This window comes from Eptesicus fuscus, chromosome 7 (assembly GCF_027574615.1).
Source record: "Eptesicus fuscus isolate TK198812 chromosome 7, DD_ASM_mEF_20220401, whole genome shotgun sequence".
Taxonomy (NCBI): Eukaryota; Metazoa; Chordata; class Mammalia; order Chiroptera; family Vespertilionidae; genus Eptesicus; species Eptesicus fuscus.
This window is the reverse complement of record NC_072479.1, coordinates 96034497-96106585: the sequence shown is the minus strand read 5'-3', so window position 1 is coordinate 96106585 and position 72089 is coordinate 96034497.

Here is a 72089-nt window from a genome sequence, read left to right as displayed (position 1 = left end):
CAAAGGTGAGAAGATAATGAGAACCAAAGATTAAGAGCTCGGAATGGTGTGACAAAACCCAGGGGACTACAGTAGATGGATGATTTGAAAGCTGTACATTAGCAAACATCAGAGGGACTTGTACAACATACAGATTTCTGTGTTCCTCTCCAATCTACTGAATTGGCATCTCTTCTGGGAAGCCCGAAACAAATATTTTGAAAATACTTCCAGGTTCTAAGGCATGGACACGGTTTAGAAGTGCAGACAGGCAAAGCCTATGAGAGAGAGTGGCAGGCCCATGGGTAGTGGCTTCTGAGAAATCTCTAGCTGTCTCCCTCCCCCTGAGGGGAAAGGGCCCAGCAGCCACCTTATAAGATGTGACCCTGTCCATGACTGCAGATGACTGGGCTAGGGTGGGCCTGAATCCTTGGTGCGAAGGTGGAGATGTGGACAACTTCCACCTGCTCTGCGACCTGGAGTAGCCCAGGCCGGGGAAGCAGAGGCAGAAAGAATGAAGCTAATATAAGGAGAAGGGAATGGATGGGAAACTGAGACGGTCCTGTGACCTCCCCGTTCCTGGTTCCAGTACTTTCTGAGCTTCTTCCGGATCTATGGGCTTGACTTTACTGAGACCTCCTTCATCCTTATAATAGAGCCCAGTTTTTAATATGGGCCTGGCTGGAACTGGCCTCAGTTATCTGCAGAGAGAGGCAGGGCAAGCTTTACCTTCAGACACAGCAACGTTGCACATGGCAAAGTCCCAACTGGAGTCTAGGGGCTGCGGCTCGGCTACCACCTAACCGGCTAGGCTTCCAAACTGCTTGTCTCAGCACAACAGGTTTTGTGGAATTAGTGGGTGCTACAGCACCCTAACACACACATAAATGAGCGATCCTTGGCCAAATAAGTTGGGGCATCTCTGGATTAACAGTTACACAGGTTTCTCATGAAACTTACACCATGTTGTATGTCAATTATATCTCAATAAAACTGGGAAAAAGAAACTTCCAGGCTCACTAGTAAATGATAAGTACATCATAGAAAAAACCCTGTTTGTTTTTACTAGGAAAATTCTCAGGACTTTCTATTCTCTTGTGCATTGTGAATCTCCTACAGTGATTATAAGACTCAGTGTTCCCCAAATTTATTTGACTGGGGTACCCTTCTGCTGTTTGTCCCCTCAAAAAAGCATGATTTTGAGTTGGTGGTTGGCCCATGAGAGCTAACTCGCTCATTCATCTGTTTCTTCATTCAGTTAACATGTATGAGAGTAGCGAAAATAAGCACTATTTTTCAAAATGGCATGTTGTTTTATGAAGCGGATACACTAGCCTTCTGGGAATTGTGTATGTGTATTTGTACCCTTGCATGTGTATGCATATGTGCCCATGTACTTGCATATGTGTGCTCATGTGTATACACCTGGGGGGGGGTGATAATAAAGAGAAGGGGATCAAGTCAGAAAGAGAGATGGGTCCTAGGTTTTGATGCTCACGTATATGGCTTCCAGATGCTCATTAGTAAAGATATCTCCACAATCTCCAAACAGAATTACATGATGTCAAGTGGACTCAGACTAGTTGCTCTGATTAATTTTGACTTCAATTAAAAGAAACCTCCAAATCGTTTATCCTCCAGCCCATCAAGTGGGATATCCTGCCACAGCAGCATGTGCTCATGCTCAGACCAATCTTTAATTTGTGAAAATAACTGGCCTTTTCTCTGTAATCGTTTTCAATGCCTTTTTCTTAAAAGGCCTTGATCAAAAGAAGTTTCCCTTATGATAATATGGGAAAGTTTCCCAATGATGATAATGCTTTTGTCAGGGAAAGAGGTTGGAATTAACATTTGTTGAACATTCCTTTTAAGCCACTAGGCTGAGCATTACAAATACTTAATCTTATTTGATTCTTCCAGCAGCCTTGTAAGGCAGGCAATTCATTTTTTCCTTTTTCACAGATAAGAAAGTTCTGTGAAGGTAAGCACTCCGGTCTTCATCATTTGGTGCATGACCTGTACTTGTCCTCTGTAACATATTTATTGAATGAATGAATAACTGAATGAGGAAACTGAGCCTAAGCCATTTGGCTCAGGATCATTCAGCTTGTCAGTGTCTCAAACCACATTTGAACCCAGGCTTGTCTGATTCCAAAGCCCCACCGCTTTCTTCCTCATCATTTTAGAATTGAACAAAATGCTTTTATGTACATCCTTTGGTTTAATTCTACAAGGAGAGGAGGGAAGGCCACATGATAATGTTCTCATTTCTTCTCATTTCACTGGCTCAGAAGAATCAAGAAATGGGTCCAAGGTCACTCAGGTGGTAGGGGAAGATTCAATACCAACCCAGGTCTTCTGACCCCACCCCGGTGCACTTTCAGCTACATCAGAGACATTCCGAAAACAGCTGGAGATTTTTTTTGGCTTGAATGGTGTTCAAACTTATGTTCACATGGCATATGCCTCACCACCCTTTCCCTAGATTCTAGTTGTCAGTCTCCACCATAAACACACATGCACATGTTTTTCCAGAATCTTCTCTCCTCATTGGCACCCCCTGCTGGGTCCTGGGGTCTTCCTTGTCTGGGATGGGGTGGGCTGGGCCCAGACTGGAAGTTCTCAATTCCATTGGCAGCTCTCTGGGGCAGAAATGTGTTATTTTTTTCCTTTTGCCCTTCTCTGTTTTCATTTGTCGCTTTGTTCCAAACTCATAATGTTTCTCTCAGCTTCTGTCTTCATGGAGCCAACACTATGGAGTAAAAAATGAATAATGCCCTCAGAAAACCCCAGGGTCATTCATTTCCAGACACAAGGCCAAGAACAGGTCTGACTCAGCTTTTTCCCCTCTGCCCAGTGGAAGAAGTTGTTGAGGTGCCTTGGGGAGACAGGGACTGGGGGCTTCTAGAAAAAGATAATGCATTTATTTGTAAATCTCTCTTCCCTACTCTCTCATTTCAGTCTCTTGTCATCTCTCTTCTAGACAATTTTGATAGGAGGTTGTTATGAACTAAATTGTGTATCCCCCCCAAATTCATACGTAGAAGTCATGACCTCCAGTACCCTAGAATGTGACCACATTTTAAGATAAGCCTCTATAGAGATGATTAAGGTAAAATGAGGTCATACGGTGGGCCTAGTCCAATATGTCTTATGTGTTGATAAGAAGTAGAAATAGGACACAGACACACACAGAGGAAAGAGCAGGTGAGGCCCAGAAAAAAGGCCTCAGAAGAAACCTACCCTGCTGCCACTTGATCTTGGACTTTCAGCCTTCAGAATTATGAGTAAATGAATTTCTTTTGTTTAAGTCCCCCAGTCTGTGGTGCTTTGTTAGGACAGCCCTAGCAAACAAACACAGATTTGGGTACCAAGAAGTAACAAATACCTAAAAATGTGGAAGTGGATTTGGAACTGGGGAATGGGTAGAAGCTGGAAGAGTTTTGAGGTTCACGTTAGAAAAAGCCTAACTTACCTCGAAGAGATTGGTGGCAATCTGTCAAATAAATACAGAGGTTAATAATAATAATGTAAAAAATATGAGACATGGAGGAGCAACTTCTAAAGTTCCATGGAGAACTTAATTAATATTAATAATTAATATCCCCACTGTATAGCCAACAATAATGACAAGCAATAATAATGGCAAACATGTTAATAAGCTCTCACTATATGCCAGGCACTGTTTTAAGAGCTTTGTATATGTGCCTTGATTTTTTCAGTAACCCTATGAGGTAGGCACCTCGGAATGATAAATGATAAAAATAACATAGTAGTTAAGAGCACAAGCCTTTGAGCCAGATACTGGGGTTCAAATCCCAGTTCTGCCTCTTACTTGCTGTGTGGTTTCAGGTGAATTACTTATGTCCTCTGAACATCAAGTTTATCATCTAGAAAATGAGGAGGAGGAGGATGGAACAGTTTCTATTCTATAAGGTTATTGGGAGGGTTAAAATAGTTAATAATAAAATAAAGTACCGGTACTTAGTCTAGAGCCTGGCCAAATATGTGTCAACTACTATTATCCCTGTTTTAAATATGAGAAATTGAGGCTCAGAGAAATTTGCCCTGTCTGAGCTTGTTCTGTGAAAGCTTTTTTTTATTCTTATTAAAAAAATAATTCTATTTAGTATGCTACTCTCATTACATAAAATCTTTATTTATTTATGATTTTCTGAACATGAACACTATGGTTTTGTGGGGAAGGGAGGCACGTGTCTAATGAGACTGGATCAATCTTGAGCATCACATTTGCCCCACAAGAGAAATACAACCTAACAGGGAAGTTGTAAAGTTGATCAAGTAGAACGGAGGGTGTGGGAGATTGATTGCAAAAATGGCCCTGATTCTCCACTTGTAGCCATAGCCCTTGTTTACAATGTGGCTTTCCAGCTTCTCCCATCCGGCGTTGGAGCCTTGGATGTGGGCTGGCCATAGATCTTGCTTTGGCCAATAGAACGACTGGGAGTGACATGTTCAGTTCCCAGCTCTAAGGAGGCCTTAAACACTATTGCTCACTCTCTTGAAACCATCCCACTGGCACATGAACAAGTTAGCCTAGTGGAGGAAATTGAGAGCTCCACGAAGGAGAGCCCATTCATCCTAGCCAAGGCCATCCTACACCAGCCTACAGCCGTCAACCTCCAAGCATGCGAACCCTGCCAAGATCAGCAGAACTGACCCAGAGCTGACTACAGATGCATGTGGTCCCAGCCAAGACCAGGAGAACCACCCAGCTGATGCACAAACTCCCGAGCAATAATAAAGACACTGAGTTTTGGAGAAAATTGTTACACAGCATTACTATGGTGATAGACAATTGGTGCAGAGGGAAAGGGGGATCAAGTTTTCAGTGGAAACATTCTACAAACTATTAAACTATAATAGAAAAAATATATCTTGTTCATAAATTTAGGGACAGTGTTCTGCCATTATAATTGTCAGACATGTCTTGGGATGAAATTTTATGTTGGATTCTCTAATGATATTCAAAGTCCAAATTTTGAAATACACATGCAGTGAGATTTTCCAATTCCCCCTTACTAATGTAATTTAATGATATACACGATTTGCAATGTACCAATGTCCTCTGCAGCTCCGTCTTCCCAATGTCACAGACCTGGTCACCCATGCATTCCTGGAAGACTGGTTTGCATATTCTAGAACCCTGGTGCAGGTGCCCTCAGCCATGCAGCTATTTTAAGGACCTCTTTCTGGAGTGAGTGCTCTGCAGAGTTGAGCTGGTGAGCATTACCTGTAGGGAGGGGGCCTGGAACCATCTGGCAGCCTGAAGTGACCCGAGGAGAAAGGACATGACTCTGTCAACTCCCACACTAGGTACCTTCGCTCTTCCCAGATTTCTGGGGTGAAATTCAGGCTGCTGGTTTCTCTGTGAGTCAGGAGTGGAAAGAGAGGCAGTGGGACCAACTGGAATAACTGTTCAACATAGACATCTTTGGCTTATCCCCAAACCCTTCTCATACCCCCACTAGATATAGCTCTCGCTGACTCCCAGCTTTGGATCTCTCAGGGGGTTCCCCTGGAAGACAGCTCACACTCCCATTGTGACCTTAGTGGTGGCGTATTCTGGGTGGCAATTACTTCTTCCTTGGCTTCATCTACCAACACATCTCCTTCAAATTGATCGGAAACTTCTGTTCACAGAGAATTTCTCTTTACCAGACGGTTTATTCAGGGAGATCTCTGGAGTTTCAACAAGTGAGCTCCCATATTGAACAAGAGCTTGGCCCTTCGCTATTTTTTTAAATTTATTTTCCTTATCTCCCCATTGTCCCCCCCATTCACTCCACTCATCCCCGCACCTCCCTGTTGTCTGTGTCCATTGGTTAGGCTTATATGCATGCAAACAAGTCCTTTGGTTGATCTCTCCCCCTTACCCCCACCCTCCCCTTTGCTATTGAGAGATGTTTGCCGACATGACTGTCCACACCAGCCCCAACCCGCTGCTCTCACACGTTAAACCCGGACACTGGTTTTCCAGGGACCCGTTGCCAACCCAAATAACAGGTGTTTATTTTTAAGCACTTTCCCCAGTTTACATATCATGGAGTGAATATGTCTTTGGAAAAATGTAAATGAGTAAAATAAAGATGAAATAAATACCATCATCTCAGGTTCTGTGGTGTCTCCAATGTCCCTGGTGCCAAGGTGGGTGCTTTTGCAGCTGCCATCTCTTAATTTTCACACTCTCCGGAGAGAATTCCCCCCCATCGTCTCTAGTTCCTAGGGGAGAAAACGGAGGCTTAGGGAGGTTAAGAATATGCCAGGGTGGCAAGATGGAGACTGGAAACTAGGTTTTCTTACTCCAAATTCGGTGTTCTACCTCCCATCAGATTATTCGGTTACTTCTTTCTTTTCTATTTAACAGTGCACACTCTTCCTGGCCTATGAAATGTGGTCCACTACACAAGTTTATTTACTCAAATTTTATTGTAATACATACATTATCTCATTAAAAATAGCAAACACTACATAATAGTAACAGCTAACATGTATTGAATATTCACTATATAGTGATCACTGCTACTAGTGCCTTGTGTGTGTATTAGCTATACACATAATACAATTTTCACTGTCCTATTATTCCCCATATAACAAATTTTTAAAATGTAAGCACAGAGAGGTTAAGTAACTTTTCCTAGGTAACACAGCCAGTGTAGATCTTAGCTGTGGACCAAGACAGTCTGCCTTCAGAATCTATGCTCTTAACCATTTACACACTGCGTTTTGTTATAGACAAGAGTAAGCAAACCACTTATATTTGATCTACTCCTAAAGACCAGCTAATACATAAACCTTTAATAAATACATCACTTACAATCTCACTATATGAGTCAGAATAATAGGCGAAATCAGACTAATGCCTAGCACTTCTTAGATGTCTGATACACATTAGTTCTCCCTTCCCCATCCTCTAAAGGTGAGGGAGATCATTTTTCCATCTATTTCTTCCAAGAGCATTGAGTGAGCGCAGTTGATGAATTGGGCCCTGTGCTAACAAAGTGCTGGGCCTGTGACTTGATCAAGGCAAAGTCACTGCCCTTCAGAAGCTCCCAGTTAGAGGAAGAGGCAGATGGGTCAACACAGCAGGACTTTCTATGGGCACCATTGGGGGTACAGGAGAAAGAGTAATGTATAGGGCTGGTGAGTGAAGGGGCACTTGGTACAGCAGTCTTCTTTTTAAATATATTTTTTTATTGAGTTCAGAGAAGAAGGGAGAGGGAGAGAGAGAGAGAATCATTGATCGGCTGCCTCCTGCACTCCACACACTGGGGATCAAGCCCACAACCTGGGCATGTGTCCTGGCCCGGAATCAAACCGTGACCTCCTGGTTCATAGGTCGATGCTCAACCACTGAGCCATGCTGGCCAGGCTGTACAGCAGTCTTGAAGGCTGGTCAGAAATTCCAGTGTGAAGAACCTGGATTTCAGCAAGGAGATGCTTGAAATTCAGGCGATAATAGTAATTAATAGCTTGTGGGACACTCTGTACCAGGCACTGCTCTTAAATGATGTCTATCTAGATCTATCTACTAATCCATTAGGCATAGAGAGGTTAAATAACTTACACAAAGTTACAAAGCTAGGAAGTGGCTGGACTGGGATTTGAACCCAGTACAGTCTGGCACTAGAGTCTGGGCTGTGGTGTTACCTCTCAAGAGGTAGAAAAGTTAGGGGACAGGTATCATTTGGGACCAAGCAGATTCAGGCACTTCTAGTGCATATCTGCTATCCATCCAAACAGAGCCCAAGTCTGCAGCTGGAATCCTCACCTCCTTGTGCATGAGCAGAAACAGAGGAGCGGGAGGCAGGAGGCTGCAGCTCAGAGCTCCCTGCAGACAGCAAGGGCTCTCCTTCTGCCGGAGCTCAGGCCTCTTCTAGGAAAATCACTAGAAGAAGAAAACGCGGCGGACACCGTCATTGGGCTGATTAGCCCTCTGCAACCCGGATTCCTTGGACAACTTCCACATGACGTTAGGCCTCGGCAATCTCAGCAGCGCCTGCACTTGAGGTCCTTCAAGTGATCGCAATAAATCACCCATCATTCATGCAGGCAGGGCTGTGCTGAATGGTTCGTATTAAGCTGGACGTCTAAGGCTGGGAGTCTAAAGAGATTTGAGTACATTGGAGATATATCAAAAATGCCGGAGAAAGCACACACATAAACGTTTGGCTCTGTTTTTCCCGTGGACAAGAAGTTTGCTGTTCTTGCCTCTGCAGCTTAAGGCTTTGTTTTCTAAAGAGAAGGATCTGGGAGAGCAGCGTGTCCTCTCCTGCCCACGGGTGCCACCTCTGGGACTCTCCAGTCTCCAGCCCGTCACTCATCTTTCTCTTGAGCACCTAGAGGCCCGAGGAGCAAGGCTTGGGAGCGAGGGCAGTCCCCACTTGCATCTGGGCGCCCAGCTGCCCCACACTCATGTGCTGGGCCACATTGGCCTTTGAGAATGTGTGAACATCTCAGCTGATCTCTTCCTGCCGGCTTGGACAGGGGCCTCCTCTCTCTCCCGTGTTCCACCAAAGGCGAGGTGCGTCCTGCCTCCTTTTGGTGAGGTTTGCTCTCTCTGGAATGTGGTTTACTAAGTAGCAGCTTTGCAACCTCAGCTCTCTGATCGCGTCAAAAAGGTGATGATTTTATAAAGCATCCAGCGTTTTCTTCCTTATTAAAGTGGGATCAGCATCCTCTTGGGATTTTCAACATTCTAAGCAGAAGTGGAATTCCTTAACTAATATCTCTCCTAAATGTAATCGCTGGCGTAAGGTTTTCAGGAGCCCAGCTTTGACGCTTGGCTTGGACACTCACCAGCTCTGAGACCCTCTCTGACACTTGGCTGCCTCAAGTCCAACATGAAAGGTTGACGGGACTATCTCACGGTCTCATTCGGTTCTCATAGCCCATTCATTATTGTTCAAGAAGGTCCTGGAGCATCCCTCCAGACGCAATGTTCTCTGCCTTACCTTAACGTCAAGTTTTCAGGAGACCGTGTCTGGAGTGTATACCAGTAAAACGTACTTGTTTTCTGTGTCTGTCTTTTTCTCCCCCTCCCCCGTCACCCCCAAATGGGGGTGGCAAGGTGGGTAGGTGAGGGGGTTCTCCTCCACAGATTGCAGACTTGGATGTGCTTCTAGTCACAGGTGAGGTGTAGCCTTTGAAGCAGACAGACCACAAATCTTAACTACTTCTAGAGCTTACTGTAGTCATTAAGGGACTTATTTCAAACTTACTTTGATTTTCTTTCTAGCACGTAGGGAAAGCTGTATTGGTGCCAGGTGAGGTGAAATCAGGGAGTTTCCCATCTTCTGTTACTCCTCAGACACTCAGGCACTTAAGTGGGCAAGCAACGCCGGCACCGGGGCCTGAATGTTGGAAACGAGGAGACAGCTTCCCCAAGCAGATGCCACAGCCTCCCTCTCTGGCTCAAATATTCTTTATTTTATTTATTTATTTTCTGAAACACTGATTTAATTTTTTAATTTATTCTTTGTTGTTAATCCTCTCCCCAGGATACAGTTCCTTTGATGTTTACAAAGAGTGGAAGGGACAGGGAGAGACAGCAAGAGCGAAACATAGATGGAGGAGAGACACATCTATTGGTTATCTCCAGCAGTCTCCGTGACCAGGGCAGGGGATTGAGCCTACAACTCAGGTACGTGCCCTGGACTAGAATCGAACTCGGGACTCTTCAGTCTGAGGACCCACACTCTATCCACTGAGCCAAACTGGCTAGGGCTCAAATATTTTTTAAAAGGGTTTCTGTCTTGGGGACATGCCAAACCCTGGCTCCTCCCTAAAATAAGGCAGCTCCTGTGAGCTGGGGCTGTCTGCAGAATGTCTGCAGGCTTTTGGTCTGGCAGGTGTTTCATGGTGGGTGTTAGTTAGGTTGAGAACAGTCCTGCCAATAGTCCTTGAGGGGTTTTATTTGGAACTGCAGGAGGGACCCTCAGAAAGGAGAAAAGTCATGCAAGAGGGTGCAACAGTTCATGCTTCCAAGACTTCTAGTCAATGTTATGGGATCTCATTCTTCAATAAAAACAGACCTTTGAGGAAGCCCTATAACATGAAATTCAGAATCACAAAAGAAAATACAGAGGAACTTGGAAGAACAATCTGATTTGCTGGGAGCAGGAAGACATTTTAAAGTGAAACAACTGTTAAGGTCATCGGAAGCAAGGGAAGTCTGAGAAATTACTACAGCCGAGAGGAACCTAAGGACGCATACATGTAATATGACATTCTGGGTGGGATTCTGGAGCAGAAAAAAATGACATTTGTTAAAAGCTAAAGAAATATGAAAAAAAGTATGGACTTCAGTTAAGAATGTACTAATATTTGTTCACTAGTTGTGAAAAATGTATCATAGTGATGTAAGATATTAATAATAGAGGAAACCGGATGTGAGGTATATTAGCTTTCTGTAATATCTTCACAAAATTTTTGTAAATCTAAAATTTTGTTAAGAAGTCTATTAAAAAAGAATTGATTAGAAAATTAAAAAATATTCTGATTAGAATATTTTGGGATGTACTGCAGCAGTTAGGATAATGATCATTTCACAAAATTTTTGCTTCACTTAACTATAAATACATATGTAGACACATACCAGGTCTTGAGGTAAAATGCATTTCTTTTTTTTAAAATATATTTTATTGATTTTTTACAGAGAGGAAGGGAGAAGGATAGAGAGTTAGAAACATTGATGAGAGGGAAACATCGATCAGCTGCCTCCTGCACACCCCCTACTGGGGATGTGCCTGCAACCAAGGTACATGCCCTTGACCGGAATCGAACCTGGGACCTTTCAGTCCGCAGGCCGGTGCTCTATCCACTGAGCCAAACCAGTTAGGGCTAAAATGCATTTCTTACTGAAATGCATTTTTGTAAACTTTGTTTGCAAAATTTGAAAAACACTGGATTAGAGGATTGCTGTTAACTCTAATATTTTTAAATTATTTATTTTAAGTTGTTTAATGAGAGCCTTCATTCATTCAATCAACAGTTGTTCAGCAATTAATCACCATGTACAAAGTTCTGTGCTTTGTACTGTAGGGCATGGCGCATTTGAACAAGACACAGGTTTTCATCTGTTAGTGACACAAGCAGGAAAACAAATATGACATCATGCAAATCCTGTGAAATAAATGCTACCCGGAGGTTTATAAAATTGCCATGAAAGCACAGTGGATGAAGGAGTCAAGACTTGGCTCAGAGAGTCAGGAAAAGCTTGAATGGGAGCTGGCATAGACTTCAAAATTTTATAAGACTCACTAATGCTTGTTCAGCACTTCTATGTTTTCAGAGTCTCTGCAAAAATATTACAGGGATCATTTTATTTTATCCTCACACCCATCTGGCTAGGTGCTAGTTTTACTTCCACTCTAGAGAAGAGCAAATAGAAGGAAGCTCAGAAAGGTGAGGGAACTGCCCAGGGATGCACAGCTCTGAAGTGAGGTCAGATCTGTGCCATGTCCTGTGCCTTAGAAATGACTACCCCATCGACACCACTTCCCAGCTAGTCCCTCCTGTTTACTCTTCCCTTCTTTATTTTCCTCTAGCTACAGAGTATGAAATAGGAGTTTCACTCTCTGAAAATACTGTGTTTTTTTTGTATGGAGTGGCTACCACAGCACTTCTTTCTTCTCCCTCCTTAAAACACTCCTACACAACCTTCATAGCTTAGCACAGTTGCTAACTCCCTTCTGTATTTTTCACTCCCTCCCTCTTGTAGAAGCCTTGGCTCCCAAATCTTTTGTCGAAAATCTATCTCCCCCACCTCCACCCAAGCCACCCATCAAATAAGGACTAGTCATCTTTCTCTTCGTGTTTCTGCCTCCCAGTAGTGTATCTGGTATGGTATAGTTGCTCTATAAATGAGATGGGAAGGGGGAAAGAACTGTAAGATTTCCACGAGTGAATAAGGAGAATCCCAAGCGGAGGAGAACAACACAAGTATAAGTGGAGAAGTGGAGGGCGGTGGAATAGTCCGGTGGTGATGGGGTGTAAGGTGTTCAGATGCGCTTGACAGGAGAGATGGCAGCCTGGAGCTGGATTCTATAGAGCTGGGGTACCTTGCCAGGAAGCTGGGGCTTTCTTCTGTAAAAAGGAAAAAAAAATGATGCACCATGAAGGGGTTTCACGGTTGAAGGACAAGATTGAATTGAGTGAAACATTTTATCCTCTCACCTTTGAGGAGGCTAGAGACAAGAGGAAGTATGAAAACTAATATTTATTGTATACCTATTAGATTTCAGGCACTGTCCTAAAATCTTCACACAAACCCTCTCATTAACTCTCACCATAACCCAATACCCTGGATAGTTTTCCTTGTTTTACAATTGAGAAGATGAGGCTTAGATAGGTTAAGTAACTGATTCCGGCTCACACTGTTGAGAAATGGCAGGTCTAGGATCGGAACCCAAGTTTGTCTGGTTCCAAAGCTCGGGTTTTTTCACCACGTCACCCTGCCTATTTGAAAAACTCTTTAGAGCCCCTCCTCTTCCTCTTGCCCACTTTCCTTCTTCCCTGGCCCACTTCTCTTTGCCTTTTCATTTCTGTTTTCCTGGACCTACGTGGCAGCTGCCTGGGGAGAGGGTGGCTTGAGCCCCAGCAGTGGAACCAAGGTGATGGTTTTATTTCCCTCCTGCCGTGGAGGACAGGGATACCGAGTCTGGGACACACCAGTGAGAGGCAGTGGCATTGAATGTGGCCGTGGGAATGCTGCCGCTGTCCCTGGCTCCTGGGAAACTCTCAGGAGACCTTCCCTCCAGCTCACCAGTAGCACAAGGTTACCCATTTTAGTGCACTTGAGCATCTCCTGGTTTGAAATCTCCTTTTATTGTTAGGTTATTGCTATTTTCTTTCTAAAACACTTTTCTTCCAAGTCTATAAGGCTAACTGAGGACACCAAAGCAGTTATGAACTTAAAAGAAAAAAAAAAAAAGAAAAGAAAAGAAAAGCCAGTCCTTCCTTTCTTGATCATGGTATTATGATTCTGACATTCCTGTCCAAGCTTTTCCACAGTTTTCAAGCAATATTTGCTTTCTGTGTGCTTCTGATTAAAATAGAATGTCCCTTAAAAGCCATTCCAGCCTCTTGTGATGCGGTCATAAAAATTATTTCAGCATTAAAGACCTCATTCCCATCATGTCAGCTTTGAGACCGCTGCTGGATGAATCACTGGAGAAATGAAACGCTTAGCAAAATGTTTTTCTTTCTGATTGCAGGGCTGAGGTTTATTCGATTAAGGGATAAAGGTAAATTGATCAAGTATGTGGGTGTTTGGAGTTTGTTTTTATCTCTGCTGAGCAAGTTTTGAAAGGCAACTGTCTGATTTAGATTTCCCTCTCTGAGCGAGGAAGAGCTGATGAGAAAGGCTGATGGCCTAGCCACGTGCTTGAGCGATTGGCCAGTCTCCATTCTTAGTTTTCCTGAGGCCGCTATGACCTGGAGAGGTCATACCAGCGTCAAACCAGCATCAGAGAAGCTCCCCTTCTAATGGAGCACCCAGCGATCTCATGACAAGCTGACTTCGAAGTTTCCCGGAGTTACAAAAAACCCAAACATTTAGTTATGCAGACTCAATCGGCAGAGTCCACTCCCACGAACATTTCTCCTTTCAGCTGGGGCTCCCTGGGGCCTGTCACTCTTCCCTACTCTGTCCCCTTCACCATCCCATAACCAGGTAGCGGAGGCTTCAGGAACATGAGAAAAGGCTGAGAAGAAGCGGAAGGATGTGGGGGCAGAAAAGGGACCATTGGTTTTCACTTCAGCTGTGTTCTCGATCCTGCCCCCAGCCAGCCGGCTTCCAGAAGCTTCTGTGTCTGGGGGAGTGGCCAGCTCCCTCTCTGCTCTGAAATCCTTAAGATTCATTACGTTTTGTTGTTTTGAAATATCACCAACCATAACAATAAGAATAAATAGTAAAGTTGGCTAAGTGTATTCTTTGTGCCCAAAGTGTGCTGAAACCTTCCATTCCTTATCTCACTGAATCCTTGCCACACCCATCCGAGGCAGGTGTCATCATCGTGCTTACAGATATGGATGACTAAGGTCCAGCACGTTTACGGACCTGGAACAAGTTGTACAACTCAGATTTGACCTTTGCATTTCGACTCTGGGCCCTGGGTGTCTAATCATTGCATTAAACTGCTTCCCACATATTGCAAATGTAATATTTTGTTGTTAAAATTCAGACACTACAAACACATGTGATGCGGAAAGTTAAATTTTTTTTTAAACCCTCCACGCGCCCCCTCCCCCCCGCCCCATATATATACAACTCCACCAGCACCACCAGCAGTCCCTGCCTTCCAGAACATTCCAGCCTGGATAAAGTTGTCCAGTTCTGTCTCCTCCCAACCTCTACTGAACAAGGATCCTATGAAGGGACTCAGATTCTGTAAGAAGCGAAACTCCTTGGGGTAGGTGGCCTCTGGGAACGGACTCCCCCAGAGGGTGGAGCAGACTCACAGCCAGAGAGATGTATACATGTGTGTGGAGCATCCCTTTCACAAACCAAACCTGGGACTTCGCTGAGCGGCCAGGCCAGGCAGCGCTCCCAGTGGGTGACACCTCCACAAGCTCTTCCCCCTGGCACTCAGCATAGGCTGTCCCAGTGGCCAGCTGCCCTCTGAGGCTGAGTGTAAGTCCCAGAGGTAGGGGGAGCACGGAGAACCTTAGAAAAATAAACTTAATTATAGCTCCTCTAGTAGGCTATCCCAGGTTCCTTGCCACACACACACACACACACACACACACACACACACACACACGGTTCATTCCTCTCCCTGCTCTTTTCTGCACTTTCCTTCTGATAGAGAAGGAAAACAATGTTTTATTCATTTATTCATAAAATAAACATGCTGCAAGTTGTTTGGAATTCAAAAATAAGTGGAAAAAAGCATGGGCCTTGGGGTTAGTTCCCTCGTGTTTGCATCTGGCTCTGCCACTGTTTAATTGTGTCATCTCAGTCATAACTTTTACTCTCTGAGCCCCAGTTTGCTCATCTATAAAATGCGATTGATGATATTTACACCTCAAGGAAGTTGCGGGGCTTGGGATCACTGTGTGTAGAGCCTGCAGTGCCTGCTCATAGCAAATGGTAACCGAGGTACAAGTGTACGAGGGGGATGCTTCAGCCTGGAGGCAGGAGGGGAGGGCTGGGCATGGCCAAGTTTTGAATCCAAAGGATGGGGACTTTCTCCCCCTTCCCCTCACCCAGGTACCTGGCAGAGTGTCCTGGATCATTTGCCGACTGTGCTTGTGAATAAGGGTCTGGGACTAGCCATGTGCTCTGGGAAGTGAAGACCTGGGAGAACTAGGAAAATGCTACTCAGCGTTCTGAAAATACCTATGAATGGAGCTGATAAACACAACCAGAGGGGGATTCCTTGTAGGCATTAACAACAAGATGCATTAACAACGTTCTTTGGCAAATAGTTTACAAACAAAAGAAGGAATGGATGGACCAGCTGGGGCCCTGTGGGGAGGGATACCACTTTGATGACTGCAGAGGCCAAACCATTGATAAAAATAGCAATATTTCTTGCACAGCCAACCTCTGGAAATGCATCTGCAAACATGAGGCTGCTTGCACAGTCACGCCAGAAGCTGCTCATCTCATTAAGTAGCCCAGGCCTACCCAGGCCAACGCGAGCAAAGAAGCTTGTGAGGCTGAGAGGCAGCCCAAAATGAATGAAAACCCATCCAGTCTCCCGCCCCCCGCCCCCCAGCTAAAGGAGGTGGTGGGCCCAGAGCCAGATCATATTATTAGACTGGGATATTTTTCAGGCTCTCAATTTAACCAGCTGGGGTTCTTTTTAAAGTAGTACCATCCTATTCAAACTTTTGAATGAAAGGATTTGCCCTTTGATGGGATTTGAGGAGAGCATAGGCAGAACACAATGTCCTTGGCTTGGCTCTGTCTTTCGAACAGTATGCCGACTTGCCGACACCCCAGCGGGACCAGCTGCAGCAGGCAGACACGTTCACAGAGCAAAGGTCTCCAGAGACTTGACCTTCCTTTGCGGTGACACCGCTAATGTCCTTGTAACTCATAGCAGGCCAGGAGAGAGGAATGTGCCAAGAATGAGGGGGAGAAGTAGGAAAAAAAAAACTTAGAATGAACTAGGATGTGAGAGAAACAGTACTTGCAATGGAGCCGCACCTTCAGGATGGTTTGAAGTATGCACACACCTTCCTCTCTGTGCACGAGGACAGACACTTGCTGACACAAGCTTTAGCCAAGAACTTGAGTCACATAAGCACTGCCATGCTTGACTTCACTTTAATATGAAATTTCTTCTTTTTTGATAAACAAACAGAGATGGCTAGAATCCAAAGTGGAAAACAAAATGATGAAAGACACACTAATATTACACAGCACAATCCTAGTTTAGGCGGGTAACATACCCATAAACACGTTTCCAAAATCTAGATGGATTTATATCAAGGTGTTAGCAGTGAGTGCCTCTACACAGAAGAATTAGAAATGGTTTAAATGAGTCTTCCTTTTCCTTATTTTTATTAAAGCACCTTTTTTTTTTTTTTTTTTTTTGGTAAGTGAACATGAGCTACTCTTGTAATTGGAAAAAATATCTATTTTTAATTTAAAAACTAGACAAGATGATATGTGAAACTGATTGAACTATTTACTCCTCCAAAATGTGTGTAAGGTCCCCAGGGTGGGGTTAAGGCAATGTATTTATTAATGAAGGGAAATTAAAATCTCCTGGGAATGATTCCTTTTAACCAATCATTCAGTGTGCTGGTCCGATGTTTGACAGTGTCACACACTCAGTAGCCTTTCTATGCTACATTTTTTTTGATGAATAAACTGAGTTGTACATAGTTTCACTCTTGGGAAGAATTTTTTTAAAATAACAATCATGTAGTAATCATTATTTTTACCAAGTGATCAAAGCCATAATATCAACTGTGAGGAGACTGTACTTAACATATATAGTACATGTTTAATGAATGAATGAATGAATGAATGAATGAACCAAGACAATAAAAGACACAGTCCTTGCCCTGAAAGAATTCACAACTTCACTGGAGACATGGAATCAAGTGCATGAAACAAGTGACAGAGAATGAAAAAGGGAGTTACAGCAGGACAGCTGGAGAAGGAAGTTAATATTCACTAAATGCCTTCCATGTGCACATTGGACTAAATGCTTCCCATGTGGTACCCCATTTAGTCCTTCAACTATCCTATGGAGTATCATTTTCTCATTGACAACGGAAGAAACCAGGGTTCAGGGAGGTTAAATTAATTCCTAAAGATTCTACAGCTGGTGCAAGACTGAACTAGGAAAGGAATTTAGGGTCTTTGAACCCCAAATCAGTGTTGGATCTGCTCTAACCTGTAGCCCCCTGCATGCATGGTTTCATGTAAGTGAAGAGCCTACAGTGAAGGTGTTATGTGAAACTGATTGAACTATTTACTCCTCCAAAATGTGTGTAAGGTCCCCAGGGTGGGGTTAAGGCAATGTATTTATTAATGAAGGGAAATTAAAATCTCCTGAGAATGATCCCTTTTAACCAATCATTCAGTGTGCTGGTCCGATGTTTGACAGTGTCCGATGTTTGCCACCCAACCAGCCCTAAAAGGAGAGACCAGGCGGGGTGTACCTGTGGGGGATGTTCCTGCAGTGGTGGTACAGCCTGGGCCTTTGGACCTACAGTCTTGCTTCCATATTCACCCAATAACAGGTGAAAGTGTGGGGTTCCAGGCACTCAGTCTCCTCCATCTCCATCCCACACTGTTCACCCAACTTATTTTGTGCCTCACATCCCAGCCTGCTCCAGGCCCTTTCAGCCCCTGACTCTGTGGTCAGATCTTCCTTAGCCAGTCACAGAAGACCCCGGTATCTGACACTCCATTTCTCCTCAGCCCCCTCTGGTTGCTTCCTGCACCACAATTCAGCTACTCCCTCTTACAGAGCTTCCTTGGAGTTTCCAATGATATAACATGTGATACCCACTAAGCATGATGCCCAGGCATTATGAGTTTTCTGTAAATGTGAGTGCTTATGACTGTGGGACATAATATGATGCAAAGGTGGGGATTTGAGCCCTAGAGTCACCCAAACTTGTATTCAAATGTTGGCTCTATCATTCACTTAGCTCCTCTCCCCTTTATCTGATGAGCCTTTTGACCTTGGGCAAGTCACCAGACTTACCAGAGTCTCAATTTCCTTGACTTTGAATAATGATAACACTTTGCTTATAAAGTGGTTGGAATATTAAATGAGAAAATATATTTAGCACAATGCCAGTCATAGAATAAAGGATCAACAAACAGTATCATCATTATTAATGACACTAGAGGCCCAGTGCATGAAATTCGTGCATGGGCGGGGTCCCCTCAGCCCAGCCTGCACCCTCTCAAATCTGGGACCCCTCAGGGGATGTCTGACTGCCAGTTTAGGCCCGATCCTAGGGATCGGGCCTAAACTGGCAGTCGGACATCCCTCTTACAACCCTAGACTGCTGGCTCCTAATTGCTCACTTGCCTGCCTGCCTGGTCACCCCTAACTTCCCCCTCCCCGCTGGCCTGATTGCCCCTCACTGCCCCTGTGTGCCAGCCTAATCGCCCCTAACTGCCCCCTTCCTGCTGGCCTGGTTGCCCCCAACTGCTCCCCACCGGCCTGGTCACCCCACGCAGCCTGCTGTTCAGTCATTTGGCCATCCCTCACTAACCCCCCTTGCCAGCCTGGTCACCCCATGCAGCCTGCTTATTCAGTCGTTTGGTTGTCTCTCACTAACACACCTGCCAGCCTGGTCATAGGCAGCCATCTTGTGAGGGCGTGAGGGTTAATTTGCATATTACCTGTTTATTATATAGGATTAGCCATTGCATAGTTGCCATGATAACAGAAATTCTGTTGGGCAGATGGCCCTATAACTCATCAAAGGCCCTGTGAGTAACACTTGCACTGGCCTCTCCTGGCAGAACAAGCAGAAGCTAGACTTTTAGAATTCAAAACCAAAAACATCAAATGGGGTCAGCATGCTAGAACACAGAGCAGGGAAGATAAAACAGCAGGAGTGGGCATGATGCGTTTGTTGGGCAAAGTATTAAATAGACATAGAAGGACTTTCTGGCATAGGTAGGGATGTTATAGAAGGAAAACATGTTTCATTCATTCATTCACTCATTCATTCAACATATAATGCCAGGTGTTCAGAATGCAAAAATAAACAAGAGAGTTCTTGTAGCTTCCAATCCAACTGGGGATATATTTTCCTAATGAGGTCAACAAATACTGTGTAAAATGATCTACAGTGCTACAGTTGGAGAATAGAGAAATGAGCATCAGATATTAAAAGGGCTAAAGCGTAAGTGTAAAATATTTTGGTAATAAAAACTTTGCTGAAAACATACCCAGGAACAAACCTGTACTGTGGCTTGTAAGGCCTTGTCTCACATGCTCTTGTCCATAGAACCATCACAAGTTCCTAGTTAGTTGCAGGATAAATTTCAAGCACTAATGAGATTCCAAGAACAATATCTCCTACTGACTGAGTCCTCTGCTCCCCCAGGCAGCCCCATCTTTTACTTGTTGTGGAGCACCCTGTGAACGTCCATGAGTTCACCTTCACTCATGACTGATTGACCTAGAAAACTCTCCACTCCCCTATCCCTTTGGTCCTCAGTAAATATTTACAGATCACTAGATGGTGGCTCCTAGAAGAGATAACAAAAGGCTGGAAAACTCACTAGCAGGATTAACAGATCTGAGTCACCAGGTTTTTTTTTTTACTGCTTTTGAAAATATCATTTCCCCATTCTCTCTGGGTCACCAATGTGGTCACCATCACGTTCCCCATGAGATGGCCCCAGGCTTTGGGATGAAAGCCTTCAGAGGACCCATCTCTTGAGCTCAAGTGAAAGTGAGGACACTCTGGCTGGGCTGAGGATCCTGACCCATTCTGCCTCAGCTTTCAGGTCACGGGCTCTCTGTGGTGACTGAGCATGCTGCATTACATAGTTCCAATTTTGTCCATGCCTGGTTTCTTGTAAGATGTCCACACCATCACACCTTGGGCCAGAGAGATGTGGCAGAAGTCAAGAAACAAAGCAAGTCTAGCCTTGAATGTGGTCCAGATCCAATAAGGCCAAGGTCACAAGGAGCAGACAAAAAGAGAGATCAGAGAGAGAATCTGTGGCATTGAGGTTGGTGTCCCTCCCGGACTCCTTCAACTCCACTGTTGAGAGTGAGGCTGATGACACCCCAGAACTGCCTTCTTCTCCAGAGAATGGGCCTTGCCAAACAGAAGACACCCACACTGAAGGGGAGTGGGGAGTGGAGGAACCAGAATCTGATGACTGCTGGGCACAGAGATGAAGAGCTTAAGTCATGCTTCAGAGCTCCCAGGCCCAAGCTGAGGCTCATCTCCAGCTCGGACCAAGTCCTTCCTTAGCTTCCTTCCCCTGTCCTATCCTGCTGCCTCATTCCCTCCTTTCAAGAGCACTCCCACAACAAATAACTTTCACAAGAGTCCTCATGTGAGGCTTTGCTTTGAGAGAACCCACATCACCACAGGCACCAAGCAGCTAAGGACCAAATCCAGGGTCAACATGGAGATACTTTTTTTAGGAAAATAATCTAATTGTAAGGTTCCAAGGGGGTCACGGAGCAGGAGATGTCTAGGGAAGGGTTTGCTAGCATTCGCCCTGACTTTTCCTGGCCTCAGCATCAGGAGCCACACTTCCCAGGCATATGCTCAGAGGGCCAAGGTCAGGTCTGCACTCAGTTGATAACACAAAGATGGAAACAAATGATAAGGCAGTTCATCATTGCATCATCCAAAACAAAGGAAACTACTATGAGCATTTTAGTGTATTTCTTTCATGAATTTTATTGTACAGAATTTTAATTACATTCCACGTTAATTGAGGGGGTGGTTTTTTAAAACTTAATATTAAATGTCAGCATTTTTACTAAGTTATTTAAATGTCTCGTGCTTCCTATTTTGGTAGCTATGTATCATTTGTGCATATCATAATTTACTAAAAGATCACCTCACTGTTGGGCAATTATACAGAGAGTTCGGACTGTATTTTTGGATATGCCTTTAGGATAGATGCCTATAGGTGAAATTACTGGGACATCTTACAAGAAGCCACTAAATGTACTTAGTAAGTACATTTTAAGGCTAAGAAGCCATATTCATTTCCCCAAGGGTTATATATATTTACCATTCCACAAATAATTTATGTGAGTACTTTTTGTACTCTGCTACCTCCCACCTTAAATGTCGTTTAAATTTTGTTTTCTAAGGAGATAAGGAAAGTAATATTTCAGTGTCATTTAAATTTGAATGTTATTGTTTGCTTATAAGACTTGGCATTTTGCCATGTGATGTTTACCAGCTACGAGTCTCTTTTTGTCCATGTTTTATATGTGGCCTTTGACCATTTAGCTTTCAGGACCACACGTTCTTATCAGTGAACTAAACCCTTAACGCTCCAAAGATATGACCATTTTTGTCATATGTGTTACAAATATATTTCCTCTCGTTTTTTTTTTCTTGCTTTGTTTTCTAGTATTCCCTTGAAACATGCAGATATATTGCATTTTCATCTATTTAAATCTTTTGATAATTTTCTTTGTGATTTACTGTTGTTATTTTTAAACTTAGTAACTTAGTAACAAAACGATTTTAAAAGCCTGTAAACACCAAAATGCTAGCAGATGTAGATTTTCTCAGGATTAAAAGGATGGTTGATTTTTCTTATTTTCTTATTTATATTTTCCAGACATTTTGGAATGCATTAATTTTCTGTAATAAGGAAAAATAATGGATTTCTTAAAATGTCTTCTTTTTTTAACATCAAATTTATTTTAGGGAGAGATAGATGAATCTTTTGAATCCTCCAGGGACTTGTCATTGGCATTGTTTAAATGAGCAATTGTTATGTGACAAATCAGCTGAAATCCCAGTGGCTTAAAACAACAGTCACTTCTTATTATAGCTCATGTGTCTGCAGGTCATCTAGGGGCAGTTGACTCTGGCAGGGCTCTCTCCCGTGTCTGCCAGTAGATTGGAGGGCTCAGTGGAGCAGAGCTGGGCTGGGGCTGCCCCTCAGCCCCCTCCTGGGGTCCACCAGCTAGCTCTGGCCCATTCTCCATCTGCCAAAGGTAGAAGCTCAAGAGGAAAAATTTAAACACATAAGGTCCCTTGAGACCTAGGCCCACCCCCACTTCTCCCTCATTCTTTAAACTAAAGCAAGTCGCATGGGATAAGGAAATGTACTGTGCCCATTGGAGGGACTTCAAAGTCCCACGAAGGAAGAATAAAGAATAGGGTCCAATAATGCAATCAGTCTACTACAGGCAAGAAGAGATTTTTCTCTTCTTACCTACATTTACAGAGATGTTTGTTTGTGTCTGGTTTAGCTTATCAATAAAGATTGTCTAGGGCAGGCGTCCTCAAACTACGGCCCGTGGGCCACATGCGGGTGTTTTTGCCATTTTGTTTTTTTTACTTCAAAATAAGATATGTGCAGTGTGCATAGGAATTTGTTCATAGTTTTTTTTAAACTATAGTCCGGCCCTCCAACGGTCTGAGGGACAGTGAACTGGCCCCCTGTTTAAAAAGTTTGAAGACCCCTGGTCTAGGGAATATAGTCAATAGTATCTTAATACCTTATATGGTGACAGATGGTTACTGGATTTATTGTGGTGAGCAAGGCAGAAGGTATATAAATGTTGAACAACTATGTTGTACACCTGAAACCCATATAACATTGTATGTCAACTACACTTTAGTAAAAAAGAAAGGAAATGAAAGCAGTAAAAGATGTAAAGTTGATAGAGAAAAAGGTCTATTGCATGTTCATTTATACATATTCCTATTATTGACAGGTATATTATTTTAGGTGGAGTTGCCTAGAAATTGCACAACTTTATGTAAATAGAGTTATTCCCAACTTTTAAAATGCTTATTAATATAAATACTTTGCAAAAATTTCACTCATAAAAATTGTGTTCTTTTCCAAGTAATTAAAGGTTCTGGTTCAGACATCAGACTCCAGGGAACTTGGAAAAGGCAGAGATGGATGAACAAGCTGGGGGGTCTAAAATGCCCCATTTATGGATAAGAGGCCGCTGGGGCACCTCAACACAGAAACAAATGGCCCCCAGGGAGAGACTTTCTTTAGTGCCTTCAGTGTGTGAACAGCCATCAAGAGCCCTGGGCCCTGACCACAGCAGCGAATTGGAGCAGGCAGGTGCACTGACAAAAGCAATCCCTCGGAGAGGCTTATTTACACTGATGTCAGCCGTCTGAGAGGGCAGGTGTGCCAGAACAAAAGGGAGCTAAGCAGGACGCTGCAGGCTGGGCCCTCAGCCTGCCCATCACCGGGCCCTGGTCTGGGCCAGGTTTAACTGCGACCTGGTCTTTCTGGTCCCACGGGGAACTGCTGGCTAGGAGGTCATCTTAAGAGGCTGAGGTGGCAGTGTTGATCTCCCTGCACCTTCACAAACATGTCACAGTTGACAAAAGCTTTGCACAGACTTCATTTCATGTGTGTCGCACAATAGCCATTCAAATATATAGGAATGTTTCTGTCCGCTTACATGGAAGAACATGAAAGCTCAGAGAGGTAGTTGTTTAACTATCGTAAACCAGATGGAAACTAGTTTGGGTCGCGGTAATCTGAACTCTTTGCAAGCCCCTTTGGAGAAAAAGGAGCATGTTTGTGGTCCAAGGATAATAGTCAAGCAAGTGTAACTTTCTCAAGGTTTCACCAGCAATGGACTTCGAGATGTAAAGAAGAATGAGGCCAGAATGGGATTCCCAAGTCAGCGCTGGGACCCCCAAACCTACTCTTTCTAAGAGAGCAGTTGAGGCTCATGCCCAGGGTTGAAGAGCAAGAGGAACAGGCTGACCTGACTTCTGGGCCTGGCCATTCTCTTCTCTTCAAAGCCCTCACTCAGACCTGAGGTCAAAGGTCTAACCGTATTTCTTGCTGATCCTTTCAGAAAATGAAAGGGCTACTTGAACAGCTCAACTTGCTAAAAGCCCTACTGCCTTTGGAAAGAGGAGCTTTTAAATAAGAGGGGCTTGTTAAGTGGGCACTCTGAAATTCTCCATTTATATGAAAAGGGTGTTTGATACTCAAGCGGGTAGTTGTCATCTGGGGGAAAGATTGTGTCAATTATTTTGTCTCGAGATGGAAAAGATGAAGAGTCAGCTTAATAACAGGCTTCAGGTCTACGAGGGGCTGTTCTGGGGAAGATGGTGAGCACCTGTCCACCCTCTCTAAAGTAGAAGAAATGGGCTTTTGTTGAGGAAAGAAGATCTAAGTGAGGCCGATGGAAAGACGGCTGGACCATAGCACAGCTTGGCTCTGCTCTGGCAGATTATCTTCAATGGGATCTCCCCAACCGGAGATTGTCAGGACAGGAGGTTGAGGTTAATGACCCTTAGAGCTATGCTCTGGCTTTATGACTGTGGGATTAGCTGCTGTGAGATAAAATTGGGTGAGCACAAGACAAAGAGTGCTGAGACCCAGATATAGGTCCTGATTACTGCTTACCTGTTGGGTATGAGAGACAATTTCCCTGCACCTCAGTTTCCCCATCTGTGTAATTGGATTAATGGTTACTCTCCTATCGTAGAGCAATGAACATGGACCAAGGCAATGTATGTGAAAGTGCATTTCAAAGCCCATGGCATTAAGCAAATGAATGACATTATTTTTCCTGGAATAACTGCTGATTATTTTTCAAGTCTGGTGTGCACTAAAAGTTTTCTTCCTGCTTTGGATAAAGTTGCCAGATGCTTTGGACCCAACTTCCTTCTAATTCTCGAGTCTCTTGCTGTATGTCCTCTTTCAACAAGTCCTGCTTGCTCCCCGCTGTTCAAGGACTTGCGCCTTTCAGGGAAGCAGGGGGACCTCAAAGAACATTTTCTAAAACAACTTTCAATCCATGTTGTTTGTCCTTTTATGGGTGGTGGTTCTGCTTCCTCTTGAATGTGTCTGGTGATAGAGAAACTCATTATCTCATTTTTAAAGCTACTCCACTAAAATTTTTTCAAATAGTTAGTAATTCATTTCTTCTTACGGGAAGCCCAAATCTATACCCCCAAAACTGAGACATATCATCCAGAAGCTGGTAAATAAATGAGTGACATGGGCTTGCTAAAAACAGAAGCCATGGAGGACGGCAGTTAACTGGGGAGGAGATGCCCTTCCAAAGCAGATGGCAGCTACTCTACACCAATAGCTTATCACCCTGCAGGAATGTGGGCTCAGACTTACCAGACCCGGAGCTTGGCTTAGGCCTGGGGCAGCTTAACTCATGTAGAGTGCCCAAAGAGTCACACTTGGAAAGAGGCAATACTTTGGGATATTGTTATATATCAAAATTAGAAATTGAATTTGAATCATTTTAATAAATTTTTATTTCTTAAAAAGAAGAGTGAGGTAGGTATATCCTCTTCCCCCAGGGAGTGCTCTCCCCACAGCCGAACTGCAGAACCTAGGGTGGCCTCCCCAGTGACTCTCCCAAAGGATGGCATTTCCAGACCCCCTTAACTTTTAAGAGACAATGGAACTCTTTATTTTTTGTATAAAATTTCAAGATTTTGAAGTTAGCTTCATGTTAAACATTTCATAAAGACTCTATGAGCCAGACAAAATATTCTCTGGGAGGTGAAAAATCACTAGCAAGTTTTTACTTCCCTTTTTTGTCAAAACTTCTAGCCATGTCTCTATCTCCTCCAGCCCATAACTCTTCAAACTAGAAGCAAAGCAGTTAGAGTCAGCTTCAAGTTACAAAACATGTGATGAAGGCATTTAGGGAATTTGCACAAGAGGAACTGAGAAAGGCAACCTCAGAATTGGTTCAGCAGCTCAATGATGGTCATAAGTTGTTCACATCATTTTGTTTTTCTTCTTGCTCAGAATGTAATTGATGTATCTTAAGAAGACAAACTGTCCCTGTTATCCGGGGACTAAGGGGTTTCCCAGAGTATGAGACTTTTAGTCTTAAAATTTGGAAAGTCCTAAGCAAAGTGGGATGAGTTCATTATTTTACTTCTCTCCTTTCAGTCACAAGATGGCTTCCACAGCCCCAAACCGTTTCACACAGAAAACACCATCTTCTCATATACTTCTGTCTCATTGAGAAAAAAAAATGGTCTTTTCCTGAAATCCCAGTAGAATTTCCCTTATATCATTGACCTCAACCCTTAGTCCAAAGAGGAATGTAATCATACTTTAGCCCCTTGCTTTGGGCACATTGGGACCAGAACTTAGATTGAATTCTGCTGGTATGGAAGAGAGGAGGAATGGCTTATGGGTGGGTAACTCATAGTATATGCCACACATACCATGCTGAAGATTTTGGACTTCAGCCTGAAGGCAGTGGGATATCATCAAACAGTTTTAAGCAGAAGGCGATAGGCTATCACTTTTGTTTTAAACTTAGAAGCAATAGTATAACTGGATTAGAAGGGATTTGGGAACAAGATTGAGAGAAGAGAGATTCATTAGCAGACTTCCACAATAATCCAGACATGAGATGATAAGACTTGAACTAGGGCTGTGATTATGCTATCTAATAAAGAGGGAATATTTGACCATCACACCCTCATAAGATGGTGAGGCCACAGCCACAAGATGGCAGCACCCAGTCTCCTCAGCCCCGCCTCATCCAGCCAGACTCTCCTAGTCCCCTCATCCCTGCCTCATCCAGCCTCAGTCCCCCAGTCCCCTCAGCCCCTAAGGGGAAGGCAGGTGGGGGCAATCGGGCCGGCAGGGGAGGGCAATTGGGGGTGATCGGGCTGGCAGGGGAGGGCAGTTGGGGCAGGGGAGCAGTTAGGCATCAATCAGGCTGGCAGGGGAGCAGTTAGGGGGCTACCAGGCTGGCAGGCAGAGTGGTTAGGGGCAATCAGGCAGGCAGGCAGGCTAGTGGTTAGGAGCCAGCAGTCCCAGATTGTGAGAGGGATGTCCAACTGATGGTTTAGGCCTGCAGGATTGGGCCTAAACCAGCAGTCGGACATCCCCCTGAGGGGTCCCAGTTTGGAGCAAGTGCACCAGGCCTCTAGTAGATGTATAAATAAAGTGATGAATTTGAAAGAAGTTATAGGACATCATCTCACTTGTGAATGACAACTCTGCACAACACACAGGTAGGGCTGTAATTATTTCCATTTGTGAATGAGAAAATAGTGGCACACATCTTAGAGGTCACATGTCCAAGTTTCTCTCTGATGCCAAACATTGCCTGCCTAACAAAGCTAAACTCCTATTGCTACCGGAATGGGGTTTCTCCCATTCCTTGGCTCTTGGACAAGTTCAACACCAGCTGGATTGCTCTTTTGGGACCCCCACATCTACCTGGCACCAGGTGGGTGTCAGACGGGGCAGAAAGCCCCCATTCTTTGTAGTTATACAGCTTTGTAGATGATGGCTGGGGCAGGATATGTGGATTAATCAAATCTACCTCAACAGAGATGAGCAGTAATGTAGACATAAGAGAAAGAACATGAAGTTAGCAATGTCAGTTCAAAGGTTTGCCTCCCACTCGCAAGGATAGTCTTGAATTATTTATGCATGTTTTGCAAGTGAAATAAGCTAAACTTCCAAAGACCTCTAATGGTGTATAATTAACCTAGTGGGAAATGTAGCTTAGAGTGATGCATTCTCCCTGGTGAGCCATGAAAAGAGACTATGAGGGAAACATCGGGTGAATGGTAGCTTTGGTGGCATCGTTGAATGAAAAGATGAGTTGGGACAAGGATTAGCATGGATTGTGCTTGTGTCAAAGCACCTTATTCCTTCCCTTTGCAGACCTTGCCTCATGGCAATTATACATTCATAAATGTGATTTCTAAGTTGTTGTCTGCCTACCCCAGGAGGGTAAGGCTAATTCGTAGTTTGCTCATCATTCTATTTTCAGAGGCTAACACAGTACTTGGCACATAGCTTATGTTCAATAAATATTTGTTGAATTAATTTTTTAAAATATATATTTATTGATTTCAGAGAGGAAGAGAGAGAGAGAGAGAGAGAGAGAGAGAGAGAGAGAAAGAGAGAGAGAAGCATCAATGATGAAAGAGAATCATTGATCAGCTGTCTCCTGCACCCCCCCCCACTGGGGATCGAGCCCACAACCCAGGCATGTGCCCTTGACTGGAATTTAATCCAGGACCCTTCAGTCTGCAGGCTTGATGCTCTATCCACTGAGCTAAACCAGCTGGGGCTTGAATTAATTTGTTTATTAAGTGATTACCACATGCCAGTTTCTTTGCCTATATCATCTCTTTGAAGCCTTCCAAAATCCCCATAACATAATGAAACTGAGATTATTTCTGTTATAGATAATAAAGCTGAGATTCAGAGCTGTATAGTGAGTTAACTGGGGTTCTACATGGACCTAGGCTGTCCTCATATCCCATGCTCTTTTTTCTCTAAGTGTGGTTTGGATCTTCATTTCATGTAATGATATTTCTCAATACAGAGGAACTCAATATTGGTTTAGCTTTACCCTTCACTTTACTGTAGGCCCAGGGAGGCCAAGCATCTCAGCCAAGTTACATTAGTTCTCAAGTAAATCTAACCCAGCATTGTTTTCCACTGGACCTTGAAGTTCCCTTAAGATAAGGCAGCCACTGATTCAGAAAGATCCTATGGGTTGGACTTGACCTACCTTTACAGCATTGCTGGATGTCTGCATAGTAGAAAGGCATGAAAAAAAAATCTCATCAGATACAAGTTTTAAAATCTACATGGTTGTTTTCTGGTTCTTAGCTTTAACTGGCACAGTTGTCGTTTTGACTGAGGGGAAGTCAAGCCTGAAGCTTTTGGAAAGCCACTGTAAGTTTGCTGTTGAAAACTTCCAGGTTTGGATGTAATCTAGACTCTGGTAAAGTACTTAAGCTAATAAAGGTCTGACGCTTCTTCCAGACTCCTTCCAAACGCCCCACTGGCTCAGCATGTACAAACCCACAGGAGAACACTGTGTCCATAACTTGGACAGCCTCACACATGTGATTCAGGCTGGGGCACTGCCCCAAAGCCACGACCTTTGCACTTACCCATCCCCATCCTTTCCTGCCACTTCACTTCCCCAACATGCTACCCAAGTTACTTCTTCAAAAATTTGATCTGTATGTCCCTGAATTTCAGCCTAGGAAGTTTTGCCTGCAGGAGGTTAAGCTTGCAATTCAGCTGAAAGCATTGAAAAACCCCAAGTTCTAAATCCATCTATCTGCTCATTCTCTACCTCCTAAGCTGAGCCCCTTCCCTATGCCAGGCACTGTGCCAGGCTCATTGCACAAGCACCTGTTAGTAACACCCAGCTCCTGCCTGTGGGCTTTCATCCTCAAGTAGGGGAGGAGACACATCACAAGACCCAGCATGGTCTTAGGTCATTTCTTTGTGGCTCTGGACTTTGTCTTCTTCTGCGGCCCAGTGTGGTCCTCTGAATAGAATAAAGATGTCTGCCTTAGTCCACAAACAACAACCCCCAGGGCATGAGGGAGCATCTTCAGTAGCAAAAATTTTCTTTGCAGAAACATCAACAAAATATCCCCTCTGGTCTCATTGGCCTGACTTGGGACACATATCCATTTATGAGCCAATCCCAGAGGCTAGAGAAATCATAAGAGGAGTGACTGAGACTCAATTTTCTTATAATTTATGTATATTTTACCTTGCAACAAAATAACCCAGAACTTGCTAATAAAATGCAATATTTATTTTTAGATTTCTGCCAAGGCATTGTTGCTTTATATTAATTGATCCCCCTCCTTCTTCATCCTCCTCCTCCTCCTCTTCTTCTTCTTCCTCCTTCTTCTTTTCATCTGGAAGGTGGATGTTTTAAACAAATCAATCATGAAGGAAAGAATGAATGAATCTATGACAACTGAGTGGTAGATTTCTTGCTGCTGGCACATATAGAAATTTATAATTTTCATCCTGTTTTGACTTCATCCTGAAAACAATGGGATGTCATCAAACATTTCCAAGCAGAAGGTAATAGATAGGCTCTTACTTATATTCCAATGATTCATGTGGGTCAAATCTGACAGGAAGTTGAGGTTATTAAGACACCCTCATGGGACAGCAGTTTCAATGTGTGTGAGGCAGACTTGTCTTGAATAGGCCTGCCTGTTGGACATGTGGGCTGATTCAGACTTGCCAAAAGTGGCCTGAAGGTGCCACCCTTATGGGCAGTATCCCTCTCTCCAGGCCCAGCAGCCACCTCTAATTTCACATCATTGGGAACTCAGATGGAGGAGGTGGCCACAGGTCATGCCTTTGTGCCAAAAGGATGGGGGACACTTCTCTTTCACACTTTCCAGGGTGTTGGGGTTGGGATTTTCATCAGGCATGAAGGGTTTGACGATTCTCGTCTTGGTTAGGGCAGAACAGAGGTTGTGAAGGGAATTCTGATACGTGGGCAAAGCTTCTCCTCTGTGGTCCTACTCCACCTCTCTGCCCCTCCCTGCACACCCCCATCTATCAGAGTGAGCTTCTGAGAGCTGTGCTTATTACAGCAAACATTCCTGATGCAAGGACTTGCCCACTGCATGGCTAGGCCCACTGTGGGATGCATTGAAATTTAACTGAGCAATTGCTTTGAAATGTTCAATTTTTCTAAAGATCAATAAGAGGTCCAGTAAAGCTCTTAGATGGGCTACTTAAGAGAATTCATCTCTGACCCACAGAGGAAGACTGGACATTAGCAGTCTTGCATTTGAGTAGGATCCCCCACTTCCTAACTTGGTGACTTTAGTGAAGTTACTTCTACTTTCTGAGCCTTCTGTGTCCTCAGCTGTGAAACGAGAACAGGACTACTTCCCCCTTTAAGGAATCAATGAGATAAAATGTCTAGAACTCCTCTGGCTCGTGACTTTTATGCATTTGAGAGGCCTGCTTTCCTCCTGGGCAGGTCTCAGCTTTCTCACCTGTGAGATGGAAATCATACAAAATGCCTTGCTTGCTGCAGAGTAAACAAGATAAGGAAGGCGGAAGCATTTGCAAACTGTAAAGCCGGCGAGACAGATCATCTTGAATATGGTACTTGGTCTTCAGGATGATACTCTGAGGGGCCAATGCGACTAATTGGCAGCATGGAGCGGGAGGGGTTAGGAATGTTCCCAAGGATCCGTCTTACCAAAAAGCCAGATGCCCTGTTTCCTCCTAAAGCCAATTTATGCTGCAAAAATTCCCTGTCGAAGCGAAATCTTGGGGACCGCTGTCTTCCAGGCTTATTCAACTGCTGCCCAGGGGACTGGACAAATGGCTCCCCTGTGGCTCCTCTTCTCACTCGGGGACTTCGGTCAGCTGAGGTTTTCTAATAGTGTTTTCTTTTCTGTTAACTTTCTTCTTCTCTAAGGATACGTAAGTAACTAAAAGAACACAACTTTTCAAAATTCAAGTCAAAATTTCCCCTTCCCTGAAGACTTCCTGTCCATAACTGAAGCAATCTTCCTAAAATTAGCAAAGCTTTCTTTTCACCACAAAACAACAGTCCCTTTACCAAAAAAAGAAGGCTATTTCCTTTCTGGATGCGGATTGATGTGAGAGAATTGGAGGGGGAAAATGAGCTTCCATCCAGCTTCCGCAGTAGCTTCCTCATTGGCCCAAAGTCGGCCTGTTATTGGGATTATACTGCACTCATTCGGGCAAGAGCTGCTCAGAGGCAAAAACTGAGATCAGTTGAAACCAGATGCTTTAATTCAGTGGCTCACACTTGCGTGTGCGTCAGAATCTCCTGGAAGGTTTGTTAAAACAGAGAGCTGGGTACCAACCCCGAAGTTGCTGGTTAGTCACTCTGGGGTGGTGACCGAGAATTTGCACTTCTAGCAAGTTACCCAGTGATGCTGATGCTGCTGGTCTGGGACCATATTTTGGGACCACAGCTCTAAGTTCATGGTTTTCAGTCCCCACAAAGATTTGAGAGAAGAAGCCATTTTGGCCAGAACCGTGTGACCAGTGATGACGCTCAGTCTCCTGCTCTTGGAGGGCATGGCCACACAATCTTGGTGTTGGCAATGGATCCCAGGATGCATGTGGCCTATGCAGGGGCGTTCAGGTCCCGTCTCTGGCTGGCCTCCCGGGGCCACTGTTCCTGTTATTCTCTGGAGGATGCTTCGATCACTTCTTTCCTCTTAAGAGGCTGTGTGAGAATTGTCAGGGGAACAACACAGTTTTGGGTATCACTCAGATGAACTTGGGTCTGAAACTGGGTTCCTTTGCTTACTACACCTGTGATCTTGAGCCAGTGAAATAACTTTTCCTGAGTATGTTTACTTGTTAGCCTATATAATAAAAAGGTAATATGCAAATTGCCCATCACTCCAACACACAAGATGGCCGCCCCCATGTGGTCAAAGATGGCCCCCCCCATGTGGACACAAGATGGCCGCCACAAGGTGGCCGGCAGTGGAGGGCAGTTGTGGTTGATCAGGCCAGCAAGGAAGGGCAGTTGGGAGGGACCAGGCCTGTAGGGAAGGGAAGTTGGGGAGGACCAGGACAGCAGGGGAGGGCAGTTGGGGTGACAGGGCCTGCAGGGTAGGGCAGTTGGGGGCGACCAGGTCAGCAGTGGAGAGCAGTTAGGGGCAATCGGGCTGGCAGGGAGGGCAGTTAGGGGCAACCAGGCTGGCAAGGGAGGGAAGTTAGGAGTGACCGGGCCAGAAGGGGAGGGCTGTTTGGGGTGACAGGCCTGCAGGGGAGGACAGTTAGGGGTGACCAGGCTGGCAGGGTAGGGCAGTTAGGGGCAATCGGGCTGGCAGGGGAGCAGTTAGGCATCAATCAGGTTGGCAGGGGAGTGGTTAAGGGGGTGATCAGGCTGGCAGGCAGAAGCAGTAGGGGCAATCAGGCAGGCAGGCAGGTGAGCGGTTGGGAGCCAGCAGTCCCTGGATTGTGAGAGGGATGTCTGATTGCCCTGTGGGATCGGGCCTAAACAGGCAGTTGGACATCCCTTGAGAGGTCCCAGATTGGAGAGGGTGCAGATTGGGCTGAGGGACACACACACACACACACGCACACACACACACACGTGCACCAATTTCGTGCACCAGGCCTCTAGTAAATAATAATAATACTCTACTTTCCTGGTTTATGAACCTAGCTAAGGTCTCTCTTCTCTCTCAAACTTATTTCCTCATGGCAGTCCCCCTTCTTGATAAAGGCCATCTCTACCCAACCAGCTGTCCATAGACCCCTGGGAGCCATTTCTGTCACCTCCCTCTCTCTCACTTTCCACATCTAATCCACCACCATGTCCTGTCCATCCTACTTCCAAAATGTGCCTTGCCTCCCACACTTCTGTTTCCATTGTCCCTCCCACATTCACCTAGCCACCATTCGACTCAACTACAAAAAAATAACTTTTAACATAATCTTACCAGTTCCCATTTCATGTAGAATAAAACATAAAATCCATAGTGTGGACGACACAGGTCCTCAAAGTCTTTGGGTCCTGCCTATTACTACATGAGCTCTGCTGTTCGTTTGATCCTTTGAGCTGTGCTATGGGTGCCGGCCTTGGGATTCCTGAATGTGTCAAGAACCTTCCTGCCTCAGGGCCTTTACACATGCTGTTCTCTCTGCCTTGTATGCTTTCCCTGCTATTGTTTTCCCAGGCCTGCTCCTCCTGCAGAGCATTTATCCCTTCTGTTTCTCTGCCTGCATTCTTCTTGCCTTAGATCTTCCAGTGGACCTCTCTCACTTCAGGTAAGCCTGCTTACTATCTCTCTGTCAGTGAGAGGAAGGGAGAAACGTTGAGGTAAGGAAATGAAAGGGAGCCAGGATCGACATTGAAAAAGTGCATTACAAAAAGACCTTTCCATTGCTGTGACAAACTCAGCTTGGATTTTTTAGGATCCCCAGATGGGTAGCATCTGCTATGGCAATGAGAGTTGAATACCAACTGTTCTCTATTTACTGACAGAGTGTTAGGGGCTGATCTTGCTCAGAACAGTGCTTTTGTGCAGTGTGGATGGTCTATTATCCTGAGGCTTATTTTCAACTCCAGCCTCATCAATCCACTTTGGTGGTTTATATATCAAATGTTGATCTCTTTGGGGATCGAAACCTGGGCATGTTCCCTGACCAGGAATCGAACTGTGACCTCCTGGTTCATGGGTCCATGCTTAACCACTGAGCCACACAGGCTGGGTGAGGGGTGTTTTTGGATGAAGTGATTGAGGCTCGGGGGTGCTACATCATTTGTTCCAGGTCCCATAGCTGGTAAACTGCTGAGAGGAAATTTAGGCAGTCTCACTGGAGGCTAGCTCTTAATTGTTAGGCTTTCAAGTACCTATATATTTATATCTATACTAGAGGCCTGGTGCACGAAATTCGTGCACGGGGGTGGGGTGTCCCTCAGCCCAGGCTCCAATCTGGGACCCCTCGAGGGATGTCTGACTGCCCCTTTAGGCCCGATCCTGGTGGGATCGGGCCTAAACGGGCAGCTGGACATCCCTCTCACAATCCAGGACTGCTGGCTCCCAACTGCTTGCCTGTCTGCCTTCCTGATTGCCCCTAACCGCTTCTGCCTGCCAGCCTGATCACCCCCTAACCACTCCCCTACCAGCCTGATTGATGTCTAACTGCTCCCCTGCCAGCCTGTTTGCCCCCAACTTCCCTCCTCTGCTGGCCTGGTCACCCCTACCTGCCCTCCCCTGCAGTGTTGATCGCCCCCAACTGCCCTCCCTTGCAGGCCTGGTCCCTCTCAACTGCCCTCTCTTGCAGGCCTGGTGCCTCCCAACTGCCCTCCCCTGCTTGCCTGATCACCCACAACTGCCCTCCCTTTCAGGCCTGGTCCCTCCCAACTGCCCTCCACTGCTGGCCATCTTATGGTGGCCATCTTGTGTCCACATGGGGGCAGGATCTTTGACCACATGGGGGAAGCCATCTTGTGTGTTGGAGTGATGCTCAATCTGCATATTACTCTTTTATTAGATAATATAGAGGCCTGGTGCATGGGTGGGGGCCGGCTGGTTTGCCCTGAAGGGTGTCCTGGACCAGGGTTCCCTTGGGGTGTGGGGAGGCCTGGGCGAGGGGCCTGTGGTGGTTTGCAGGCCAGCCACGCCATCGGGTGACCCAAGCAGATGCCCTGGTATCTGGAATTTATTTATCTTCTACAATTGAAACTTTGTAGCCTGGAGCAGAGCCAAGCCTCCTGCTTGCTCCATGGCGGCAGCCATTTCTGTTGGAATTTATGTATCTTCTATAATTGAAACTTTGTAACATGGAGTGAAGGCCTGAGCCGGCCAGGGCTGTAGAAGCTTGGCTTCCTCCATCGCCCGGGGCAACCCTAGCCTCCTGCTCTTCCAGCTCAGTGGCTGCCACCATTTCTGTTGGAATTTATTTACCTTCTATAATTGAAACTTTGTACCCTTGAGTGGAGGCCTGGGCCCGCCAGGGTGTGTGGAAAGCTTAGCTTCCTCTATTGCCAGGGAAACCCAAGCCTCCCTCCTGCTCTCTGTGGCCGTAGCCATCTTGGTTGGGGTTAATTTGCATACTCGCTCTGATGGGCTGGTGGGTGTGGCTGGTGGGCGTGGCTGGTGGGTGTAGCAGAGTGATGGTTAATTTGCATATTACTCTTTTATTAGATAGGACTAGAGGCACGGTGCACGAAATTCGTGCACTGGAGGGGGGTTGTCCCTCAGTCCAACCTGCACCCTCTCCAATCTGGGACCCCTTGGGGGATGTCCAACTGCCTGTTTAGGCCCGATCCATGTGGGATCGGGCCTAAACAGGCAGTCAGACATCCCTTTCACAATCCAGGACTGCTGGCTCCCAAGTGCTCGCCTGCCTGCCTGATTGCCCCTAAACTCTTCTGCCTGCCAGCCTGATCACCTCCTAACCACTCCCCTGCCAGCCTGATCGATGCCTAACTGCTCCACTGCCAGCCCAATCGTCCCCAACTGCCCTCCCCTGACAACCCAGTCACCCCCAAATGCCCTCCCCTGCATATTCCCTCTTTATTAGATAAGGTTTTTTCTTTAACCTATTGGACAGCCCTAACTGGTTTGGCTAGGTGGATGGAGCATCGGCCTGCAGACTCAAGGGTCCCAGGTTTGATTCCGGTCAAGGGCATGTACCTTGGTTGGGGGCACATACACAGTGGGGAGGGTGCAGGAGGCAGCTAGTCGATGTTTCTCTCTCATAGATGTTTCTAGCTCTCTATCCTTTTCCCTTCCTCTCTGTAAAAAATCAATAAAATATATTTTTAAAAAAAGAAACATTTAAGATTCTTCCATATCTGCCTGGCTGGTGTGACTCAGTGGTTGAGACTCCAGGCTGCCGCAGCTGGGAGGGGATCACGCAGTGGGGGTGCACACCCCTGCCAGGCTGAGACCCCAGCCCAGGCTGCTAGCGCTGGCAGGGGATCACGCAGTGGGGGTGCACGCCCCTGCCAGGCTGAGACCCCAGCCCAGGCTGCCGGCATTGGCAGGGGATCGTGCTGTGGGGGTGTGGCGCCCCTGCCAGGCTGAGACCCCAGCCCAGGCTGCCAGCGCTGGGAGGGGATTGTGCTGTGGGGAGTGAATTTGTTTTTGTTTTTTATAAAGGGTCAGGAGGGCCTCTGGGCAGAATTCTGCCAGGCCGCTTACTCTGCAGGCTGTCAGCAGCACCCTCCCTGAGACTGGGGGACTCCGGCGGGGCTGAGAGGACTGGACGCCGCCATCTTGTGGCTATGGGCGCCACCATTTTTGTCACAGAGCAATGGTTAATTTGCATATTACTCTTTTATTAGATAGGATTCATATCTATCGAATTTAAAAAATTGTAAAGTTTGGTAGAGTGCCTGATACATAGAGGGCCTCAATAAATGGTTGCTATTATCAGCAGTACTATACAGAGCTAAGTCTATGACTGTTTATTCCCTAGTTGTAAGCACTATAGCATGGTAGTTAATGGAATGGACTTGGGAGCCAGAATTGCCCGAGTTCAAATCCCAGCTCTGCCATTAATTACATATGTGATCTTGGGTAAATTCACTCAATGCCCTCACCTGAAAACTACTTTAGAGGGGAAAATAATAATACCATTTACCCATGTGGTTGTTGTAATGATTAAACAAGGGCAATGCTCATATTCATCTGAGTGTGTGCCAGATCATAATCAGTATTAATCCCAAGAATGGTAACCAATCTTCTCAATGCAGATCAAACAGATGCTTTTTAGTGACCAATGCAACTTGGGGGTGAACTTGTCAAACTTGGTGAGTCTCACACATGTTCTGGCTCAAATTTGAGAAATGAAGGTGTACAAAGCATGTCAATCCAGCCCCCAGCTCCACCCCCCATGGGAAAAATATGTGTCAGGCCAGTGGTACAGGTCACCGGGTAGAGATGCCCCAGCCTTTGAAGACGTTAGCCTATGAGGATTGAAAGGCCGAGCGCCCCACTGGGCAACGGTTCAGCTCAAAGTTCGCATTGCTGCACATTTGAGAACTTCCTGACCAGCCGCCCTGGTGTCAAAGGGGTCTGAACCCCTCCTTGTCTTGGGCCCTGACATGGAATTGTGGGTGAATGCTCACGTCCACAAGACGGCACAGGGCATCAATGGGCCGATTATGTCAAACATCAGAAGACAAAGCAAAATGGAACTTCAAAAGACTTCGGAAGGGCCTGGAATCCCCTTTCAGAAGTCAGCAAGTCCTGTTGTTGCGAAAGTCCCCATACTGGGCTCCCATTTGGGCTTTGAAATTACTGCTCAGATGGAAAAGAAAATTCTTTAATGTAGTAAAACTTTGATGAAATCGTTTCACCCTCTAACTCTTACCTGAAAAAGATATTTTTGTGTGTGTGAACGTTTTCCTTTTGAATGTCACTTTTACATTTACATTATAGCGTTAACACAGCTTCCATAAATATGTGTGTGTGTGTGTGTGTGTGTGTGTGTGTGTGTGTGTGCATTTTTTTACTCATATATTTTCTCCTCGAAAATGGAAGAAAAGAGTGGGGGGATTGGAAACCTTAATACATTTTTTTATTATGTAGAGGATCGCATGTTCCTTGGACTTTGAAAAGGAAATACTTTCTAGCTATTTAGCTTGGCAAGTCTAGAAAAAAGGTGCACAGACTCTTCTGAAAGGCTTTTTTAAGGAAGGAAAGGATTTTGTGAAATGGGTTTTAATAAAGGCACTTAGGGAAATATAACTCTACCTGAAATATAGTCTTACTTCCTGCCTATTTATTCTTTTTTAAATATTACAGTGTATTTCATTCTCACACATAGACACATGCAATTCACTGTTAAACAGTTTTAAAAAATGTTAACTGTAAAATAAAACACAGATACAGAAAATTATAAAAACCAAACATATAGCTTAGTGAATTACAAGGCTAACACTCAGATCAAGAAACAGAAATTTGCCAGATTTTCCTGAAGCCCTTTACATGTGTCCCCTTGCTCTCTCCAAAAATAATCACTATCTTGACTTTTAGAGTAATGACTTCCCCGCTTTTTGTGTGATTTTGTTACCCAAGTGTACATTCTTAGCACTACAGTTTATTCTCACTCACTCAACATTCTGATGTTTTCAATTTTCTTTTAATCTATTTGTTTTTCCTCCATCCCTTGCTCTGGCTTATAATTTATCTGTTAAAGATCTTTGGAGGTTTGACCTGTGGACTTTCCCACTTGTCTGGACTTTGTTCAATGTGCATTCATGGTGCTTTTGGACATGTCTCTCTGTCCTCTGTATAATCTGCAAATCAGAAGCTGGATCCAGAGACTGATAAAACTTTGACTCAGTCGTTTTGGCAAGACCATAGGAAGTGGCATGTTATTTCATTAGATAGCATGTGTCTGGTCGTCTCTCTTTTTATAATGTCAACAGCCTCTGAGGGTCATTGCCTAGACCCATTAGTTCACTGGAGATTGAAAAATGATGACATTCTAATTCTGTATCTCATTTTACTTTTTAGCTGGAATAATTTATAAAGAGATGCTTCTCTCATCTATTATTTGGCTATCCACTTGCATAGTTTATATATAAAAGGACAAATGCTTGATTCCTTCCCATTTATCTGTTTTCAAAAAAAATGAGTTGGTTCTTTATACCCTACGAAAGTGACTTTTAATTTTTAAAAATATGTATCATTATAAACTCATGAATTTAAATGTATTTAGTGGATTTAAAGACATTGCCTTTCTTATCTTAATTCAAACTCAAGTTGTCCCATTTTTGGCCAATAGAAATTTCTTAAAATTGGCAGCTGAATCCTTCTGACATGACCCTTTTAATCTTTGACAGCATCTTTTCTGTTTGGTAGGACAAGATGTTCTAACCCCATCTTGCATAGTTCCCATCCCAAATTTGGAATCAGCTACATCTCCAAGAAATTCTGGTTTCTTATAATAGGAAGTGATACTTGAAGATCATAATTTTGGCACTACAAATGCTTATTGCAACTACATTAGTCATGTTTCTAGACATTTTTGGTGGATGGAATGAGGAAATGAATATATTTGGAAATATGAAATATCTTGTAAATTTATAATACAATTCAAATTCAGAGTTGTAGGATGTTTACTTAATTCCTTCCATATCATATGTGTATTTCCTTTTTTTTCTTTCATTCCCAAAACACCTGCATTAGTGCATGGTGGGGATCAGCTGCCACTGCGAGACAAGCAGAAAACTCTCCAGTGAGTCACTCTCCCTCCCTTCAAGGCAAAGGTTGGCTGTAACAAGGGAAGGGGTGGGAAATAAGCTTTCATAGATTGCACTGAAATTAGGAAAACCCTTCTGCTCCTGGAAGAGGAGCAAGAAAACTCACTCAGGCTTTGTATCAAGATCCTGCATTGGTACAAAGCAGAGGTCTGCTTCCACTGGTGGATGGACAGGAAGCTCACTGTCATTCAGGACCCTCTGCCATCACAAGACACAGTGTGAATGCAACATGGAGGAAGGAGTGATTTGAAGGAATACTGAGAAAGGCAAACTTAAAAAAAATATCATTTATATTTAATGTTATTGAAAATACAGTTGCATTTAAACTTACCATTTTACATACTGGTATATTATTCTAGCTTATTCTGCTATAAAGTGTGGTCCAAAAGTCTGGAGGTAATCTAATTTTCTTTCCTTCTTAAGTTATAGTTGTTTATGCCTCAATGCCAAGGGAATTTTTCTAAATTTTACATTTAGTAATATTTCTTATTATTGTTCAGTCTATGTTTATATTTTCAGATACACAATATGCTCTTTCAGTTGAAGTTCCAAATATTTAATTTCAGGAAAGTTTCCTTGAGTTACATTTTTTAAGAATTTGTTTTGTTTCTTCATTTTGGTTTTCTTTTTAGGGGACTCTGATTATTCATACATTGGATCTTCTTTACCTATCTTTAATATTTGTCATGTTCTCTTGAATACTTTACCCCTCTTTCCTTATGTGTTTTTTTAATTTAAAAAATGTTGCTCCTTTCATCTTCTAGTTCTCTTAAAGCATCATTTGTTGTGCTTATTTGTTCTGTGTTCCTTATAGTTTAGTCCTTATTTCTAAATTGATTTATTCTTTTATTTTAACTTATTTTTTTCAGTTCTTTCTCTGAGCTTTTTAAAAATTATGATTTATTTTGTTCTTTCATGTCTTTTATCATTTTCTTAATGTCTTTTATTCATTTTGAAGTAAGAGAGTGGAGTTTTGATCTGTTTTATGAAAATGCTATTCTGGCATATTTGCATCTCTCATAGGGATATTACATATATCTTAGTTTCCTTTTTCTTAAAGTAATTTTTTATAGAACTTGACCTCCATAGTTTTCTATTGCTTATTTTTTTAATGTGAAATTGGTTTCTGCTAATTTTTAGAAGGTGGCTTTCATCAGATAAAAAATTTAACTTCAGAGAGCTTATTCTTCTGAGGTTTTCATGTCATGTTAAAAATATAAAAGTTTCTTCCTGAAATTTCCTGTTTGTTTGTTTTTACCCCCTCTATCCTCTACTTTTATCTGAAACTTCTCTTTCCTCATTAGTATTGTCTCTGACCTGCTAAATTTGATTCCACTCCTACCATTTTTATCTCAGCGTTGATCCTTGTCCTGAAAGGGAGAAATGGCTATCCATTTCAAGATTTCTGACTGTCCCAGGATTTTTAGTTCTTAATGTAGACCTCTTATACTAACCCCTATTCTCGTGGGCAAAATCCTACTGAAAAGTCTGTGCCAGCTGCTGTTCTCAAATTACCTCTCTGTGCTTCTCAGTGAATAAACATTGTCTATTTGAGGCCCTTCAGTCATCTTCCTACCTCCTTTGCTCTTCTAGCACAGGTTGAGCAATGCAGATCCTATGATTATTGGCATTTTTTTTCCATTACCCAATATATTTTGGGGTTTGAGGGTATACATTGTCACCCATTTCTTGCAAATGTTGCCCATGAATTTTGGTTCTTATATCTAGCAGCTATGAGGAAATTTGAGAAGATCTGAAAAACTATACTTGTACTTCCACCACCTCCTTCCTGAAATTCCTTGCCTATTTATTCTTAAATAGTTGCTGAATAATTCCCTGAGAAACTGTCTTTATTAAACATGTTTGATTGAATTACAACTTCCTCTTTTTCCAATTTCATGCTTCTGGGGGAATTCATTCATTCATTAAACATTCTCTGAGAACCTTCCATTTTCATTAAGCCCTAGAGATGCAAAATTGAACATGACACAACGAGGTCAGAGTCTAGGGTGTGGGCTGTGAAATAATAACCTGCTTGAAGGAAGGACCACAGAAAGAAAGACCTGGGTTATCATAGACCTAGGAGCCTGGCTTCTCTGTGTAGCCCAGAATATGCTCTTATATTCCTCTTTTACTTATTTGTTTGCCCATCACCATTACCTTCATCAGCATAATATACATGTGCGAAGGAGTGATCAGCATAAGGGCTTTCAGATTCTTTCCTCTGATCTCTCACAATAACCCTAGGACAAAGTATTATTATAAGTAAGGAAATAGAGGTTCAAAGAGAAGAAGTGAAGTATCCAGGGCCATACCCCTCAGGAAATGACAAAGCCAAGACTGAAACTTTGGTGAGTCTGATTCCAAAGTTCTTTGTTCCATAGCCTGATACATCTGTTGTTGTTTTTAGAGTTAGTTTAGGGAGCTTTGCAATAGGAATCAGCTCACAAATGCTTTTTTAAGGCTCATGATGATAAACACTAGGGATTGGCTAATGCAATACCCATTTTCATCTCTTCTGTGTTGTCTGCCTCCACTACAGAGGCTGGAATAGGAGAAACTTCATTTTCTCACTCGCCTTTGCAGGTGAAGATGGCCCTGTGGCACAACTTTGGCCATGAGGTGTAAGTCTATTCAGTACTTCTAGGAAACATCTTGCTTTTCTGATAAAAAAAAAAAAATGTGCCCTAACTGGTTTGGCTCAGTGGATAGAGCGTTGGCCTGCGGACTGAAGGGTCCTGGGTTCGATTCCGGTCAAGGGCATGTACCTTGGTTGCGGGCACATCCCCAGTAGGGGGTGTGCAGGAGGCGGCTGATCGATGTTTCTCTCTCATCAATGTTTCTAACTCTCTATCCATCTCCCTTCCTCTCTGTAAAAAATCAAATATATATACGTATGTGGGAACCCCTTTCATGTGCCGTGTGGTTCAGGTTTCAGGTTCAGGGTTCGGGTTCAGGAGGAGGCCGCACACAAATGAAAGAGACTAGAAAAGTATTAATTTGGGAATATTGGGGGCCAGGCGGGAGTCCACCTCTAGGGGGAGGACTACACTGGCGCTCTGGCCTTGCTATCCCTTTTATTAAGGTTATGGGATACACTCATATCCTTTAGGCAGGAAATTCCAATAATAGCCAATCAGCAAGAATTTACATAAAATTAACAGGTGGAAGCTGCTTTAGCTACCAATGTCTCAACTAAACAATGAGTGATTAGCTCCGACCTTTCAGAGCAATTAAGGTTGACCAGCCTCCCGGATTCCTTGTCTATGTCTTTCTATTAGTGGGACAATGATATATATATATGACTGGTCCTATCTCCTCATTCCTAGGTCTTCAATTGGATGTGGGCTTGATGTCTGATGCCAGGCCAGCCATTTTACAACCATGAGGAAAAGACAAAAGAATCAAAGATATCCTGCCCTGAACCAAGGTATCTGTTGGAGAAAATATGAAAATAATAACAAAATAGCCCTCTATTTTTTAAAATCCACCTTTAGGTAAGTGTACTGAGATTAACAGCCAGAAGTGTTCCTGACACACTTGCCTTTGATATGAATAAGAACATCATAAACTTTTACAATTTTCCTCCTTCTAAGCACTGGGTAAAAGCATTATTGTAACTATGAAAAGTGATTCAGATATACTTTTTTGGGGATGGCTCCAGCAAGTGGACCAATGACATTTGCTAAATGGAAACCACCAAAAAGCAGGTTTTGACTCCATTATCATCACCAAGAAAATCTCTGTTTTCTGCCAGTTGTGTATTGGGCAACATGACAGGTGTTTCTCTAGATGATGTAAATAAAAATAAGATGCTTATCTATCATGGTGGGGGGGGATCTCACAATTTGATGAACCTAATTTTTTTTTTAAATCCTACAATGTTTAACTTTATATTGAGCCTTGCTCAAGGCAGACTAGCGGCTACTGTATTTGAGCAGTCAACATTCATGTGCTTTCTGTTTACTAAAGCATTAGCAGAAACATGCACTGAAAGATATACCACCATATAATAGATACCAGATGTGTTATATTTTCTAAAGAGAGGGAAAAAAGGTAGTTGGAGGAATAAATAACCAAAGAGCATTTTCTGTCAATTTGATCAGGCTTGGTGGCAACTCATCAAAGTGAAAACTAACCGAACTTGGAGTCAAAATGCACTGGATTAAGACCTAGTTCACTCTGTTTCAATTCAACAAATGATCACTGACTCTTCCTCAAGGCCAGATTACCTGTGTCATGATGCCTTTCTGGTTGTCATCCCAGTTTTAAAGACAATTAAAGGAAGGTTAGAGGGCCGTAGGGACTCACTCAGGACACAGCAAAGTGGAACTGGGATTCATTCAGTCCCAGCCTGTCTTACTCTAAAGCCCCCATGATTGTGGTTTTCAAATATTTCAAAAGCAATTCTGATGTCTATAAACAGAAGGAAGGAAAGGCATTATTTTTAAAAAGCAAAGGCTTTTCTGTGGAAGGGAGAACACTTTTTTGGGGATGGCTCCAGCAAGTGGACCAATGACATTTGCTAAGTGGAAACCACCAAAAAGCAGGTTTTGACTCCATTATCATCACCAAGAAAATCTCTATTTTCTGCCAGTTGTGGATTGGGCAACATGACAGGTGTTTCTCTAGATGATGTAAATAAAAATAAGATGCTTGTCTATCATGGGGGGGCGGGATCTCACTGGGGACAAGGAGTACATACACACAAGAAGTGATCACACTTCTGCCTTTGTTCGTAGTCCCTGGTGTGGGTCCCAGGTTTGGGTCCATGTTCTGAAAGATTGAGGTTGCCAGGGAGTCCATCTCTATATCATGGAGTGAGCAGGGAGAAAGGCAAGTCTCCAACTAGAGCTATCTCTCAAACTCTGCCACAGTAGATTGTGTGGATTTATGAGCCGTAAGAACATGCCTACGGGAGTGGCTACGACAGGAAGGGAACCTCAAGGCCTGCTGTGGTCTTCCATAGACCGGACAGAGGCAGATATACGGTATATAGCAGGTCCTTGAATAATGTCATTTTATTCAACGTGGTCATTATAATGTCAATGGGGTTATGTAGGAACTTAACTCTCACATATATTTATTAACCTATGGTTAAATTGGTTTCATTATACTTTGTTTAACTTCAAGTCATAGAACCTATTGGCAGTGTTAAGTGAGGACTTACTATATATGCCTTGGACAATTTTCTCTCTTCAGAGATTCCTGAAGGACACTTTGGATTTGGGCTGTGAGTGTTACCTGAGTTTTATAAAAGGACCTGTCAAATAGGTAGAATAATAGACATTCTATAATTTCTATACATTTTAAGGCAAGGGAGTAGCTGTTGGCAAAATCTCTAAGTGCTAGAATGTGGATAGTGCTTCGAATTTAATCTAGGTTGATACTCCACCTGCACTCCACACCTGAGATAGTGAGATCCCACAGAGACAGAACCCCAGGAGCTAGAACTTTACTCATTTCACGCTCCATGGAATACTTAGAACATCCCATTCCTCTCAGGAGGCCTTGATGAGCCTTAAAGAAGCAGTAGATGAAAGGAGGCTGTAAATTACTTCACCTGGATAGGCCTAGGCCCAAGGCATCCTAAATGTTCAGCCACACAGGGATGGAGGGGAATGGGGGGAAATCCACTCCATAAATCCAATGTGGAGTGGCGATATTAATCCTACCACAAAAAGCCAACCTCTAAGGGACACTCAGAACTTGCAGATTTCTATATAATGATGACCTTATCCAAATTCTGGGGTGTTGCTGTGGATATTGCCCAGCAGAAGGGTGAGGAAGTTAAATCAATATTCTTTGTCAGGATCAGAGAGCTGGGCCCAAGACTATCCACCTGAAATTATACTGAAAGGCACTTATCAGAAGTGGGATCATCAAAACAGAATCCAGCCCTAAGGAAGGGGAAAGAGTTAGGCAGCAGAGCAGGGCCTTATTGAGGTTGACTGGGGTAACGAATTAGCAAGAAGACTCAGAATTAAGGAGGGTCTTTTGATAGAAGACAATCCTATGGCCTTGGCTCACTTGGGGTCTAGGAGAGCTGAGATTTGGACATTAGGACTTCCCCCTAGCGGGGAAACTCCTTGGTCTACTCAGCAACCAGGAGAATTACCAGGTCTCCATGGGAGGTGAATGGTCATGGTCACACCCCCAAAACCTAGGACTGGGAGTCTGACTCAATTCCAAGCCCCACAAGGGGTGAGATGCAGCTATTTCTGTAGACTCTCACAGAAGGAATTGGTTTATGAAGTGCCCACCTCCTCTGGGTTTGTCTCCATCATGTAGAAATGGGCCTCGGACACCGGCACATATTTCATGGCCTCTGATCTGATCAACTTCACTCAAGCTGCTTTGAATTCTGCTCTTGCTTGCCCTGCCCTGCTGATTCATCTCTCTGTTGATGCCTCGCCTCATCCTGTAGACTCAATGTCTAGTGCCAAGCTCTAGTTTTGACTTTTGCTTCCCTGGTCAACACAATTCAGACTTTGCCTGGCTGCACTTCTTTCGTCTGACCCAGGTAAGATCAGTGCTCTTACACTTCAGCACAGAGCCCCGGGCTCAGAATCTCTGCTGGGTATGACCAGGATCACATTCAAGACTCAGACAGGGACTGGGTGGGCTGAAGCCTGCAGGTAGGTGACATCAGAAAGCCAGCAAGCTACTGGAAGAGTGAGAGGACAAGGTGATAAGGAAGAGGTTGGAGCTCTGCTCTTTAGAGACATAACATTTTTCAGCAAATAGCTAATTTTTTTACTTTTTTAAAAAAAATATCCAATGTTAGGTGATGGTGTTGGTAATAGAACTAGGAGGGCTCAAATACAAGGACTTCTAATAAATTAAGGTAAGGGAATTTAACTGACACACCACAAAGGACAAAAATTCCCCTGGGAACTAGCATCAGCGAGGCTCTGGCATCACACCCAGGCAAGGACAGGGTGTGGTTCCTTGAACATAGAAACTGAAAAGATTGGGAGGAGAAGGAAACGGATGTGGACAGCCCAAGGTGCCTTGATGAGGAGGATGTTGGAGTACAAAGCCCTGACCTCATTCCCCTCTCTCCCATCTCCTGCTGGTATCTCCCATTGTCCAACTCAAGAGGAAGCCAGAAGGCAGGAAAGCCCATTGGCCACCCTGAGCAGGGTGGATAAGGGGGAGAATAGGTCTTTTGCAGAAAGGGGGCTGGTGAGCAATGGAGCTAGAAAGGGAATGCTGTCATCTGTCAACCTGTTCCCTAATTGGGGAACTCCTTATTGGGTCAACAAAGAGAGGAATGTGATTTTGGAACTGTCCAATCACAAACGATGGGTCAAAGAAGACATATTGCTGATTTACTAAATGAGCTATCAGCATCAGAAATAATTGAATATACTCCCAGCTGCCTGGGGAATATGCCAAGCACTGGACTAAATTCAGGCGTCCACTTTGAACTTGGCACTGTCCTCTAGTGGATGTTCTTGGAGTTATTGCCCTTTTAAAGAATCAAGAGCCACACACGGTGGAAATAACCAAGGTATCTGAGTAAGGTAAGTGAGTAAGGAAAAAACACTAATAACGTTATAAGCACTGTGAATACATGTCACCAAGCTTTTCTCCCTCTCCCCTAAGCAGGAATGCTGAGCTGCTGTGATTGGTTGGCCAGGCACTGTGTAATTCTCCAGGTGCATGGCGATTGTCTGTCCTCAGTAGAGATCCTGGCAAGTGAGGTAGACACTCCACCATATCCTTTTACACTGTTGGTGTGAAGCTGGGTGTGGCCAGGGCGTGGTGAGATGGGTGGATAAGAATCCTCATGAGGTTTTCTTAAGTTAGCTCTTGATAGAAGCCTTGGATTTCTGTGACAAGATGACAAGAACCTCGGCTCTATCCAGGGCCAGATATTCTGAACCATTTTGCCATATTTCTATGGCTGGACAGGGGAAGAAGCACTAATGACAGGACCTGTGTCCCTATCCAGACTGACTTAGTGGCCTCCGCAATGTCCTCCTCACTGGTATCCACTCTGCAGTCGCTCAATAACAAGCCTTTCTGCTGCATTTCTAGGCCTCAGGGACTAGTCTAGAGGCCTTACGTTCTACTATCTGCTCAGACTTGATTTATTCATTTTCCAACCCATTGCTTCACAACTGTGTCCTCCCTCCCTCCTGGTCCTTTAAGCTTGACCTTTTGCTTGGACCAGGGCCTGGACTTGTTCTTTAGATATCCCTTAGATGTGGCTCCCTGGCCAGTCCCACTCAAGCCCTGTAGCCATCTTGGCTCCTGAACACTAGCCCAGGGCTCAGGTCCTCCTATGATCAGGAGAATCTGTGTAATGAGAGCAAGGCCACTTATGTGACCCAGGGCAGAATGTTACATAACTATTATTTCATGTTATCCCACAGCAACTCTGTGAAGTAAGCAGGAGGGGGGGGGGCGGGGGGGGCGGTGTTCTTATTCTCCTGTTCAAATGGGGCAAAAAGGCTAAAGTAACCTGCCTGAGGCCATGTGGCCATTAAGTGGCAAAGCCAGAATTCAAGCTGTCTGTGTCGGAAGCACAATCCTGCCGGAAACCGAACATTGTCACTTGGTAGTTATGTGAAAAGGGAACCCGGGAAGGCTGGTCAACCTTGAAGCTAAAGGTCAGAGCCAACCACTCCCTATCTAATTGAGACAATGGTAACTGAGGCAACTTCCCCACCAAATAATCATGTAAATCCTTATTGATAAAGATCATCTGTCTGTTACTGGAATTACCTGCCTAAGGGCAATGGGTGTATCTCAGAACTCTAATAAAAGGGATAGAGCAAAGGCCAGAGCTTGGAAGTCCTCCCACTAGAGGTGGGCTCCCGCCTGGCCCCACATTTTCCCAAATTGATTCTTTTCTAGCTTCTCTTCATTTTGATTGCGGCCTTCTCCAGAAACCGGACCCGACCGGGATCTCTGAAACACGCGGGACGTGACAAGGGATCCCACACACAATCCCATTCTGCCTACTAACTTGGGAAACTGGTGGGACCCGCAACTAAGTCTAAACCCGCAACTAGCTGCTCCAAATGAAGACAATTCACTTTCGTCTCCTAAAGACTGGTTTTCTCTTTCTGCTAATTATGGAAGCTGAGAGATAAGGGACAAGGATTGGCTGACCTGCTTCTCCCGGCAGCAGGTTTGTAAGAGATTTGGGGTATTTGTTCTCCATCCTCTGATTCCTAGACCAAAGGAAATGAAGGAATCTCCACCAGCTGGTGGTGTTTTGGGGGCCGGGACAATTCATTTTGGTCGAAGAACAAAGTTAGGCCAAAGTTGGAACAAAATGTCCTCAGACAAAATAAGCCGTCTCTCCCAACACACACACACACACACACACACACACACTTCTTGATGTACTTGTTGATTACAGTTGCATCACCCTGAGGAACATGGACACATCCATTTGACTTCCTTCCTAAGCTGCACGCGTGCGCCACATGCAGAGAGTGGCAGAGAGGGCAGTGGTGTCCCCACTTCGCCTGTCCACTCAGCCAGCCACAGGCTTGTCCGTTCAGAGTGAGCCAAGGGGTATTCTCACATCATATGGCATTGGCTTATGAATTGACTCCTGCTTCCTGGTTCCACTGGCAACCATCCCACAAACCCTATTCATTATCTACCAACATTCCCATATAAGATGCTGCAGGGAGATGAAACAAACAGTTCCTAAGGAATCTGTGATCCCTCTGATCGTCTCAGTCATTTCTGAAACTTCCGTCTGGGGCAGCTCCAAAGTAGAAGCAGTTCTAACTAGGAAGACAGCTTAGACCTGCAGCAAATGCCTTCTAGCCTGGGAGGTGTACCTGTGGGCTCATTTTATAACCTCCAATTTTGCTTTGGGGACCAAGTCTTAAAACCAGCTTAAGGAGTAGGATGAAACACACTTGCAAGTCTCAGCTGAAATCTTGAAGCAGGTGATCTAACATCTGGAGCACCTGACCACTACGACAAACTAAGTGCTTTCTCATCCTTTTTAAACCCATGGTGTCAGTCAGAAAGAGGAAGAGGAAACCAACAGAGTTTTGATGATGCTTACAAGTCTATTTCCTGCCTTCCTTCTCAAATAGTTCTGCTGACCCTTCAGACTGCCAGTTTTAGAAACTACACTATAAATACGAACAGTTATGGTAATACTGCTTGGTGTTTCCATTAGAGCTCTTCCTCAACAGCCATTGCCAGGTGCTTTCCCGATCGTCTGATTTGTCTTCTCCGTACTTGAGTCAGCTCAGAGGTCCACTATATTGCGGGTCTTCTTTTCAGTGGCTCAAATTCACCTCCACCACGCCTAGAAGGGAACAGCTGCTCTGCGAGTGCTCTTTCAGCTTCCCCTTTCCTTGTTCTCTCTTAATCCTCTGCTGCCCCTCACTCCCTCTTGCCTCCACCTACCCAAATCCAAACTCATGGACAGGCAGTGTAATATAGGAGTCCCGGGCACCCGTGTTGGAAAGGGGACAATGTGATCAGGACAGAGAAGAAGAGAAGCTGACTTCTTCTTTCCCCACAGGAAGTCCTGATTTTAAAAAAATGGTCTTTACAGTTCTTTGTCTGTAAAATAAAGGACTTGAACTTGCAGTTCTCTGAGGTTCCTGTCAGCACTGGTGATGATCATTTCATGAACCTTCCATACCCATTTTTGGAAACCTGATGTTTCCTTTTGTCCCAAATACTTCCCCCCACCAAACCTGTTGTAAAATGAATGCTTCCCTCCCCCCTCCCCAACATGTTTTTTTCTATCATGAAAAATTAACAAAAAAGACATTTCTGCCATAAAAATATATCTGTAGAAATATATCTGTGGAGATATTTTTGTTTTCACAATGTTTGGGGGATCCTACTGGTATTTAGAGATTAGAAGGTTAGGATTTCCCCCAAATCCTACAAGATTCAAGATAGAATCTGTGCCTGGCCTGCTTAACAAATATTTGTTTATTGAATGAGCGGAACCATGACCATAGCTTCCCTTTCTAAAGCCTCATTTTATAGCGGAGTAACTTGCTCATCTGAGGATCTTCAAGTAGGCCATGCACACACACAAGTAGGGCAATTTCATCACACAAGAATGACTACATGGACTCAGTTCCTCATCTTGCTGCTCTAAATTGTAACTTTCTTGAGGATAGGGGTGATGGTCCATGTGGTGGTCTTTGGGGTCATTCCCAAATATTTCCAGATCGCCTCCTTCTGGACATAAGATAGGATTACACTTTGCCACCCCTTTGGATGTTAGCCATGATCAATGACTTGCTTTGATTAATGAAATATGATTAGAGGTGATGTGAGTCATTTCTGGAGGGACACTGTGCAATTCAGCAAGTTTGTTTCCTCCCTCTGAGATGACCATGGACTCTCATAATGAGAGAGGGCCTCTGAGTGACTGTGACTAGGATGAATAGTCTCCATGCTGAGCTGTTTGGGCGTGTAGAATCCAAGTTCCATCTAGGAAAGCTGATAACAGGGTGTGAGCCAGAAATAATTGATTGTTTGGTAAAGCCACTGAGATTTGGAGGTTATTGGCTACCACAGTAGAGTTGACTTTTCTTGGCTGCTATGGTCTAACCTGGAGTTTTTGAGGAAAAGCACTGCTTCACCCAACATCTGAACAAAATGAGAAAAAAGACAAAAAGGAAGGCAGATGGAGGCCGAATTCTTAGCTTTGTTAGGAATTTATTCCAGAGAACACTGGGTTGAAGGGTGAGATGACAGTTGGGGTACACCTGCTCGACTAAGTCTCACAGTTTTATTTGGACATGGGTTCTTGCTCAGGTAGAGTATGTCAAGGTTGCCATAACAAATACCACAGACTGCATGACTTCAAAACAAAAATTAATTTTCTTACAATTCTGGAGGCCAGAAGTCCAAGATCAAGGTGTCAGCAGGGTTAGCTTCTCTCCTTGGCTTGTAGATGGCTATCTTCTCCTACCTGCATTTTGACATGGTTTTCTCTCTGTGTGTGTCTGTGTCTTGATCTCTTCTTCTTATAAGGACATCAGTCATACTGGATTTGGGCCCACATCCAAAGACTTTATTTAACCTTAATTACTTTTTTGAAGTTGTTATCTTGAAACACAGTCACATTCTGAGGTACTGGGAGCTAGGACTTCAACACATGCATGAATTTTGGGTGGAGGGTAGATGAAATTCAACTAATAACAGTAGGCTTCTCAGTTGGCAATGCAATTCCAAAGAGCCAAAAAGGTGGACCTGAGATAAGCACGTCCTGTTATAATCTTTGCAAGTGTACTGTTCACATGACACTCTTTTCAAATGGACTGATCGCCTGACCCCCAAATCATCCAAGGGTGACATGGGAGAAGGTGTGCCATTTCACACCAGTTGTAATCCTTTCACATGGAGGAAACATTGGGAGTGGGAGGAAGTATCCCCCTCCAACAGTTCAGATCTGACTCACCCCTATACCCTCAGCCCCCAGTGCAATGGAACTGGGCTTGGTTCTATTGAAGTCGTGGTTCATGGATGATAGTAGGACAAAACAGTCTCTTTTGTGACAGTTCTTACATTGTTTTCTTTTAATTTGGTTCTACCATATTACTCTTTAGTTCATGTGTCTATTTTTTGCCTACTCCACCCCAACCACCAGTTCTGCTAGGAGAAAGGATTCCTTAACTACACCCTGTATTGTGCCAGATTCACAGCAGCTGCCTAATGGGGTGGTGGAAAATTGAGCTCCGGGTTTATTTTTGACTTCTGAGTTTCTCACACAGCAAACAGGCCTGAGAAATAAGAATATGGTATAGCAGAACCTGGCTCGGCACATGGTAGGAGAATCCTTCAGGCACAGGGCTGACAGCTATCTCCCCAGGTAAAGATGAGCCACTGTGGTACCAGCCATTGGTCCCTGTGGTCCTAGTGGGTATTGGGTGGGTATGCCAATTTCCATTGCTGTTGGGAAGAAAAAAACACGAATGTCAGGGAGCCAAGCCAAATGTGCGCAGCTCTGCCATGAGAAGCCAAAGTGGCCTTTTGAAAGATTAATAAGGCATTTGGCTCTCAGCTTCTTACAAGGGAGAAGGTAAAAAGCTTTCTGAAAAATAGCAGTGGTTCCTGGCAGGGATTCCAGAGGAGGGTTTGAAGGCTGCAGGATGCCTCCCCCACCCCATACATTTTCCTCCCAATTCTTGCTTTCTTTCTTTTTTTTTTCATAGTCTCTCACCATCCTACTACTCTTGCTTCCTTTTATCATTTCTTCTTTGGTGTTTTGGCCTCCTCAAATGAGGTCTGCCTTTCCTTTTAGTTGCCCTGTCATCCGATCGTCTTCCTGTTCTCATTCATCAGGATCTCAACACTTTGCTTGGTGGAAAGACACAGACTTTGGAATGCAGCTTGGGCTTTCAGCGCCACGCTGCAACTTTCTGAAATCTGTGCAATGGACACAGATTGTGTTTGCCCCCTTCCTTTGGGGATGGCAACCATGCATTTCATGGTGGAAAGGTCCCTTCCTGCTGCAGGTGATTCTGGTTGAAATGTCAATCAAGCGTCATGTGATCAGAACATGAAATTCCACTTGACTCAGGGATTGGTCTAAGGCAATGAAGCAGGGCCAATCAGAGTGCTTCTGGGGGTCAATACGGGCGGCAAGCTGGAAGAACCATGGGATCCTATGGCTGAGGATGAAGCAACACACAACAAAGGAGCCAAAGTCAGGGCACAGATGGAGCACCTGGATCCAGGAAAGAAGCAGATCACTCCCCCTCCCCCACCCCCTGAACCCTGTACTTTTCCATCACATGAGCCACTGTGGGTTTCCCCGCCCCCCGAACTAGTTTGACTTTAGTTTCTTTCACTTGTAACCAAAGAAGCCCCAATGATTACATGGTATGACTTTAGGAAACTCATTTAACTTCTTGGAATCTCATTTTTCACCTAAAAGTGGACTCCTTGACCCTCATGCCCCCAGTTTAAGTGGAATGCATCCAAAACATGTTCCCCTCTCCTCTAAAACTCAGCAGACCTTTTTGTAACATTTCTATACTAGAATTCCCTCCCACTAGTCTGGGAGCTCAGGGATGTGTCTTATTCATCTTGGTATTTTCAGCACTTACCCTAGGACATAAAAGGAGCTCAAAGATTATTGATTCACTCCCATTTCCCCTCTTCCTTTAGGAATTTAATTATAGCCTTCTGCTTGTAGGTCTTAGTTTTTTTCCTCTATTTCATTTTTCCCCCCCCTGGGCCAAGTTTCCAGCCGATTTCCCCTAGTCCTCCCGCAGGTGTTTTCTTACCTGGGTACTTGGTGTATATTAAAAAATTATAGTTGTTAGTAATTGTGTACCTAAGTGGTGCTGTAAAGAAAATCTGTTTCATCTGTTCTTGCCAGGGAAGGGCCAATTGGCCAACTGTGACCACAAATGGCTAGTTGCTACAAGTATTGCAAAACGCTAATGGTCAAAGTCATTGCTAGTACAAGAATTAGGTGCAACCAGAGGTAATTTTAGCTTGATGTTAAAGCGATGACTCATGAAATTAGTCACATGCAGTCTCCATCCACCTCCCTCTCACCCCCGGCCCAGTCTGGCTGGTGTCTTCACAAGGGACATATTGGATATTGTAGATAACCTGGAACATTCCCACACAAATTCATGATGATCTCAAGGTGAGGATATCACCAAGCAAACACCTTTCTCCTCCTTTTCTCCTTACCAGTTCCTTCTTCTGGCTTTCCAGTTTGGGTGAATGGCACCAAACTTGTCCCAGGTATCAGGTCCCCCACCTGGTGTTCATGTTAAACTCCTTTCACTTTGTTCCCAAGTCATGACTATTTCATCTCAAACCCACTTCTTCTTTTACTGCCATCACCCTAACTCAGGACCACTTACCTTTTACCTGTTATTTTAGGAGTCTCTCTATTTGCTTCCTTCCCTTCTAGTCCCTTCCCCATTCAGTCCAGTGCTTTACTCCCTCACTCCAACACTTTCCATGGTTTCCCACTGCCAAGTGAATCCAGTAAAAATGTTTCACAGCAGAATTCAAGATGCTCTGAAAAATAACTCCAAGCCATGTTTCTGGTCTCACCTTCAGGTTATTCTGACCAAACAATTTTATATCCATCCTATCCCCTGTTCAACCTGCCCCTACATTTGCTCTGCTGCTCCTTCTGCCTTAAATAACTTCTTGCCTGTTAGAAACCAAACTGTTTTCTCAACACCAATCCAGATGCTGTACTTATAGTCTCATTCAGCCACCTTGACGTTGTACAATTAAGAGACAAATGAGGAAAACCTTCTTGGTTTAAGTTGCCTCAAATTTGGTGAGTTTGATGGCAGATCCTGTATCACCAGCTTTGACTCCAGATGGCCAGTTGTTGTCTCCAACCATTAAAGCCTTCCTCAAAAGATAAAGAATTCCTATGCCTGAGAGTCTCCCAGAATAATAGCTAGGGTTTTGTGAGCACTTCCTTTGTGCCAGGCTAAGACCTTGCCACACATTATCTCATGAACACCTCACAGTCACCTTATGAGGCTGACGCTGTTGTTACCTCCACTTGACAACTGAGAAAGGTGGCTTAGAGCAGGCAGCTTATTTCCTCTGGGGAATATCACTAGCAACAGGTAGTTTTTCAGACTCTTAAGCCCATGCTTTCCCACTCAAAAAGTGCTACAATGATTATAAGAGAGCTGTGATCATAGATTTTTGGAGGAAGATCTTTGGTCAAAGTTAGCCTCTGATGATGACCATCTTCCCCAGGAAAACTCATTCCTTCATATATTTTGGATATAAGTCAGTCTCATTATTTATGTGATGGTTGCATCTCATATTGTCATGTTTTAAAAAATAACTCTTGTGTCTGGCTATTTAAGTGTGAGACATATGGTCATGCCTGAAGATTCTGTTTTTCTGTACTAAACTAAAGAAAAAAAAAACTAAAATATTCTACCTTTTAAGATCTCCCTGAAAACAAATACCTGGGTTAGTAAGCTAGACAATCATTTGCTTATCATTTCAGTGTTTAAGTACTTTCCCCCCAAATTTACGTATTTTAGGAAGACCTAGAAATAGTTGAAGCCTCTGACCACCTATACACTCAAGTTCTTCAGCTTTCAATCATGCCTGTGTTTAATGTAAAATCAAAGGCCTTGAGGCCACAACCTTTGAAAATAGCAGAAACTCATCAGTTGTGAGAGCTTCCAGGAAAACAAAAAAAACAGCATGAGGGGGAATTTTGAGAGGAATATTGTTGATTAGTCTGGTGATGCTGGGTTATGCTGCAGTGACAAATTCCCAGATCTCAGTGACTTTCACATGAAAATGTATTTTGCTCACATAAAATCCACTGAAAGTCCCCTGCTTCTGTAGGGGAAGTCCCTTCCAAGTGGTGACTCAGGGAGCCAATATGCTTCCATCTTGTGATTCTAAAATCTCAACACATGGCTTCTGGGGTCACTGAGAAATGTGACTTAGAGCAGGGAGCTTATTTCCTCTGGGGAACATCACTAACAACAGGTAGTTTTTCAGACTCTTAAGCCCATGCTTTCCCACTCAAAAAGTGCTACAATGATTGTAAGAGAGCTGTGATCATAGATTTTTGGAGGAAGATCTTTGGTCAAAGTTAGCCTCTGATGACGACCATCTTCCCCAGGAAAACTCATTCCCTCATAAAGAGAGTCATGAAAGAATTTTTCACTACCTCAGCTTGGAAATGACTTTTGTTTATAGCCCACTAGAGGCCCAGTGCATGGAATTCATGCATGGGGGGGGGGGGGGGGGATGTCCCTCAGCCCAGCCTGCACCCTCCACCCTCTCCAATCTAGGACCCCTCGGGAGATGTCCGACTGCCGGTTTAGGCCCGATCCCTGTGGGATCGGGCCTAAACCGGCAGTCAGACATCCCTCTCACAATCCGGGACTGCTGGCTCCCAACCGCATGCCTGCCTGCCAGCCTGATCACCCCCTAACCATTCCCCTGCCAACCTGATCTAAGCCTAACTGCTCCCCTGATGGCCCGATTGCCCCCAACTGCCCTCTACTGCTGGCCTGGTAACCCCCAACTGCCCTCCCCTGCAGGCCCGGTTGCACCAACTGCCCTCTACTGCTGGCCTGGTTGCCCCTAACTGCCCTCTCCTGCAGGCCTGGTCCCCCCCATCTGCCCTCCCTGCTTACCTGATCACCCACAACTAACCTCCCCTGCCAGCCATCTTGTGGTGACCATCTTTGACCACATGAGGGCAGCCATCTTTGACCACATGGGGGTGGCCATATTGTGCGAGGGCATAAGGGTCAATTTGCATATTACCTCTTTATTATATAGGATTAGCCTGAAATAGTCATATGGCTTTGCCCAACTTGCAGCTTCAAAGTGCAGAAGATCTCATGAATGTTCAGTGAACAATCAGTGTTCTGCCAGGAGGGCTGAGCTCAGGTTGATTCACTTATCCTCCTCCCTGTCCAGTCCCTTCTGATTTTCCAGGAATAGACTAGTGGCTCTCTGGGGAGTGTAAAGCTTTAGTTTCCTGGTGAAGGTGCCCAAATGACATGCCTATACTATTAGGCCTTCCCTTTGCTCCTTTTCTGTTATTAATAACTAGTTGATTACAACGGTATCACTGCTACCATCATGATATTAAACATAAATGGTATGAAGGGCATAGAGTCATTTTAGTTTACCAGAATGTCAGGTTGGCAAATTCATTCCTGAGGGGAATTATTTTAAATTAAGACAACACTCATTCTACTCCACTGAGCTATTGTAAAACTCAAATTAGATCTGTGAAAAGGCTGTGTAAACTTTGAAGTCCATATAAATGTAAAGTATTGGTATTAATAATATTGTGATCAGTGCTGGTTTCATAGGCACGTGACCTGAGCAGCCATACAGGTCCCTGCACTTCAGAAAATTAACAATCTGTGGTCACCATCTTGAAAGTCTTAATAATTTTTTTTATAGGGGCCCCACATTTTTATTTTTCACTGGGCCTCACAAACTATGTAGCTGATTATGATTATGACTCAAAATGTAGCTACTTTTTGTAAAAAAAAAAAAGGGAGTTTTAGATGCATTTTATGGTCCCTTTCAGCCCTAAAATTACATGATTCTAAAACATATTTCAAGCGTTGTACCATTTTTATTTTTGTGGGGCTTTTTTTTAAAAACCGTTCTGCCATTCTTCTCTTTCTAATCAAACATTTTTAAAAGTGCCTGTTATTTCTCACAAGCTCTCAATCTTTCACTTTCCACTCCCATGAAGCCTTGGGAAAAGATTTAATTTTCCCCACTAGATTCAGACTACTTAGCAAAAGTCCTTAGAGACAATTTCAACTTTGTGTTCTTATGAGGCCTCTTTCAAAGTCTGCCGTGCTGCATGCTTGATGGTCTGGATTCTAGACTGAAGACTTATATTGGCATTGAGCAATATGTTTTATGCTTTTGCAAAATTTGAACATATTTTTTAAACATCTACTTTGGAAAGAGAACCTCGGAGTGATTGCATTCCTACTCCAAACCAGGAAAGCTGAAATGTAGCAGAAAATGTAGGAGACTTGGCATCAGTAGATTTATGTTCAAGGTCTCTTTTCATCATTTACAGGATGTGTGAGCCTAACTAAATTGCTTAAATCTCTCTGGGCTTTGTTTCCTTTGCAAAGTGGGGTGGTGGGGGGCAAGCACAAATAGTATCTCATTCATAGAACTCTGAGAAGATATGAAAATAATGTTCTTAAAATTACTTTTAAGGTATGATATATATCGAAGGGATTAGCCCGCTATAGAGATATTTTCATTCTAAATAAGTTTGTCCCATCAATGAATTAACCAACCATGGTAATCTAGAGAATTAAAATGACCCTGTACCTCTCTGCACTATTTCTCTTTAACATCATGGTGGTTAGCGCCACGAAGTCTACTGGGTTAGGTAGAAAATGGGTTATTTTGCTGATCAATATTCATTTAACAAATATCTTTGAGCATCCACTGTGAGCTAGGCACTTTGCTAAACACACACACCAGGAATTCTGAAATTAGGTCACCATCTAATCTATTCCCCAAAACAAAACTGCATAGCTTTATACATTCCACCATAAATAGTTCATTGGCAAATATTTAATGGACGTCCACTGTACTCAAAGTTCATAATATGGAGATTTTTTAAAGAAGAGGTAGGAGGTGTTATGAGAATTGTATCAGAGAAACTAACCAAGTCCTTTTTTTCAAAAAAAATAATGTAGCGGGGGGGGGGGGGGCAGTTAATATAAAAAGCTGGAAGCAGAAATCCTCAAGGAATTAATAGAAAAACGCAATGGTCATTTCAGTTAAGAAGGGTAACCCTTGGGCCAGAGGTGAGATGCATAGGAGAGAGAAGTAAAAAATCAAATATTAAAATAAAGTAAGAATTTATGTGCTGCTAGTCAAAATAAAGTAAGGATTATAAATTTCTCCAAGGAACTTCAGAAGGAAGAGAGTAAAGGGACCTAGAATAGAAGGAACCTGATAGAGATGAAAGGAAGAAATGGGTTGGAGAAAGAGAATCAGGTGTGAAGATGCAGGAAGACTGGGCCCTAAGAGGCAAGCAATGGCCAGTGAGAAGCTCCCAGTGGCAGGAGGGACTGCTGATTGCCATTGTGTTCATTGTGCATGGCACACCCCAGGCAGAGAGAGCAACCTCCTGGTTCATATAGTTACTCAAACACTAGAAGCCCGATGCACGAAGATTCATGCAAGAATGGGCCTTCCTTTCCCTGACTGCTGGCACTGCCTTTCCACTCCAGCCCCGGAGCCGCCTCTTTCCACTCCAGCCCTGCCTTCCCACGCTGCCCAGAGGCCCTGAGCAACTGGGGCGGTGTGGAACACCCCCGGATGCGGTGTCTGCATATGCAAATTAACCCGCCATCTTTGTTGGTTTAATTTGCATACTCATTCCTGATTGGCTGGTGGGTGTTGCAAAGGTATGGTCAATTTGCATCTTTCTCTTTTATTAGTATAGATGTTTTCAGCAGGTGATAATAAAGGAGGTCTTGGGGAAGACGAGCTTTTCCCCTAATCACAAAAAAAGACATTGTTTGGACTAGCAGGACCACCCTGGGGAATGTTGAAAATTGCTGTTCTCTTTCATGTTGCTGCCAGCAATGTAGCCCATCCAGCCCATTGCTCTTGGGCGTCATCTCCAAATAGTCACTTAACTTATACTGAATTTCCTTCTATGGTGGGGTTCTTTTTAAAACTCAAGGATAAAGGTCAGTCAGTTGTGGTTAGAAAAGAAGAGATATGCAGGGAGACACTGGTAAGAGATCAGGAATTTGGTAGAAGCCTGAAGTCACCAGTAAAATCCTAAGAACCTAGAGAATCCTCGGGGGTAGGGAGGGTTGGGGGACTGACAATGGAGCTCTGTGTATTTGTGAAATGAATGTACAAGAAGCTGTTATTTAAATATCACAGGACAAGCTAACTCCACCAGGCTGGAGAATTTGGGTTAGTAAAAAAGCCAGCATTGGTATTATAGAATGAAATCCCATCATCTTTAAGAGAACACACATAATGGGGCTGTTATCATTATAACTAGCTAGTTATTAATATTAATAATAGAAAGAAAGCAAAGAGAAGGCCAGACATTGTAAGCATGGTCATCTGGGCAGCTTCACCAGGAAGCTTCAGTATCACTCTCCCCAGGGAACCACCAGTCCATTCCCTGCAGATCTCTGGGGGAAGGGACCAGACAAAGGGGAAGATGGTGCATGCACGGGGAAGCCCGGGTGACAAAGGGAAGGTACTTGTCTGTCAGTCTAACCTGGGAACAAAGATCATTGGCTAGGAGGGTGGAACCCAATGCAGACCCACACAAATTTGGAAATACATAATCCGCAGACAAAGAAATTCTCTCTCTCTTATTCCTCTTGCTTTGTTCCTGCTTCCTTGTGCTCATTGTTCTGTGACCCTCACTCGCCTGCCATGTGGCTCTAGAAACCTTATGGCTCATGGTCACGTGGACCCCACACGCAATGAACTGCAGCTGGAAATATAAGCTAAGCCAGCTGGACTGGACTGTGCTTCAAGATGGAACAGAGGCTCTGGGTAGCAGCCTTAATCATAGCTCTGCTGAAGACAAAATGGGACTTTTCCCATGGCAGAACAGAGGGAGATGGGACTTTATAAACCCAGGGGACAGAAATAAGCTTTCTACAATACCCCATCCTCCCTGGGGGCCTCGAGAAATACTTATTCCCATGACACCCCAAGAAGCTCCCTTCTACTGGCAACAGATGGGAACATGGAAGTTACCCCACTAATAACAGGGCTATTGGTTTCTAAACTCTGCCCACTAGGTATGGTCTGATGGATAAATTCCCAGACCACATCGTCCAGATCCTCAGAACCATCTTTCTCCCATCCATAGTTGTAACGGGACTTTAGGAAAGATACTGTCCCCTCCCTAAACCTCAGGTTAAAACACCTGCCTTGCCTCTCCCATCAGTTGTGATTAAAATGAAACAAAGCAACCCAACAGTAACAAAGCATGCGTGGAAAATGTGAGAGGGCCATAGAAATGGAGGAGATGATTCACGCAAAGGTATTTGTTCTTGTCCCTGGACTGTGCCCGACCACATTCAGAACTGTAAGGGACCCTGGGATAGGCCATTGTTTTCTGGGAGGGAAGGCACAGGCCAATTTAACTGGTTCCAGCTGCTCAGAAGTGGTGCTCACAGGGACCAGGGGGTGTCCTAGCAAAGGTTTTCGTTTTACTGGAAAACACAGATTTCTCCACCCCTCACCACCCCCAGAATTTGTAATCTAGATTTGAAACCACATGTAGTCATGCCGATCATTTTTTTCTGAAACTGTCAAACTTTTGCAGCTAATTATCAGTTGGAGTCAGGGCAACAAAACCTGCGTTTCTATGCTGGATTTTATTAAAATGCCTCTGATATCAGCCAGGGGCTGTGGTGAGTGTGTATAGTGGGGTTTTTCCTTTTTCTCTGAGGAAAGGCTAAGCAAGCTTCATAAATCAGTACTATTAACTGGAATGGGAGAGACTTACTATAAGTAAATGCTATCACTTCCACTTTTAAGAAACAACTATTTCCTGGATTTTCAATTAGGAAGGTGGTGGGGCGGGGGGTTGGGGGGAGCTACAAAGGAAAAATGTAATGTCTAAAAAGTATACTAAGGATGAAGCATGATTGATGGCAGCTCAATCATGAACTATGCCTTATAACCCAGGAACCCGCATTTACTGACATCCTCTGAAAATCTAGCTTCCACAAGTGCTATAATGAATACTCAGAATCCCAGAAAACACCACTACAAACTCCATGGCAGAACAGAGGGAGATGGGACCTTGTAAATCCATCCTTGAACAGTGGAATAGTTTAAAAGACTGTGAATGCCCCTCTGTGTCTTTTTTATCATTTGTGTTGAAAATTCAACTTTCTCCTGCCAATTATTTCCTGGGGGTGGAGGGAATGAAGGAGAACAGATTGTGCTCTAGAATCTTTTGGGACTTCTGAGCTTATCAATATAGAAAATTCTAGAAGAGGTCATTAGACCTGAACGTATCTCCCAAATCACTCTCATCTGCACCCACCCCTCTCCCCTTCCACCCCTGGCACAGAGAACTAGGCTTCCTTCCTGTCTGATGCTAGGCCTTGGTTGGCTTCACCATTTTTCTGGCTGTGTCCGCATCATAATCATTCCAGCTTCTTTTATCTACAGACATGCTCAAATCCCCAAAGGATAAAGGATTTCTTCTCTTCTCTTTTCATCACAGCTGAATTTCAAAAATATGCTGCTTGCACACTCTTTACCTGCCACCCAGGTAAATCTGGTTTCTCCCACCACCACTATCGCTGAAATTTCATGTACCTTCTACTCGGCACTTCCTAAAAACCTCTCTTCACTAACTATTGTAACATACCTTTCTGCTGCTGTGATTATTTTCACACTGATGCTCCTGACCTTCTTTCTTTCTTTTTTAAAAAACATATTTTTATTGAGTTCAGAGAGGAAGGGAGAGGGGGAAAGAGATAGAAACATCAAAGATGAGAGAGAATCATTGAGCAGTTGCCTCCTGCACACCCTCTACTGAGGATTGAGCCTGCAATCCAGGCATGTACCCTGATGGGGAATCGAGCTATGACCTCTTGGTTCATGGGTCTACGCTCAACCACTGAGCACATCTGACCTGGCCTGAACTTCTTCCTCTTTACCTGTTGTATGATGATTGTCTCTCCTTCTCTTGCTCTTCCCAATTGTTCTTCCGTTTCCACTTCAGCTCTTTATTAACAGCTCTTTTAAATGTAGAACTATAGCAAAATTCCATCCTCTTTTTTCTATAACACGTGTTTCTTCATCTGTAAAAAGAGGGTGATGTTGTTGGTGGGAATGTGAAATGGTGCAGCTACTTTGGAAAACAGTCTGGCAGTTCCTCAAAATGTTGAACATAAAATTACCATTTGACCCAGCATTTCTACTCCTAGATATATACCCATACACCCAAGGGAAATAAAACACACATGGGAACACAAAAACTTGTATATAATTGTTCATAGCAACATGATTTATAATAGTGAAGAGGTGGGAACAATATAACTGCCCATCAACTGATGGATAAATGAAATTTGGTATCTTCATATAATGGAATATTATTCAGTCATGAAAAGAAATGATATAGTGATACAGTCTACAGTATAAATGAGCTTTGAAAAGATGCTACAGAATGAATGAAAGGAGTCACAAAAGACTATGTATTATATGACCCCAATTATATGAATTGTCCAGCATTGAAAAATTTAGTATCTTAAAACAATAGCAATTTGCTACTTCTCACAATTCTGTGGATCAACCATGTAGTTCTTCTGCTTCAGGTAGTAATGGTTTGGGTACTGGGAGGGCTGGGAAGTCTGAATGTCCTCATTCCCATGGCTAGCAGTTGGTGGTGGTCATTGTCCGGGTGTTCAGCTCAGACCAGCATTCAGAGGCTTCAGTTCTTCTCTTCATGGGCCTCTCCCCATGATTGCTTGAGCTTCCTCATAATATGGGACCTGGGTTTCACCAACGAGCATTTCAAGTTGACAAATTCAATATGCAAGCACTTATCAATTAGCCACTTTTGTGTCATGCTTGCCAATTTCCAATTGGCCAAAACCAGTCACATGGGCAGGCCCAAAATCAATGCTAGAAAGGCTGACACAAGGATTTGAATGCTGGCAGTCATGGACTATTGAGAACCACTAAAGTAACAGGCTTTATGAAAACAAAAATGACAAGTACTGGGCAAGTTTTTGGAAAATTGATGAGAATTTTTCATCTTCTCTAATTAGTTATTTTGGTACCTTCTCTGTAGAACATTTACAAGGCATAGAAGGTAAATCTACTCATCAAATGTCAGATTAAATGCCTGGCCCTTTGGTGGATGCTAAATATACTTTACAGGTTTATAGAGACAAGACTAAACCTGGGTTTAAGGAGCTTATTATAGTTCAGTGCTCTGGACTGTAAAGGGTGTGTGTGTGTGTGTGTGTGTGTGTGTGTGTGTGTGTGTGTGCATGCTAGTGTGTAGAAGATACAGATGGACAGGTATATGGACACCAGATCAAGAGGACCTTATATTTCCTGCTAAAGTATTCCAGGGCCCTCATGCCTCACCCCATGGGGGATGGGACCCATGGAAGATTTCATCAGAAGAACAGAAAGATCGGGTGTGCATATGCAGACTGGCTAACTCTGCATTCTGCTTTGGTTTTGTTTGTTTGGGTTTGCCCCGTGCCATTCTTGTAGCATGACTCAGTGCTTCCACACAGTCCCTCCGAAAGAACAATCCCCTCCACAAAATGTTAGTGAGAAATGTAGATTTTCTCTATATTTGTACAATGTAGAAGTTTCTACATCTGTACAGAAACAGAAGGTTTTATGTGTGAGAATGCAGAGGGAGTCACATTAATGGTGCATAAAATCTCACTCCCCCAAATTACCATTCCCCCTAGTCTCTCCTTTGGCTGACATCAGGGTTCCCATCTCTTTCTCTGACAATTGCCCTACAAAGCCTTCAGTTTTTTTCTGACCTTAGGTCTTTATTGGAATCATGCTCTCCTCCTCCTCGATCTCTCTCTTCCTCTTTCTCATGTGCTATCCTAACACTTCCTTTCCCATTGTCTCACTCAACAATAACAGAAAAGACCTTCCAACATCACTATCTTCATACACCTTGAAAGGCATCAGGGAATATTAATTATGTAAATAAAATGTCAGTATGTAATTCTGATGTATCTATAAAATCTCACTTTGAAAGCAATGTGAAGAATGGATTAAGTTGGGACACAGTGATACTAAATGCAGAGAGATCAATAAGAAAGGGATTGATTAGCATCAGAAAACTATGTGGAGAAGCTGAGCCAAAGGGGCCATTGAGATGGAGGTAGAGGGGCAGCCATGATAGCAATTAGGAGGTAGAATCAAGTGGAGTTGGCCATTAATCCAGTAACACTACTAAAAATAATGTGACTCCCTCAAGAAGAATAGGATTCGTTAGAATATAGGACTATTTGTTGAGCCAGACCTAGAAAGAGAAGTGACAATGTGACAGGGAATTAGTTGAGGTGTTGCCATGGTGATCCTCTCATTTTTCCATGTTGAAAGTATCAGGTAAGACAATACATTAAGAGACTATTTTTTTTTACAAAACCAGATCTCACACATCCAAATAGTTGTTGGCCTCTAAATCACCATGAGCAAGTGTCACTTATTCCAGCAGTGCTGCCATTGGTCAGTCCCTTTCTGAACAACTCTGTGGCATCTGCATTTGGAGCCAGGATATGAGACATTTAGTAGTCTGGCCTCATCACTTGATGGTGTTTTTTAATTTTTCCTCTGAATAGCATCAGCCACCATGAACATCCAAATTGCTTTCCTGACACCAAGACCAAGGCTTTAACTTAGGAAAATATATTGGGATGGAAGAGCCTCCGCTGAGGTTCATGGTTGGGGATGAGACACAGCCAACAGACTTGTCATGAATAGATGCCAGAGCCAGTCCTGCCCACTGCTACACTCCCAATGTCCTGCGCCCCACACATCATCAGAATGCAGTCCCAGCCTCCTCCCCAGGTGTGACAGTTCATGCCTGGGATGGGAGAATAAGAAAGGACACAGAAGGCTAGAAATGAGCTTTCCTCAAAAAGAGCTGATCCTGGTTTTCAACAGAATGAGGCTAAAAATGTGTTTTTCTTTAGCAGACGTTGCTCATCTCTGGGGTCTGCTTGTACCAGGGAATGATGGGTGTTTTAGAGCAGTCCAGGTTCCGTGGGAAGTCCAGGCAGGTTCAGTATGGACCGAACAGGCAGTCCTGGTTGTTACAAAAGGTAAGAAAAGACAGTATCAGAAACTGTAAGCTATTAAGAAGTAAATTCATTTAATACATGTGGAGTGACTAACACGATGCCAAACAATACAATTGGTTTAATTTGTACTAAATAAATGCTCAGGGAAAATACAAATTTGTTGTTGTTTGTTTGTTTTTGAATGAAAAAACAAATAATACATAAACTACTCTATGCTGACCACAGATCCTACTGCTTCTATGTAGCCAGTTATTTTATGGAATGTCCCTCACACAGAGGTAGGCAAACATAGGTTTACAGTTGTAATACAATAATTAATAAGCAATAATAGAAGGATAAAGTCTGTTTCAGGTACTCATAACTGTAAACCTACATTTGTCCACCCCACATAGTGTTTTTCTCAGAGTAGACTGGAGCTATGGGAAAAGGACCACAGAGGTAAATTTTCACCACATTATATCAAGGTTACACACTATCAACCTGACTTAATCACTGTTGATGTTGATCTTGATCTTCTGGCTGATAATTCCAAAATATGTCTTAAAGCTGAGTCTGGTTCTGATGCTTACTCTGATTCTTCGGACTATGTCTTCCCTTTCAGCATGCCCTATAATATTTGTAGCAAGCTGGGTATGTTGCACCAGGTAATAGGAACTGAAGTAAATAGGCCTGTAGCGTGCAGATTATGTTAATCTGGCTATGAATTGTGCCATGCTTAACATGTGCTATGGCTGTAGGTGCCATATGCTTCCAATTCCTCTGGTGTCCTACTTTGGTGTCCCCTGTTGAAGCCTTGTTTGGGCTTCCCGCCAGACCCTCCAGATTCCAGGGTGGTGGTTTCCCTTGCAACTTCAGCTCTCTGATGGGTCTATGAAAAGTCATTGATTTTCAGGTTGCTCAGCTTTTTTCTTACAACTTCTAAGTCCTTTACATATTGGAGCTGAATTGAGAAGACTTCCCAAACATTTTTAAGAACAGGAACCTTTGCAAATGAAACTATGCAACTGGGGTGGGTCTGGGCCAGACCCAAACAAGTTCTAGCGATGGGGTATTTCCCATCTCCACTCTCATGGTCCAGTTGGGTGTCTAGGGCACCCTCTCCTCAGCCATGCTGTGTTTCAGGAGGTTTACAAGTGTCCTAGGTCATTAAAAAGTGGGGTGTCTATATGGGGAAGTAAAGATGAGACTCAGCAAAATGTTAGGAGAGAGAGAGAGAGAGAGAGAGAGAGAGAGAGAGAGAGAGAGCTCTTGTTATTGAACTTCAGACTGGTCGCCACTGGCAGCTTTCTCATGAGGGCCTGGGCACCCGTATAAATGCATAAATCACATCAGCTCTGCTGAACAGTCAATGCAAGTAACTTAGGAGTCCAAGGGGGTGCCTGCTATTAGTGCTTCCAAGTGGTGACAACTTGCCCTCATTTTCATGCATCCCTTCCACACTTTGTTAATGCCTCACCTTTGATAACAGCATTGATTCCAGAGAAATAACAATTCAAGGCCCACCTCTGGGCTCAGAAGAAGGACCTTGGTGTTCTGGCTTGAGAACAAGAGAAAAGCTGTGCTTGCTTACAGGAGCGGCCCACATATGCCCTTCGCAGAATTGTATGCTGTTCCCATCTGAGGCCTGCCAGCTTCAGAGGTTAAGTCTGCAAGACTAAAGGAAAGCGGGGGCTGGAAAAATTTTGGACGGAGTCCAGAACTGCCTGGGCAAGCCAACCCAAATAATTCAGGCAAGCAAAAATGTGCTTGGACCTGAGCTGGCTGTCTAGACGGTCCTGATTGCACACAGGTATGACCTTGCACTTCATTTGGCCTGTGCTACACTTTTTTAAAGGTGCTTGTCAATGAGTGTCTCAGTTTGGATTCCCCCAGAAACAGATTCAGAATGAAGGATTTCAGTGCAAATAATTTACTTGGGAAGTAACCCCAGAGTATCTTGGTAGGAAATGGGGGTGTAGCATGAGATAGAGAAGGGAAAGACATGAATAAAGGGGGTGTTGTTCAGCTTGTTAACTCTGTGGGAAACTGCAACTCGGTCCTTCTGGGTGACTGTCAAGTTCATTGTAGAAATGCCCCCAGAATCACACCCCAACAAGAGGGCAAGGAGGCTGGGGAGTTTGTCTACCATCAACTCTCCTCTGTTGATGGGTTGAGGGCATGCTTAGGCTGCCCGGAATACAGAACAAGCCACACTCTCTCAGGCTGAGTCACAGAGTGCTTGGTAAATAGCCTTCAGCTCATGAAGGAGAATGTCTAGGGCCTGTGGGCAAGGCATCGCCAATGTCTGAAGCCAGAGAGTCGAAACACAAGGCTCCCTAAAATCTAAAGCATTGACCTCGTTCCTCCTAGAGATTGTTGAATCATGGTCATCAAGATAAAGAAGTCGGGAACCTTGGCAGGTAAGTACTCTCAGTGCCAGGAGTCCCTTCTAAATAATAACTACATCTACTGAGTGCTTATGATGTGCCAGGCACTTAAATCATCCCATTTCATTTTTTAACAACACTAGGAGGTGAGAACTGTGAATATTATCACTCATGTTGCGTAGATGAAGTAACTGAAGCTCGCAGACTCTGGGAACTTGCCCAAGATCATCTAGTCAATGAGGAATGAAGCCAAGCTTTGGACCCAGGCATCCAACTCAAGAGCTCACACCTCAGTCTCCGTGCCTCCTTGCTAATGTCGCCACACAGCCTGTGGCATGGCTCTCACCGGACATCATGGCTTGTTCTGGTCTCAGAACTGCCTGTTAACAAGCCTGTCAGTCCTTAGGTTGAACAGTGGTTTGCCTATTTGCCTCCTGCTCCTTCTAGGCTGGAGGGAGGATAGAAGGAAATTGGCATTTGCAGAGTGCTTCCCCCTACATGCTTTCCTGAAATGTTTAGAGTGGCCTGTGAGGGTGGGGTCAGGACTCCCCACGTTATAGGTGAAGAGTCTGAGTGAGGTTCAGAGGAATGAAATGACTTGCCCACACCCCAGCACTAAAGAAGCAATGGGATGAAACAAAGCGGGGTGTGTGCTGCAGGATCAGCCCCCTGTCAAAATTAAGCTCAAGGCCTCCCTCTTCCTGATCAGGGACGAAGGAGCTATTCCCTGCTTCTGACCCACACGCATTCTACCTACTAGAGCACTTAGAAGACTTCCCTGCATACCACTGGTTTACAAATATGTCTTCTCCCACCGGGGGTCCTCTGATGACCTGTGAAATACCAATTCCCATAATTATGTGTCGAACAAATGAAAAATGAATGAGTGAAAGAGCAGGACCAGGCTTCAGTTCTTGGAACTGCCATTTTTCTGTTGAGGCTGTGGACTCCGAGAGGCCTGGATTCCCCTGCCCTGGGCTGGACCTCACCACCCAGGTATCCGAGCCCCTGGTTGGCTCGTGCCTGGAGGAAGACCCCACTGGACTGTCACCTGCCTCCTCACTCCTGCCGACCCGTCGTTGGGCTCTCCCTTCTCCCCCATCACCTTTAAATCTTACTTTGCCTTTTGTCCCATTCCCTCAAGGTCTAGCAAAGTGACTAAAACTTCTCTGACCAACCTGTCCCTTCTGAAGTGTTGATGGCCACTGCGAGCGGAATGTACCACCTTTGTGTGGGAATTTATATTTTAACAAGGAACTGTTAAACACCCAACGCCTTAGCTCAGCAGAATAACAAATATAATAATTAATAATTACTTCATTGCTACTATATGCCAGACACTATTTTAAGTGATTAAGTGATTTACAAGGTTAAACCTCACACTAATTATATAAGGTGTTAGAATAGGCTCTCGAACTTCCAGCCAACATCTTCCAACCAGCCTGCCACTGGTGTCTGAGCTCACTGGTGTCTATAGTCTGATGGTTCAATGCATTGTCACCATGAAGCCTGGCACATAGTAGGTGTGTGGGTTCCCCAGAAGTGGACTCTGACACACAAAGATTCGAGTGGAGGCAGTTCATTTTGCAGGCAGGTGAAGAGATAATGGTGGGGTGGGGAGGTGTATGAGGAAGGGAAGGCCACCTATAAAAGGGTTTGTTATCAGACCAGCTGAAACTGTGGGCTACTGGAGCTCAATCCCGTGAGGGAATACTGGGAAATGGTATAGAAAGTGTCCCTTAGTGTTTTCCCACCACAGGAGTGGAGGGGCCGAGGTATTTATAATTAAACTCTCATCAGTCATTGGTGGGGAACTGCTCCCAGGGAGCATTAATTCCTCATCACTTCATTGGAGGGAGCAGGTAGAGTAGCTTTGGAGAAATCCCTCAGGTAAAGAGATACAGGTACTGGCAGAGGAAGTTGGCTGGAGTGAACCAGTGTGGTAAGGTACAAAGGACATGGACAGACACCACCATAGTCTGTTAGAATGAATGAATGAGATATTTGTTGCTTTGGTCTGACTCTTAGGCTTTGCTGTCACCTGAGTGATGTTCCAGCCTTCAGGATACTCTGCTGCAGAACACTCAGGATGCCTGGTTTTGTCAGTGGCAAGAGAAGATGCTTTACAAGAGTCCTGGGAACATGGATAGAGTTCTGGTTTTAAATTGTTCAACCCCCACATAACATTTCCCGTCATACATCCGAAGCTTTCATCACAGAATGCCAAGGCCGCTGCAGTAGCTAGCAGGAAAGACAAAAAGGCCTCAGAGAGCAGATGTCATCCATTTTTCACTAGTGAACCGGACCATAATTCTAACCTTGGTAACACAAGGACAGTGGAAACTATGTGAAGCACATGTTTGCATTAAATTCTCTGTTGACTTCCTGTGATTTATAGGTTAAAACCCAGCCAATGCACGTTTCCCCCCACCTTACCAATTTCTGTCTTGACCTAAGTGTTCAATATTTTGCGAAACTACAATTTTTGTTATTTTTAGCCTCATAAAAATGATTAAAATTTCAAAGAGCCCTGCACAAGATTGGAAGGTAGTTTTTTTCTGTTTTTGTTCCAAGAATTATTTCACATTTCTGAATTAATACAGCGCCAGGTCCAGAGAATCACATGATCTCACTGCTCTTAGACAGATTTCTCCTATTAATTTCTTCATGATATGTCAAACCAGAAAACAGAGCTTTAGATCCACAAGCAACACATGTGGTGATGGCTCTCAGGTTAACAACACGAAACAACTGCGATATGATCCTCTCTGGAAAATCCTTCCTTCCCAAGGGAGATAGCATCTCTTTTCTCCTTCTCTTCCTCTCCTTCTTCCTTTTCTTCCTCCTTCTCCTTCCCCTCTTCCTTTTCTTCTTTTTGTTTCTAAGTGAACTGTGTGTGTGTGTGTGTGTGTGTGTGTGTGTGTGTGTGAAAGACCTAATACACCTTGAATTCCAAGCTCATGTCTTGGAGAAAATTTACAAGTTGCTCAAAAGGAGGGTCCAAAAAGACACCGGTAGCTTTGTGAAAACATGAGCAGGTTTGGGATGCACTGACAGGGAGTTATCCACCAGGGACTAACAATAGCTCTATTGACTATAAACTAAGACTGCTATCTGAGCTCTTTGAGAACCAACAAGCAAGAAAAGGAGGGGGCTACTGCACTGGATGGGGTGATCGGCCCTGACCACCAAGGGGTACTGAGTCTCTACTACACACTAAGAACAGGGAAGAGTGTGTCTGGAATGCAGGAAATCTTGGGGGTCATCTTTTAGTAATACCTTGCCCTTGATAAAAATGAATGGGAAACTAAAAGTGGATGAAGACAAGACAACCAGTACAATTGGGATTTGGATCATTCCTCTGGACAGGAAACTATGACTAGCTATGGGGCTTCCCATGGGCAAACAAAATATAGAAAAGATATGGAAGGAAGAAATTACAGGTATCAGCTATGATTATATGACCAGTTTCAGAGAGTATGACTATGATAGCTATGAGCATCTATTCTTTTCTTTGATATATTTGTATCTATATTTATGTGTGTATATATACAACACATATACATTGAGTGGCCAGATTATTATGACCACCTGACGTTTGTAGGCAAATTAGCCATACACTGCATTGTATGGGATATGGAAGCCGAAGGCCTGTTCAAACACCTTTGCTGTCTGCAGTTACCAAGATATAACATTTCCAATTCACACAGGAACACAAGGATTGGACAGTCGAGCATTGGAAAAAAGTCATGTGGTCTGATGAATCACGTTTCCAGTTG